Source organism: Coregonus clupeaformis, unplaced genomic scaffold, assembly GCF_020615455.1.
Source record: "Coregonus clupeaformis isolate EN_2021a unplaced genomic scaffold, ASM2061545v1 scaf0367, whole genome shotgun sequence".
NCBI classification, from domain to species: domain Eukaryota; kingdom Metazoa; phylum Chordata; class Actinopteri; order Salmoniformes; family Salmonidae; genus Coregonus; species Coregonus clupeaformis.
Window position 1 is genome coordinate 291,735 of NW_025533822.1, and position 72,089 is coordinate 363,823.

At 42.0% G+C, this 72,089-nt stretch overlaps 1 protein-coding gene across 1 annotated transcript; it reads left to right on the plus strand.

The window, feature by feature from the left end:
* The first annotated feature begins 15,530 nt into the window (after positions 1-15,530).
* LOC121549152 (protein Z-dependent protease inhibitor) lies at positions 15,531-30,990 on the plus strand. Its single transcript, XM_041861029.2, has 7 exons — positions 15,531-15,692; positions 16,934-17,245; positions 17,444-17,725; positions 17,809-18,082; positions 20,223-20,370; positions 29,937-30,150; positions 30,532-30,990. Exons 2-6 carry the CDS (start codon positions 16,957-16,959, stop codon positions 30,120-30,122), a joined length of 1,179 nt encoding a protein of 392 aa, XP_041716963.1. The 5' UTR covers positions 15,531-15,692; positions 16,934-16,956; the 3' UTR covers positions 30,123-30,150; positions 30,532-30,990.
* The last annotated feature ends 41,099 nt before the right edge of the window (positions 30,991-72,089 follow it).

Below are 72,089 nucleotides of genomic sequence, written 5' to 3' on the forward strand. Positions count from 1 at the left end.
CTTTAAGCCCTACCCTATTTTTTTCATGTTTTTGTTTCTTCCTGTTGTTATTCTGACGTTGTTTTGATTTAAGTTTTGTTTGTTTCCACAATTGTAGAGCAACTTTGGGTCAATGAAAAGCGCTGTCCTTATACGCAATAGCAATTATATGCAGATCCAGACGCATAGTTAACATGCACACACTGAATGTCATTTGATTTTAACTGAGATTTATTCCTGATTATTATTTGACCATGCTTGTCACTAATGAACATTTTTGAACATCTTGGCATGGTTCTGTTATAACCTCCACCCGGCACAGCCAGAAGAGGACTGGCCACCCCTCATAGCCTGGTTCCTCTCTAGGTTTCTTCCTAGGTTTTGCCTTTCTAGGGAGTTTTTCCTAGCCACCGTGCTTCTACACCTGCATTACTAGCTGTTTGGGGTTTTAGGCTGGGTTTCTGTACAGCACTTCGAGATATTAGCTGATGTAAGAAGGGCTATATAAAATAAAATTGATTGATTGATTGAACTTGTAGTTATCAATAATCAATTTATTATAATCCCTGCACTGAGTAGAGAAGACAAGCTTTGCGGTTTCATGCATAACTGTTATTTAAATGTTTTGCAAAAGGAGTGCCTTATTCAAATAAGGAATGCCTTATAGACCACGTTTCCATTCACAGTTCTTAGGCAAGGAAATTCATACTGTATACAAAGAATAAATAATGACAGCTGTGATGGAAACAGGAAGTTTCGGTACAATTAGATAAATGCCGACAGATAATTGCTTCGTTGGACTTGCTTCGCAATCTTTTTGCCATCATATCGAAGTAAACTTAGTCAATCAATGATACAGTATGTAGTGTGGTCCTCCCACTATGCCTTGGGAAACCATGCAGTTTATTAGGCTACAGATTACATTTGTATTTATGATGGATCCCCATTAGCTGCAGCTACTCTTCCTGGGTTCCAGCTAAATTAAGGCAGTTATACCATTTTTAAAACATTACACTACAATCAGAACAGATTTCACAACACACTAAGTGTGTGCCCTCAGGCCCCTACTCCACCACCACATATCTACAGCACAAAATCCATGTGTAGGTGTGTGTATAGTGCGTATGTTATCGTGTGTGTGTATGCATGTGTCTGTGCCTATCTTTGTGTTGCTTCACAGTCCCCGCCGTTCCATAAGATGTATTTTTATCTGGGTTTTTTTAGATCAAATTTTACTGCTTGCATGAGTTACTTGATGTGGAATAGAGTTCCATGTAGTCATGGCTCTATGTAGTACTGTGCGCCTCCCATAGTCTGTTCTGGACAGAGAAGAACTCAAAGAGTAAATGGTTACATGTCCCTTATATAGTGGGAGGTGATAATACAATCATATTGTCTACGAAACAGTTCCGGAACACAATGGCCTTGTGTTAGGGTGCAGACATACCAGGAGTCTATGAAAGGCATAACATCACAGTCCAACACAGAACATAGTGGTCCTCTGTAGCTCAATTGGTAGAGCGTGGCGCTTGTAACGCCAGGGTAGTGAGTGGGTTCGATCCCCGGGACCACCCATACGTAAAAATGTATGCACACATGACTGTAAACTTGTAATTTTCCTTCTCAATTTTTTTTTTACTATTTGGGAAAAAGTGATCATTTTGACAGAAGATAAACCTTCAAATAGAAACAATTGACACTGAATGTCATGTAATACAATATGTAACATAGAAACAAAACAAAAGTGATGCAATTAAGCACATGGAGTAATGAGTAGGATTCTGTATTCACATGCAAAAATGATTACTTTTGCTAAAAACGCTTTATCTGCCTTCCCAATGAAAACTTGTTTGAAAATTCTAAAATGTTATGGAAAAGATATGTATGCTTCTGGACGATGCACCATGCTGCCTTGTTGACAACATGCATAATCAACCCAGCATAATCAACCCCTCCCTCCCACAATGTGGAATGCTCCACCTGATGTGATGGCTTGTATCATGATGGTTTAAAAATCTTCATAAGAGGCCAGGGAACTGTTAGTCTGTATGGCTCCACTTCTTGTCCATCTTCTTCCTCTCCTACTTATTTACCGTGCACTGCTGCTTCCTTTTTCTCAATTCCTCCTGAAACACACAGTTACTGGCGTGTGTTTGTGATAGTGCCAATGTGAGAATGTCAATGTGAAAAACAATGCTGTGTTCATAGTATGTTCTATGGCTTTTGAAGGCAAAGTAAGCCAAAAGTAACAAAGTAATTGGACTATGTTACTGAGTGAGTAATCCAATAGATTTTCCCGTTATAAACTGGTAATCAGCAACTGAACACATTATCAGTTATCTTCCCAACCCTGTTGGTTTATGATCATTAATGTTGACAATTTCAATAATAACAAAAAATACAAGGCTGAAGCTCAGCTGCATTTTCCACATCTTGAACAAAGTCCTGAAAGTAGTTTATTATCTGACTGTCTATGGCAGCCCTGGAGGTTCCTCTCCCACTCATTTCAGGAGCGATTAGGCTGACTACGTAGTAGCATTCGGCTGAAAAAGGATCAATTAAATTTAGAAATAAATCTAACTGTCTCTTACAACATACAGTGGGGGAAAAAAAAGTATTTAGTCAGCCACCAATTGTGCAAGTTCTCCCACTTAAAAAGATGAGAGAGGCCTGTAATTTTCATCATAGGTACACGTCAACTATGACAGACAAAATGAGAAAACAAATCCAGAAAATCACATTGTAGGATTTTTAATGAATTTATTTGCAAATTATGGTGGAAAATAAGTATTTGGTCAATAACAAAAGTTTCTCAATACTTTGTTATATACCCTTTGTTGGCAATGACACAGGTCAAACGTTTTCTGTAAGTCTTCACAAGGTTTTCACACACTGTTGCTGGTATTTTGGCCCATTCCTCCATGCAGATCTCCTCTAGAGCGGTGATGTTTTGGGGCTGTCGCTGGGCAACACGGACTTTCAACTCTCTCCAAAGATTTTCTATGGGGTTGAAATCTGGAGACTGGCTAGGCCACTCCAGGACCTTGAAATGCTTTTTACGAAGCCACTCCTTCGTTGCCCGGGCGGTGTGTTTGGGATCATTGTCATGCTGAAAGACCCAGCCACGTTTCATCTTCAATGCCCTTGCTGATGAAAGGAGGTTTTCACTCAAAATCTCACGATACATGGCCCCATTCATTCTTTGCTTTACACGGATCAGTCGTCCTGGTCCCTTTGCAGAAAAACAGCCCCAAAGCATGATGTTTCCACCCCCATGCTTCACAGTAGGTATGGTGTTCTTTGGATGCAACTCAGCATTCTTTGTCCTCCAAACACGACGAGTTGAGTTTTTACCAAAAAGTTATATTTTGGTTTCATCTGACCATATTACATTTTCCCAATCCTCTTCTGGATCATCCAAATGCACTCTAGCAAACTTCAGACGGGCCTGGACATGTACTGGCTTAAGCAGGGGGACACGTCTGGCACTGCAGGATTTGAGTCCCTGGCGGCGTAGTGTGTTACTGATGGTAGGCTTTGTTACTTTGGTCCCAGCTCTCTGCAGGTCATTCACTAGGTCCCCCCGTGTGGTTCTGGGATTTTTGCTCACCGTTCTTGTGATCATTTTGACCCCACGGGGTGAGATCTTGCGTGGAGCCCCAGATCGAGGGAGCTTATCAGTGGTCTTGTATGTCTTCCATTTCCTAATAATTGCTCCCACAGTTGATTTCTTCAAACCAAGCTGCTTACCTATTGCAGATTCAGTCTTCCCAGCCTGGTGCAGGTCTACAATTTTGTTTCTGGTGTCCTTTGACAGCTCTTTGGTCTTGACCATAGTGGAGTTTGGAGTGTGACTGTTTGAGGTTGTTGACAGGTGTCTTTTATACTGATAACAAGTTCAAACAGGTGCCATTAATACAGGTAACGAGTGGAGGACAGAGGAGCCTCTTAAAGAAGAAGTTACAGGTCTGTGAGAGCCAGAAATCTTGCTTGTTTGTAGGTGACCAAATACTTATTTTCCACCATAATTTGCAAATAAATTCATTAAAAATCCTACAATGTGATTTTCTGGATTTTTTCCTCAATTTGTCTGTCATAGTTGACGTGTACCTATTATGAAAATTACAGGCCTCTCTCATCTTTTTAAGTGGGAGAACTTGCACAATTGGTGGCTGACTAAATACTTTTTTCCCCCACTGTAACTAGTAATAAAACAAATTCACTAACTGTGCAATCTTCCCCAGGGACAAAGAGACTATTGCAGAGATTTGGCTGCTTCTGAAGGCTAAACCCTTACATCAGAAGAATAAACCCTTCTTCCAGAACCAGGCAAGACTACAAAAGCCATACAACTTATTTAGGAAGTATACACTGAAAATAAAATGTTTCCATGCCTTTGTAGTCTTGCCTGGTTCTGGAAGAAGGGTTTATTATTCTTTTTCCAAAGGCAGCCTGCCTCCGGAAGTGGTTCGGAAAGGACCTTCAAGTAAAAGGGAGAAAATTCATATTGATAAGTCTACATTTGAGTTTATTTCATCTCAAAATTGTAATGGAAACCAGAGTTTTAAGTTTTAAGTGTGCGTCACTATGTATCAGATAGAGCATGTCTATTAATCTTTTTTGTGTATGCAAATGTGTAAAGTACCAAACTAAGAACTACCAACTTTGGATGCATAACAGTTTCTGTGTGTGTGTGAGTGAGTGAGTGAGAGAGTGAGTGAGTTTGAGCGAGAGAGAGAGAGAGAGGAATGATAATGGGAAAAGTAATACATCATTTACAGATTATTGGCTGACTTGATCAATCGTCAAAATAGTGGGTAGACCCTATGATGGGTTGGGTATAGACAGCAAAATGACATTTCTTGTATTCTGGGACCATTGATATGCACCTGGCCATCTCCTGGTTACTGGAGGAATGCAGCCGTCTCTGGGTCTGTCCCTGGACCTCTGTCTGCTGATGATGCCCCTGACCATGCAACTGATGATCCTGAGCTTGCTGATGCGGTGGCACTGGACTCTGACCCTGATTAATAGTCTGGGTCTGCACAGAGATGAGGCTGTGTGCAACCGAAACCACCTCTTAATGCTCTCTGCTGAACACAAAGTGAACATCAGCTGGATATAGGGATAAGGGAAAAGCATTAACCGACTTGACCAAATTTGAATGTCTCTAGCTTAAATAGCCAGCTAGTCCAGAACATTTTGCTAAGGGTAATTAGAATGTTGAAAAAAATCCCATTAAAGTGAATGAAGATAGACCAAAAAATATATAGTTTAAAAAAGTATAAAATATATCAAAGTTAAATGCAAGCACATTATTCCAGACCGTTCTATACGTTTTAAAGGTGTTTGGGTAGTGATTGGTAGTAGTAGTTATTGCTGTTCTGATTTCAGATTTGAATAGCAGAGAAGTAGACTAAAGGTGTTTAAGTTTTTGTCTACGACGCGTTCTTGGGAAAAGTGGTCAAGGGGGAGCACAAAAGTCACAATGTTTACTCATTGTCTCATCCTTAGAATGTGCTCCCTCGTTGTTATAATTTGAATGTTCTGAAAAGTTATATGGCAGTTAATTCAACAGTGTGAAATTAGCTAAATTATACTGAACAAAAATATAAACACAACATTTAAAGTATTGGTCCCATGTTTCATGAGCTGAAATAAAAGATCCCAGAAATGTTCCATAAGCACAAAAAGCTTATTTCCCTAATTTGTTGTGCACAAATTTGTTTACATCCCTGTTAGTGAGCATTTCTCCTTTGCCAAGATAATCCATCCACCTGGCAGGTGTGGCATATCAAGAAGCTGATTAAACAACATGATCATTATACAGGTGCAGTATTGTGTTCGAGACCACCTAAAGCGAGACCAATTCAAGACCAAGACCGGAGCAAATGGAGTCTGAGTCAAGACCGAGACCGGGAGGGGGACAAGGGGTCCGAGACCAAGTCAAGACCGAGACCACAATACGCTAGCCGGTCCCATTAGGTTGATACCTTTACCAACAAAGGTGTGCTGCCCTACATCCCTTTCACAAAAAGAGCAAATTGCTAAGACCACAACCATGTCTTTCCAGGAGACATGCAGTACCAGCAAATCTTCTGCAAGAGGACCAAACCGTTTGTGGTTAAGAAGCCCTACACCACTTTCGGCAGAGTCTTATCCAGCTGGCCGTTCACCGCAGACAGGACAAACCCATCGCCATAAGCAAAAAGAGTCTCAGCTTCCCCAGCACACCATTGCTAGTGTACCGAAGCCGGATAAAGGACTACGGCTGCATTTACACAGGCAGCCCAATTCTGATCTTTTTTTCACAAATTGGTCTTTCGACCTATCAGATCAGTTCTGAAAAAGATCTGATGTGATTAAGACCAATTAGCGGAAAAAATATCAGAATTGGGCTGGCTTTGTAAATGCAGCCGGTGTGGCTCAGCATAAGACCATGTAGAACAGGAGTCTCCAACCCTGTTCCTGGAGAGCTACCTCCTGTAGGTTTTTGATCTAACCCCAGTTGTAACGAACCTGGTTCAATTTATCAACCAGCTAATTATTAGAATCAGGTGTGCTAGATTAGGGTTGGAGTGAAAACCTACAGGACGGTAGCTCTCCAGGAACAGGGAGAGCCCTGAAGTAGAACCGCCATAAAATAAATATGGATATTTTCTATCAGTCTCCCCTTATGGATTCACATAATATATTTATATAAGCTGTACAGGGCTCTGTAGCATCAAACAGATGGTAGACATTCAGATATCTAAAGAATGTTTGTTTATTTTTCAAATTCTAAAATACACGGGAGTACACTTCTTAATGCTAACTCTAGAGAACTGGGTATTCAATAACAATGTTATATGGTAAAAGTAACATACAAAAAAAAGTATGACAGTGTAGTACAGTTCAGTGTGTCCGAGTGTGTCTCAGATGTAAAGACACACAAGTGCAGAGAACTGTAGTTACAGATTGTTACACCAGATAATGTGATTTAGCCAAAGATTTTTTCCGACATCTTATCTATTTCAAGTCTTCTCTCATTGATCAAGACAGGTGGGTGTCGACCCCGATCACATTATCTGGTATAATAGTCTGTAGCTAAGAGAACTGGTGATCAGCAGATGATGGGAGAGGTGGTCATGACGAAATTGCCATTCCAAAGAAACATACAGTAAGTTATACTTGTAAAGCTGTGGGAGGAGTGTTGTCATGATCAAACTGCCATTCAGCTCCTCATGAGTCATCTGCTTGAAATCCAGTATAATGTCTAATCCCTCGAGAGGGATACAGTTCACGGGACACAGTTCTGCTACAATGACACACGCAGGCAAAGGAATTATGTTTCTGTATCTAGAATCCACTCCTGGTGCCATACAGTATTTTCTGCAAGACAAAAAAATAAATATATATATATATATATATATATATATATATATACTGTATTGTACAGTTTGAACAACAGTTGAACCGTGCCAGCATATCATCAACATTAGGGTAGCCTAGTTGAACATGCATACATGTGCACAGGCACAGAGATTACATTTACAACAATATCTAGCCTAATAGAAAGAAATATGGCATAACCCTCAACCTTTGCAGTGACCAGACCATTCAAATGTACCTAGGTAGGTAGACAGACTGTATCTACCTACAGCCTTGTCTTTCAGGCATGCTTAGGCAAATGTTTGTACAGTAAAACCAGCTTCAGTTTGAGATTTACAATAGTACATTTTTGTATTATTGTTTCTCCTCACTGTTTGCTAGCAAACTTAGCTAGCTAGCTTGTTGGATATGCCATACTTGTTATTTAAATCTGTTCGAAATCCTATCTTGCATCATGCCTATAATTTTGTGAGATTGAAATGCATCCAGTTTCTAACATTAGCTAAATCCAATGCTTTGTTTCGAATCCTCATTGCTATATTCCGGTTGAAGCATTTTTGGTTGAATGTCACCATGTAGCTAATAGATGCTCCAAGGTCGAATTCATGTTGATGAGCGGAATCACTTGAAGCCATTGTGTCTGGTCAGTTCTTTCAGTTTTGCCCAAAGGATTGTTGTTAGTGTCAGCCTCCTTTTAAAAAAAGACTGCCGCCCAACACATGTTGTAGTCTTTCAGAGACTGGAAAAAATGTGTCTGCTTGTATATTTGGCAATGAATCCGCCGATAGGAACATCACTGAAAGACGTCCAATGGCTCTATCGAACAAGGACAACCATATGTGACCGACCGCCTTGATTCGGTGTTGTAGCAAAATTTGAAATTGTGTTTTTTACATTGGATAAAAGCAGAGACAGAGCTACAAAATGGTATATCATACACTGCATTGGAGGAACAATGGGAAAGTAATACTGCTTTGAAAGTTGATAAACTTGTAACCCCACTTTTGAGAAAATGGCCCTTGAATGTTTTGGTACACTTACTGGAGAGCTCTTCTTTGTCTACACCCATTCAGCATTGTTCACACCCTCTTATGCCAGCCCCACCCATCCTTTTAAGGATACACATGTGAGGTCATGTGCTAAACAGTGAGTAGCGTAGTAAAGATGAAGACTAAAAGTGGTAAAAGTAGTAGCCTACAATAAGGAAAAATTCCAGGTGAACAGAAAGTGTCCAGATAAAAATATTTTATAAATATTAGATGCCGCTTACCCAGACACAGTTGTCTAAATTGATGGGTCATGTGAAAGAAATGCTATAACCCCCAGCCACATCTTGCTAAGTGGATGGGTCTCTACAGAAGGTGTAAACGGTACAGTGAAATGGGTACTTGCATAGTAGCAATGTCAAAAATAGATCGTGTCAATATAAAGCAAAAAATAACAAGTGTCAATGCCAGTAGAGAAAGAACAAAGTAATATACAGTATGTACAAGAACAATATCAATATCAGTGATAGATGAGGTAGTTATATGCATACAATCAGTGGTAAAGTGGCTGAGCAGCAGGATAAAAACAAAATAGTAGCAGCAGCGTGTGTGTTAGGAGAGAGTCATGTGAATAGAGGCACTGCAGATAGTGCTGATGACTGGGAACTCGCCCCCAGTGATGAACTGGTCCGTCCGAACCACGCATGAACAAGGGAATCTATATTCGGAGAGCCTGTTTCTGTCCTGCCCTTGACATTGAAGCAGGGCATGTGATGTCCATAGCCTCTTCGTCGCAAAACTCACTGGTCTTCTCAAAAAGATAAGTGTCCAGTCCGGGTGGTGCTTGTACAGGCAGACCATCTATGGGAGGAACGATGTCAGCGTTACATTCTACAATGTAAAAAAATAGTAAAAATAAAGAAAATCCCTTGAATGAGTAGGTGTGTCCAAACTTTTCACTGGTAGTATATATATATATATATATATATATACACAGTTGAAGTCGGACGTTTACATACACTTAGGTTGGAGTCATTAAAACTTGTTTTTCAACCACTCCACAAATGTCTTGTTAACAAACTATAGTTTTGACAATCGGTTAGGACATCTACTTTGTGCATGACACAAGTAATTTTTCCAACAATTATTTACAGACAGATTATTTCACTTATAATTCACTGTATCACAATTCCAGTGGGTCAGAAGTTTACATACACTAAGTTGACTGTGCCTTTAAACAGCTTGGAAAATTCCAGAAAATGTAATGGCTTTAGAAGCTTCTGATAGGCTAATTGACATCATTTGAGTCAATTGGAGGTGTACCTGTGGATGTATTTCAAGGCCTACCTTCAAACTCAGTGCCTCTTTGCTTGACATCATGGGAAAATCAAAAGAAATCAGCCAAGACCTCAGAAAAAAACATTGTAGACCTCCACAAGTCTGGTTCATCCTTGGGAGCAATTTCCAAATGCCTGAAGGTACCACGTTCATCTGTACAAACAATAGTACGCAAGTATAAACACCATGGGACTACGCAGCCGTCATACCGCTCAGGAAGGAGACATGTTCTGTCTCCTAGAGATGAACATACTTTGGTGCGAAAAGTGCAAATCAATCCCAGAACAACAGCAAAGGACCTTGTGAAGATGCTGGAGGAAACAGGTTCAAAAGTATCTATATCTACAGTAAAAACAAGTCCTATATCAACATAACCTGAAAGGCCGCTCAGCAAGGAAGAAGCCACTGCTCCAAAACCGCCATAAAAAAGCCAGACTACGGTTTGCAACTGCATATGAGGACAAAGATCATAATTTTTGGAGAAATGTCCTCTGGTCTGATGAAACAAAAATAGAACTGTTTGGCCATAATGACCATCATTATGTTTGGAGGAAAAAGGGGAGGCTTGTAGCCGAAGGAAAATTATGTGGATATATTGAAGCAACATTTCAAGACATCAGTCAGGAAGTTAAAGCTGGGTCGCAAATGGGTCTTCCAAATGGACAATGACCCCAAGCATACTTCCAAAGTTGTGGCAAAATGGTTTAAGGACAACAAAGTCAAGGTATTGGAGTGGCCATCACAAAGCTCTGACCTCAATCCTATAGGAAATGTGTGGGCAGAACTGAAAACAATGATATATATTTATATCCTTAATCAGTATAAAGGAGGAAATGTTGCTTGCTTGTGGAGCAAAATCAAAGCTGTAATGCATCCTGATGTCTGCTTGCTGGTTCAGTAGGGCACCCTAGAGACAACTGCAGGTCTTGACAGGTGGTCTTGCAGTCAGAAACCATCTTCTGGTAGACAGACCGCTCACTCTGAACAAGCAGGAGATGCTGCTCTTGCTTCTTCAGCTTGGCTGACTTAACAGCTTCTGGCAGATTTGCAGATCTGAAGACTTGATAGCTGTTCTTCTGGCACTGCCAGCACAGGTCTGTCCTGGACTTAATGCTTGAGATGTGGGGCAGCAATTTTCTCCACAGATTCCTGAAGGAAGACAGCCCGACTACACGTACCTCAGGAAAATACAGAAATAATGTGAGATCAATAAAAGTAGTGCCAATCATGTTGGCGGTAAATGAAATAATCAAAACGTTTTATTTATGCTTTACATACCAAGTGTTGTCATCACACAAGGAATGCCCACACACATTTCAATATTACTTTCCTTTACTTTCAACCCAAGAAATAAAAGGTGTACAGCCATGTACAAACGGTACAAATACAGCAAAACGATACAGCCCACTCAACCTGTGGTAGAGTCACATTGTACAGATCCGACTCTGGGTGATGACATCAAAGGGGAAAGGTCACGGTCAATGCCAATAATAACCCTACACACATGAATAGTAATCATACTATACTGCAGGTAAGTACAACACATATTCAATGTAATGATTTATATAGTGTCCACACTATAACACTTCTCGCCCCTCAATTTAAATCCCCCCTGTAAGGAAAACATAAGGTTAACAAGTAAACCACATCAGTGTTTTCTTTACTTCACAACACTGTAGAACTTCTGCTGGTGTTACTGTAACTGTAAACAACTAGGTCTGCTGCTCCAAACAAACAGTAACACCACGAGTCTCTCAGTCTCAACTACAGAGTTAGTCTTTCAGGAGGCTTGTGACTATGCTGTGATCTGCGCAGTATTCCTGGTGTGCCACGAGACACAGGTAAGGCGTGTCCCAGTGGAGCTGGGTCTGAGGACACAGGAGCGGGTTGGGTGTTTGTGAGAGAATGTCTATCACCCTCTGCTGGAACCACTGAATGCCCCTGTTCCTCAGATACTGTTTCCTGTGGGGTTCCAACTCGTATACTACCACCCGCAACTGTTCAGTCTGAAAACATGGTCTTGTCTTTGTCATAGCGCAGGCGGAGGTGGTCCTGGTGTCTGCGCATGACTCGACCATCAGTCTGTTTGACCACAAAGGAGACTGGACCACTCTGACTCAGAATGATACCTGGCAACCAGCGTTGGCTGCTTGTGAAGTTGCGGATGTAGACAGTGTAATTGTGTTTTAACTGTCTCTCCCTCGCGTGGTGGTCATGTCTCTCTTTTTGTTTCTCCTGCTTCAGTTCCACTCGTGCTTTGATGTCCGGACACATTAGATCCAGGTGAGCTTTTGGCTTTCTGCCCATCAACATCTCAGCTGGAGCCTGTCCTGTTGTTGTTTGTGGCGTGATTCGATACTGGAACAAGAACCGAGAGAGCTTAGTTGTGATGGTTCCCCCAGTCATCCTTTTGAGCCCCTCTTTCAGTGTCTGCATAGCCCGCTCCGCTAAGCCGTTTGAGGCCGGGTGAAACGGAGCGCTGCGGACATGGCGAATCCCGTTTCTCCACATGAATTCTTGGAACAAGTCACAGGTAAAGGTTGTTGCGTTGTCGGACACAAGAGAGTCAGGCAGACCATGGGTTGCAAACACCTGCCGAAGCTTTTTGATGGTTGTGGTCGCTGTGATGTTGCTCATGATGTGAGCCTCCATCCACTTGGAGTGCGCGTCCACCATGACAAGGAACATGTGACCCACGAAAGGGCCTGCAAAGTCTATGTGCAGCCTTGACCATGGGCGGTCAGGCCACTCCCACAGATGTAGTGGCGCGGGCGGCGCCATCTTCTGGTTGCTCTGGCACTCAGAACTTGATTTCACTTTATTTTCTACGTCCTGATCCATGTTAGGCCACCAGATGTAAGATCTGGATAAACTTTTCATCTGGGAGGCACCCAGGTGAGCCTCATGGACCAGGAGGTGAAACAACCATTCTGGACCCCCAGAGAATGCAGCCATCCTGCACACTCAGCTCAGTTTTGCGCTTTGCATAAGGTCTTAGTCCATCATCCTCAATGACAGGAGGCCAACCCTGCATAAGAAACCTTTTCACTTGGGACAGGATAGGATCCCGGTCTGTCCACTGTTTGATCTGTTTGGCATTTACATGTGAGTTTGACAATCTCTCCATTAGGAAAATTGTCTCGGGAGGCACCACAGTTGTGGCGGGCATCTCTGGTAGTGGGAGACGGCTGAGCGCGTCTGCGTTTGCATTGTCCTTCCCCTCTCTATACACGATTGTGTACTGGTAAGCTGACAGCGTGAGGGCCCAGCGCTGTATCTTTGCTGAAGCCATGGGAGGAATGCATCTTGATTCACTGAAAAGGCTCATCAGTGGTTTGTGGTCAGTGCATATGGTGAAATGATGACCGTAGAGGTACTGATGGAAGCATTTCACAGCAAAGACTATGGCCAGACCTTCCTTGTCTAACTGTGAATAACCCTTCTCATCACTCGTCAGCGTGCGTGATGCGAATCCAATGGGTTTCTCTGACCCGTCCTCCATCTGATGAGAGAGTACTGCCCCGACGCCATAGGGCGAGGCATCACATGACAGGATGATCTCTTTGTCTTGGTAAAAATGATCCAGCAGTTGTGCTGATTGTAGTAGTGCTTTCACTTCCTTGAAAGCTTTATCTTGTGCTGGCCCCCACTTCCATTTATAGTCTTTGTGGAGCAGCTGATAAAGTGGAGCCAACACTGTTGACAGCTCAGGGAGGAATTTACCATAGTAGTTCACCATGCCCAGGAACGACCTGAGCTCAGACACATTCTTGGGATTTGGAGCATCCTTGATTGCCATGACTTTGTCCTCCAAAGGACACAGATCCTGCGCTGTGATCTTGTGACTTAGGTATGTCACACTCTGTGCTTGGAATGTGCACTTGCTACGCCTACAGTCAATGCCAATAATAACCCTACACACGAATAGTATTCATACTGTACTGCAGGTAAGTACAACACATATTCAATGTAATTATTTATAGTGTCCACACAATAACATCATTGATACCTTGTAGAGACGCCACACTGCTGCTTTTGTCACATGAGATGGCAGCAGCTTTCCACCAAAGTGTTTGTGTCCTGGGTGGCGTCCTGGTAATACTATTGCATTATCCTCTGCGTTGTTGTTGATGAAGTCCTCATGCTTCAGGTGTAACCTGTGCTTGCTTGGGCCAGCTCTCTTTTTGCTGGGAGGCATTAGACCATTCTCCTTGTATGACTGGTGGAGGAGAGTCAGGCGTGTTCTACTGATGCTGAAAGACAAATTCCAGATACAAATATTTTAGCATTATTATACAATAGATGGCCGTAATCACCGTCAGACACACCTGGCTAACTTGATGGGTCATGTAATCATCTGGCAAAGTGGTATTTTGTTTAGACATGTAGCTAGCTAGCTAGCTAGCTAAACAATGAATCAACCATAATCCCAATCCATAGAGTACTAGCAATACAAACCGATTGTCATAGCTAGCTAAAGTTAACCAAATAGGTTAAATGTTAGCTGGTTAGCTAGCTAACATTAGGCTATAACTAGCAATGCAAATTGATTTCTGAGATAATATTACTACACAGATCATACACGTAATATTAGCTAGACAGCCAGCCACCTAACATTAGCTAGCTAGCTAACAGTAAGCTTTAACTTGCAATGAAAACAATTTTCGGACAAAATTAGAAACTTATAATATCTGAAACTGTAGCTAGACTCTTACCCGTATACATGGATGAATGCAACCCCTTTCATTAAATAAGACGTCCTGTGTCGTTTCCGTTTTGTTTTTACAGCTTGCTTGGCCCGTTGGGTCTATTCACTCTGGTTCACACTGACAGTGTGCAATGCCATAAGAATCGTCCTCCTGAAAGTAGTCCATCACAACTTTTTCCCACTGACCTTTGTCAATAGCGCCTGATACATTCAGGGCAGCAATGTTATTGAGAGCAGTTGCAACACATTTGCTGTTCTCCATGGCTAACGTTATATATTTCAGAAAATAAACTGCAGTAGAAAGGAAGCTCATTTTATAGACAGAAGACGCTACATGGCACACCAATCCGAAACTCATCTCTCGGCATGTCCAGCCCATTCATTATCTCAGCCAATCATGGCTAGCGGGAAGGTTGCTGTCTTTTTCTGTGGCTAAACCAACTAGGCTCATAATTTAAGAACTTTATTTGTATTTACAGATGACATACAAGGTCGTTATTAAGGCACATGAAAGTTAAAATGTTCCAGAAGGCATTTCTGCCAAAAAACACATTTTTATAAAAAATTAAAATAAACGTTCAAATGCCTCTCCTGTGAAGTCGTGACTTGCGACATACGACTAGTTTCCTGAAACGGGTCACATATCTACACCCACAAAACGTATAGTGCCATCAGTATAACATAGAGCCTTTGTGAAATGCCACAAAGCAGGACTACATTCATTTTTAGACCCCCCCCACATCAGTTCACCGGAAGCAGTCATAGTGTGTATCATTCAGTGCGCAAAGCCCTGACCTGCTTTCCTCCTTAGTAATTATGTGTGAAACACATCTCACTGTCCTAGAAATGCCTCAGACATTTCCCCAGGGTGAAATTCCCTTTTAATACTTCCAGCAACAGTGTTGGTATTGTTGTATCATTGTTGTGTCATTATAGTTTAGAAAATAACATTAGACAGTAAGTCGATCTTTGTTAATTTATTTAAATAATATATTGTTATTTTTTATATATAAATGTATGTTTGTCACTTTAAACTATATATATTTTTTATATTAAATAAGAAAAAAGTCCTGTAACAGTCAAGTAAAAAAAATAATCTGGGGGACTTTTATTTTGGAATTTAACCGTATGATCATGTGGCCTTAATGTCGCTAGGTTCACAATGCCCAGATCCTGCGCCTTTTGCTTTATTTGTGTACACACATCATTCTGGACAGAGCGATTCTGATAGCCTGTGCTATTAAGTTCCAAAACAAATAAAACGTCGATGTTATCCTGATCAAGTTCCAGGCAGGCTTTTTAGTTCAAAAGTAAGTATTCTGTCTTCCTCTCTATTTTTCAAATATGAGCTGGCATTCAGAGTCGCATCATCTTCGGTGAAGAAACCCTGTCCGTTACACCCATGTTATTGAAATAGCCTACGCATGATAACATTACATTGTCAGGTCTTTTGCCATACGGTCTGGCAACACTAGGGTGCCATTTTATTATCTGTGTTTTTATGCACTCTTGTTAGCCGCCTAATCTGTTCATTCTTGACTGGTTACATGGTTGTGCACAAAATAGCACCCCATCTCCTAGTTTTGGGACACAACATCGGGAGTCTGTGTATTGGTTGGACTCCCTGACACCCGATGTTGTGTAACCATCTCCCAAGATCAGGGCCACAATCTGTTACATACTAATTTTCTTCCATTTAAAAAAAGTTACTTAAAGGTCCACGAGCCTGATACAACCTACTTCTAGACATCCTATTTATATGTCGATGATTCCATCCAATGGGAACTGTTTTTGCAATTGAAATCTTGAAATGTATTTCAAAGTCGTATTTTATTGGACACAATTTGTCCTGTATTCAAGTCAAAGCATAGGCTAATTTTAGTATTGAAGGAATTTGAGCTGGTCTGATGGCCTATGTTCCGGAATGTTCCCTTTTATATAGCTTTGCTCATCATCAGACAATAGATACAATTTAAGGAACACTTGCACTTTGTCTCTCCAAACAGACAACATCTCACCTGCAGAGTGCTCCCACCAATTGAGATTTACAAGGAGAGGCAAAGAATAAGAAAATAAAATGCTTTAATGACTATACCATTGCGCAAATCACTTTCATTATGTTACATATTTGGATCCTTTCATTGAAAATTTGGTCTCAATTTATCTCATTTTGAGAGAGTGGAAAGCCTGGACACTGGCAGTTTAGATTAGTGACCCTATTCTATTTTGTGGAATCTATTTGGTTTTGGCCTCCAACAACAATAACTGCACCACCAGCACTCTGTATTGCCTGGCAAATGTATTATTTGTAATGTGAAGATATCTGTCTGTCCCAATAAAATATTTAAATGTTGTAATAAACTATTACATATTGTAAAGTGCACCCCAGCTCGACTTCAGACCACATTAGGTATGAAAATGTCGGACAACCATTGATTTTGGAGTGAACTATACCTTTAACGCTAGACTTATTAAATGTGTATGTGTTATTGTTGAACTTTCTTGTTGAGGACACCTGCTTATGACATTTCTCTATTGTTTTCATTGTGAGCTGAGAAAAGTGGAGGAGGAACCATGACATCTAGACTCCTCCCCTTCCTGGCGTGCATCCTGCTCCTCGCCATGCCCCTTCAGGCGCAGGAGCCCAGCGCTGCCGAAATCCAGGACCTGAGCATTAGAAACGCCGACTTCGCCGCCCGGCTGTACCGTGCTATTGCTAGCACCTCTGATGGCAACGTCCTTCTCTCCCCCTTCACCGTATCTTTGGGCTTGGCTGCATTGATGAGTGGTGCCGATGGTTCTACACGCGAGCAACTCCTTCAGGGCCTGAGTCTGAACGCTCTGGACCACCTAAGGATCCCAGGTATTTAGCCATAGAGAATAAAGAGGCAGACCAGTAAGTAGAGGGTGGCAGGTTTGAATCCCAGGCTTGCCGTTGTGCCCTTGAGCAAGGCATTTTACCTCAAATAGCTACATGGGCATTGCTCTGCGGCTGACCCTATACTGTTTCCATATTTTTTATGTTTGTTTGTGCTTACATTTAAATTGTATTCTATGCCAGAACTGTTCCAGAGTGTCCGGGAGAGCGTGGCCGAGAGCGGGCTCGTGAACCAGGGTATTGGCATCCTCCCCCGCCAGCAGTTCAAAGTGGACTCGGCCTACCGAGACGTGGTGCAGACCCAGTACGCAGGAAACATCCAAGGGCTGGACTACAACGACGGGGCAGCCAAGGACACCATCAACAAGTTTGCCTACGACTACACGGGGGGGGAGGTGAAGGAGGTAATCAGTGCCATCGACCCCCAGACCCAGATGATGCTCATCACTGCCGTCTTCTTTCAAGGTGAGTGTGTAGGAACAGGGGTTCAATTAGGGGCATTCAGAATTTTGTGTCTATTTGATTCCCTTTCCTCTATCTCTCACCAGGCCAGTTTGCCCTCGCCTTCAATGCCAGCTTCACCCAGTATGAGCGCTTCTACGTGAACAAGTACAACATTGCCACGGTCCCCATGATGTTCCGCTCCGACAAGTATCATCTGGCATACGACCGCTCGCTCAAGCTGGGCGTCCTAAAGCTGCCCATGACGGGCGGCACTGCCATGCTGGTGCTTCTGCCCGACAAGGATGTGGACTACACCTCCATCGACGAGGAGATCACGGGAGAACGCTTCCAAGGCTGGCTCAAACAGCTCAAGAGGACGTAGGTGGTATGGCACTACAGCAATGGAATAGGTTGCGTTTATATAGCATATTTCACTAGGGCCCGTATTCAATCCATAGTGCAGTGTATTGGACAGCCGACAGTGCAGCTTTTAAAGGCATTTTCTCTAACATTTGCTCAATTGTAAATTACCTACAGAGCTTTTTTGCCTCATTCAAGGGCCGCCCGCAATATTCCGCTTTATCAGCTGTGCTCCTACCGTTCTGGTGGCCGTTCACGTGCCGTTTTCCTCACAAAGCCCACCCGCCCTTTTCACATAAAATCTGCCAGTCGGAAGCAAGACGCTTTTTCATAGCTACAGTGGGGGAAAAAAGTATTTAGTCAGCCACCAATTGTGCAAGTTCTCCCACTTAAAAAGATGAGAGAGGCCTGTAATTTTCATCATAGGTACACGTCAACTATGACAGATAAAATGAGATTATTTTTTCCAGAAAATCACATTGTAGGATTTTTTATGAATTTATTTGCAAATTATGGTGGAAAAAAAGTATTTGGTCAATAACAAAAGTTTCTCAATACTTTGTTATATACCCTTTGTTGGCAATGACACAGGTCAAACGTTTTCTGTAAGTCTTCACAAGGTTTTCACACACTGTTGCTGGTATTTTGGCCCATTCCTCCATGCAGATCTCCTCTAGAGCAGTGATGTTTTGGGGCTGTCACTGGGCAACACAGACTTTCAACTCCCTACAAAGATTTTCTATGGGGTTGAGATCTGGAGACTGGCTAGGCCACTCCAGGACCTTGAAATGCTTCTTACGAAGCCACTCCTTCGTTGCCCGGGCGGTGTGTTTGGGATCATTGTCATGCTGAAAGACCCAGCCACGTTTAATCTTCAATGCCCTTGCTGATGGAAGGAGGTTTTCACTCAAAATCTCACGCTACATGGCCCCATTCATTCTTTCCTTTACACGGATCAGTCGTCCTGGTCCCTTTGCAGAAAAACAGCCCCAAAGCATGATGTTTCCACCCCCATGCTTCACAGTAGGTATGGTGTTCTTTGAATGCAACTCAGCATGCTTTGTCCTCCTAACACGACGAGTTGAGTTTTTACCAAAAAGTTATATTTTGGTTTCATCTGACCATATGACATTCTCCCAATCCTCTTCTGGATCATCCAAATGCACTCTAGCAAACTTCAGACGGGCCTGGACATGTACTGGCTTAAGTAGGGGGACATGTCTGGCACTGCAGGATTTGAGTCCCTGGCGGCGTAGTGTGTTACTGATGGTAGGCTTTGTTACTTTGGTCCCAGCTCTCTGCAGGTCATTCACTATGTCCCCCCGTGTGGTTCTGGGATTTTTCCTCACCGTTCTTGTGATCATTTTGACCCCACGGGGTGAGATCTTGCGTGGAGCCCCAGATCGAGGGAGATTATCAGTGGTCTTGTTATCAGTCTTCCATTTCCTAATAATTGCTCCCACAGTTGATTTCTTCAAACCAAGCTGCTTACCTATTGCAGATTCAGTCTTCCCAGCCTGGTGCAGGTCTACAATTTTGTTTCTGGTGTCCTTTGACAGCTCTTTGGTCTTGGCCATAGTGGAGTTTGGAGTGTGACTGTTTGAGGTTGTGGACAGGTGTCTTTTATACTGATAACAAGTTCAAACAGGTGCCATTAATACAGGTAACGAGTGGAGGACAGAGGAGCCTCTTAAAGAAGAAGTTACAGGTCTGTGAGAGCCAGAAATCTTGCTTGTTTGTAGGTGACCAAATACTTATTTTCCACCATAATTTGCAAATAAATTAATTAAATAAATAAAAAATTCTCAATTTGTCTGTCATAGTTGACGTGTACCTATGATGAAAATTACAGGCCTCTCTCATCTTTTTAAGTGGGAGAACTTGCACAATTGGTGGCTGACTAAATACTTTTTTCCCCCACTGTATTTCACTGACTGTGGTCCTTCAGGACAGGAGTTGTGCACATCTGCCCCCAGATAAGTGATTGTCACAGCATTATTGAAAGACTACAAAGAAGTGAGATTAAAAAGACCCTGTTCTCAACAACAAAACATGTTGTTTAGGACAATTATACAACATTAACATGAAACGCTCAACCATTGGCCATACTGTATGACCCATTCCTAATGATTATGATGTCACTTCCTGTGTTGTACAGGAAGCTGGAGGTGCAGCTGCCAAGATTTATGCTGGAGCAGTCGTACTCCCTGCAGAAGGTCCTGCCAGGTCTGGGGATAAGTGAGGCCTTCCAGGAGAGGGCTGACTTCTCTGGCATCGGAGGGGAAACGGGCCTGAGGCTCTCTGAGGTCAGTTTGTGTGTATGTGTAATTGGTATGTCATCAGTATGTGTGTGTGTGTGTGTGTATCCGTCATTGTGTGTGTATATCTGTGTTGTTCATCAGTGTTTGCGTGTTTCTCCCGCATGTACACTACCAGTCAAAAGTTTGGACACACCTACACATTCAAGGGTTTTTCTTTATTTTTACAACTTTTTACATTGTAGAATAATAGTGAAGACATCAAAACTATGAAATAATACATATGGAATCATGTAGTAACCAAAAAAGTGTATATTTGACATTCTTCAAATAGCCACCCTTTGCCTTGATGACTGCTTTGCACACGCTTGGCATTCTCTCAACCAGCTTCATGAGGTAGTCACCTGGAAGGCATTTCAATTAATTAATTTGATAAAAGACCAAGTCCATATTATGGCAAGAATAGCTCAAATAATGAAAGAGAAATGACAGTCCATCATTACTTCAGACATGAAGGTCAGTCAATACGGAACATTTCAAGAACTTTCTATGTTTCTTCAAGTGCAGTCACAAAAACCATCAAGCGCTATGATGAAACTGGCTCTCATGAGGACCGCCACAGAAATGGAAGACCCAGAGTTACCTCTGCTGCAGAGGATAAGTTCATTAGAGTTACCAGCCTCAGAAATTGCAGCCCAAATAAATGCTTCACAGAGTTCAAGTAACAGACACATCTCAGCATCAACTGTTCAGAGGGGACTGTGTGAATCAGGCCTTCATGGTCAAATTGCTTCAAAGAAACCACTACTAAAGGACACCAATAAGAAGAAGAGACCTGCTTGGGCCAAGAAACACGAGCAATGGACATTAGACCGGTGGAAATGTGTCCTTTGGTCTGGAGTCCAAATTTGAGGTTTTTGGTTCAAACCGCTGTATCTTTGTGCGACGCGGTGTGGGTGAACAGATGATCTCTGCATGTGTAATTCCCACCATAAAACATGGAGGAGGAGGTGTTATGGTGTGGGGGTGCTTTGCTGGTGACACTGTCTGTGATTTATTTAGAATTCAAGGCACACTTAACCAGCATGGCTACCACAACATTCTGCAGCTATACGCCATCCCATCTGGTTTGGGCTTAGTGGGACTATCATTTGTTTTTCAAAAGGACAATGACCCAACACACCGCCAGGCTGTGTAAGGGCTATTTTTCCAAGAAGGAGAGTGATGGAGTGCTGTATCAGATGACCTGGCCTCCACAATCCCCCGACCTCATCAGGGTTGGGTTATAAAAAAATATCAGAAACGTTGAACATCCCACGGAGCACCATTAAATCCATTATTATAAATGGAAAGAATATGGCACGACAACAAACCTGCCAAGACAGGGCTGCCCACCAAAACTCACGGACCAGGCAAGGAGGGCATTAATCAGAGAGGACACAAAGAGACCAAAGATAACCCTGAATGAGCTGCAAAGCTCCACAGCGGAGATTGGAGGATCTGTCCATAGGACCACTTTAAGCCGTACACTCCACAGAGCTGGGCTTTACGGAAGAGTGGCCAGAAAAAAGCCATTGCTTAAAGAAACAAATAAGCAAACATGTTTTGTCTTCGCCAAAAGCCATGTAGGAGACTCCCCAAATATATGGAAGAAGGTACTCTGGTCAGATGAGACTAAAATTGAGCTTTTTGGCCATCAAGGAAAATGCTATGTCCGGCGCAAACGCAACACCTCTCATCACCCCGAGATGTTTTTCATCGGCAGGGACTGGGAAACTGGTCAGATTTGAAGGAATGATGGATGAAGCTAAATACAGGGAAATTCTTGAGGGAAACCTGTTTCAGTCTTCCAGAGATTTGAGACTGGGACTTGAGAGAGGTTCACCTTCCTCCGGGGTGGGGGTGGGGGTGGGGGGGAATAGTTGAGCACGCTCAAGTTTAATGTTTTTTTTGTCTAATTTCTTGTTTCTTTCACAATAAAAAATATTTTGCATCTTCAAAGTAGTAGGCATGTTGTGTAAATCAAATGAGACAAACCCCCCAAAAATCCATTTTAATTCCAGGTTGTAAGGCAACAAAATAGGAAAAATGCCAAGGGTGGTGAATACTTTCGCAAGCCACTGTACCTTGTGCAGGTGCGTAACAGGCATTGCAGGCTTTGTTCCCTTGCGCGCGCTGAATAAATGTAATTCAACCCCTGAAAACCCTCCCACTTGCTGACCAAAGATTTTCTCATTGAGTTTTCATTCAATAGGGTTTTCAGTAAATGTATCTTCAGCATCCCTTTAAATACGGTGTACCTTTTTAGTTAGAATTTTGTCCACAGAATATATCGAGATGACAGGTTCTGAATATTAGGGATCATGAAAGAAAGCCATCTAAATATATGCATATTCGTCCCTGTTTCAGGAATAATTGCTAGATTTAAAAATACTCTGATTTTGTAGATTATTTTGGAATCATGAACGCACGAAATAATGAAAAAAGTGGTTTGATTCATTCTGAAAATGACCACATTCAGTTCTTCAACCCATGGTAATGTTGGAAGATTAGTGTACATTTGTATTTGTATTTATTAAGGATCCCCATTAGCTGCTGCCAAGGGGTCCAGCAACATTAAGGCAGTTATATACAATTAAAAATATTACATTTCACAACACATTAAGTGTGTTCCCATCAGGCCACTACTCTACTATCACATATCTACAATACAAAATCCATGTTTACGTGTGTGTAGAGTGTGTCTTAACAGGTCTTATTCATGTATTAAACTGTTTTTTTCCCTCATCAATCTACACAAAATACCTCATAATGACAAAGGAATTTTGTTTTGCAAATGTATTACAAATAAAATACTGAAATATCACTTAAGTATTCAGACCCTTTACTCAGTACTTTCTTGAAGCACCTTTGGCAGTGATTAGTGTCGATTCTTCTTGGGTATGACGCTACAAGCTTGGCACACCTCTTTTTGGGGAGTTTCTCCCATTCCTCTCTGCAGATCCGCTCAAGCTGTCAGGTTGGATGGGGAGCGTTGCTGCACAGCTATTTTCAGGTCTCTCCAGAGATGTTCGATCGGGTTCAAGTCCGGGCTCTGGCTCGGCCACTCAAGGACATTCAGAGACTTGTCCCGAAGCCACTCCTGCATTGTCTTGGCTGTGTGCTTAGGGTCGTTGTCCTGTTGGAAGGTGTACCTTTGCCCCAGTCTGGGGTCCTGAGCGCTCTGGAGCAGGTTTTCATTAAGGATATCTCTGTACTTTTCTCCGTTCAACCTTCCCTCAATCCTGATTAGTCACCCAGTCCCTGCCGCTGAAAAAGATTCCCACAGCATGATGCTGCCACCACCATGCTTCACCGTAGAGATGGTGCCAGGTTTCCTCCAGACGTGACGCTTGGCATTCAGGGCAAAGAGTTCAATCTTGGTTTCATCAGACCAGAGAATCTTGTTTCTCATGGTCTGAGTCCTTTAGGGGACTTTTGACAAACTCCAAGCGGGCTGTCATGTGCCTTTTACTGAGGAGTGGCTACCGTCTGGCTACTCTACCATAAAGGCCTGATTGGTGGAGTTCTACAGAGATGGTTGTCCTTCTGGAAGGTTCTCCCATCTCCACAGAGGAACGCTGGAGCTCATTCAGAGTGACCATTGGTTTCTTGGTCACCTCCCTGACCAAGGCCCTTCTCCCCCGATTGCGTAGTTTGTCCGGGCAGCCAGCTCTAGGAAGAGTCTTGGTGGTTCCAAACTTATTCCATTTAAGAATGATGGAGGCCACTGTGTTCTTGAGGACCTTTAGTGCTGCAGAAGTTTTTTGGTACCCTTCCCCAGACCTGTGCCTCGACACAATCCTGTCTCGGAGCTCTACGGACAATTCCTTCAACCTCATGGCTTGGTTTTTGCTCTGACATGCACTGTCAACTGTGGGACCTTATATAGACAGGTGTGTGCCTTTCCAAATCATGCCCAATCAATTGAATTTACCACTGGTGGAATCCAATCCAGTTGTAGAAACATCTCAAGGATGATCAATGGAAACAGGATGCACCTGAGCTCAATTTCGAGTCTCATAGCAAAAGGTCTGTTTTTTTTAAAAATACATTTGCACAAATTTCTAAAAACCAGTTTCCGCTTTGTTCATGAGAAAAAATTATATTTGATCAATTTTAGAATAAGGCTGTAACGTAACAATGTGTAAAAAGTCAAGTGGTCTGAATACTTTCTGAATGCACTGTATTTTTATCTGTTTTTTAAATGTGATTCTACTGCTTGCATCAGTTGCCTGATGTGGAATAGAGTTCCATGTAGCCATGGCTCTATGTATTACTGTGCGCCTCCTATAGTGTGTTCTTGACTTGGGGATTGTGAAGAGACCTTTGGTGGCATGTCTTGTGGGGTATGCATGGGTGTCCGAGCTGTGTGCTAGTAATTTAAACGGACACCTCGGTGCATTCAACATGTCAACAGTTCTTACAAAAACAAGTAGTGATGAAATCAATCTTTCCTCCACTTTGAGCCATGAGAGATGTACATGCATATTATTAATGTTAGCTCTACGTGTACATTTAAGGGCCAGCCGTGATGCCCTGTTCTGAGCCAAATGTAATTTTCCGAGGTCCCTCTTTGTGGCACCTGACCACACGACTGAACAGTAGTCCAGGTGCGCCAAAACTAGAGCCTGTAGGACCTGCCTTGTTGATAGTGTTGTTAAAAAGGCAGAGCGGCGCTTTATTATGGAACTCTCCCCATCTTAGCTATTGTTGTATCAACATGTTTTGACCATGACCGTTTACAATCCAGGGCTACTCGAAGCAGTTTAGTCACCTCAACTTGCTGAATTTCCACATTCTCTATTACAAGGTTTAGTTGAAGTTTAGGGTTTAGTGAATGATTTGTCCCAAATACAATGCTTTTAGTTTTTGAAATATTTAGGACTAACTTATTCCTTGCCACCCATTCTGAAATTAACTGCAGCTCTTTAAGTGTTGCACTGATTTCACTCGCTGTAGTAGCTGACGTGTATGGTGTTGAGTCATCCGCATACATGTCATTTCCATATTTTCTGTCGATGTTATAACCATGTATTGCTACCACTATCATCAAAGGTATTATCTAAGTAATTTTCAGAGATTGTCAGAATATGAATGTCATTAGTTGCTAGCAAATTATTGATTTCACGAACCTTGTTTCTTAAGTTACATATGTTAATGTAGGCTATTTTTAGCACTCTTCTGGAATGCTTGATTGTTTTCATTGCTTTACTGGGAAGCTTAGCAGAAGTAGACATGCTCATGTTATTTATGTTAGTGCAAGGTGAGCTGCACACAGTGTACTTCCTACTAGGGCACACCGCCTCAGTGCTAACAGTATAACTCTGGTTCATAGGCACATGATTACTGCATGCAATAGCTGTGGGATCAGCAGAGGCATTCAGGGCAGTTAGAGGGACATACATTAGGTTACTTACATTGTGTCTTCCAACGCCCCTGGGATAATGTAGATTTCCTGAGGCATTAGGACAACTCAGCGACACAATGGTAGGGATTAACTGAGCTGGGCTTGGGTCATTGATAAGTCATTAATAAGGAACCCAATTGATTTGGATTTGATCCCATCCTTATAAAACAAGCTTTGTTTCCAGAAGGTATCAACATTTTCAATAACTGTTACACCCACAGAGCTGCAATAGTCATGAGGCCAGATATGGAGGGCTAACAGTCTGCTGAAACATTCAATGCCACGATTTAGAGAGGGCACAGGGCCAGATATTATGGGGCGTTTGTTGGTGTCAAGCAGAGAACCAATCAGTTCTTTAAAATCAATTTTCAGCTGTTCTGAGCTGCCCTTCATAATGTCATTGAATACCACATGAACTATGATAGACTACATTTCCTGATGCAGGTGTCCTGTACTCGTGCTCCTGGATAGCACAACGTTTTTGCTCCAGGGACTGAGACATTTCTCACCATTGAACTGCCCAAAGAAACAATGGCCGGAGAAGGGGATGGAAAAATGCTCCCATTCCTACCCCTCACACAATTCGTGGAACCTTTCACGGGCCCACGAGAAGCAGGATAGCATACATAGAATTATAATAGGGAGAATAGTGTAAAATAATAGGCTATACCCTCGTCTATTGCCTGCACTAACCATGGAACTGTGTGATGACACAGCCAAGTATTGCGCCATGCGTCGGGTTCAAACTATTACGGCTTGGTCTGCGCTCCGCTCCATAACGATTTCACTTCCAGTCAAAAGTTTGGACAAACCTACTCATTCAAGGGTTTTTCTTTATTTTTTTTACTATTTTCTATATTGTAGAATCATAGTGAAGACATCAAAACTATGAAATAACACATATGGAATCATGTAGTAACCAAAAAAGTATTAAACAAATCAAAATATATTTTATATTTGAGATTCTTCAAATAGCCACCCTTTGCCTTGATGACAGCTGTCACACTAGCCTTCGCTTTGACTCCCCCTCCTGTCCAGCTCAGGCATTTGGCGTCACCGGCCTTCTTGCTGCTGCCGAACCTGCTGCAAGCAAACGCCCTTCAATCATCAACCCCGGACATGTATCGTCATCATTACACACACCTGGTTCCAATCCCCCTCTATCACTGTATACATACTCCCTCTGTCAGTCATTGTATATGTTGCTTGTTTTCCTGAGAGGAATCTCTCCTACTATTTCCTGAATACTTTTTTTTTTTTTGCACTGTGGGTTTCGTCCCGCTTTAAGCTATGGTGCTTTAATAAATTCAGTAGTTCTAAACCTGCAACTGCCTCCTGCCTACTCTTCTCTACACTTGTGACAACAGCTTTGCACACTCTTGGCATTCTCTCAACCAGCTTCATGAGGTAGTCACCTGGAATGCATTTCAATTAACAGGTGTGCCTTCTTAAAAGTTAATTTGTGGAATTTCTTTCCTTACGGCATTTGAGCCAATCAGGTGTGTTGTGACAAGGTAGATAGCCCTATTTGGTAAAAGACCAAGTCCATATTATGGCAAGAACAGCTCAAATAAGCAAAGAGAACGACAGTCCATCATTACTTTAAGACATGAAGGTCAGTCAATACTGAACATTTCAACTTTGAAAGTTTCTTCAAGTGCAGTCGCAAAAACCATCAAGCGCTATGATGAAACTGGCTCTCATGAGGACCGCCACAGGAATGGAAGACCCAGAGTTACCTTTGCTGCAGAGGATAAGTTCATCAGAGTTACCAGCCTCAGAAATTGCAGCCCAAATAAATGCTTCACATAGCTAAAGTAACAGACACATCTCAACATCAACTGTTCAGAGGGGACTGTGTGAATTGCTGCAAAGAAACCACTACTAAAGGACACCAATAATAAGAAGATACCTGCTTGGGCCAAGTAACTAAAGCAATGGACCTTAGACCGGTGGAAATGTGTCCTTTGGTCTAGAGTCCAAATTGGTTCAAACCGCTGTGTCTTTGTGAGATGCGGTGTGGGTGAACGGATGATCTCTGCATGTGTTGTATCCACCGTAAAGCATGGAGGAAGAGGTGTTATGGTGTGGGGGTGTTTTGCTGTTGACACTGTCTGTGATTTATCCAAGGCACACTTAACCAGCATGGCTACCACAGCCTTCTGTAGCGATACGATCCCATCTGGTTTGGGCTTAGTGGGACTATCATCTGTTTTTCAACAGGACAATGACCCAACACAGCTCCAGGCTTTTACCAAGAAGGAGAGTGATGGAGTGCTGCATCAGATGACCTGGCCTCCACAATCCCCCGACCTCAACCCATTTAAGATGGTTTGGGATGAGTCGGATGACAGAGTGAAGGAAAAGCAGCCAACAAGTGCTCAGCATATGTGGGAACTCCTTCAAGACTGTTGGAAAAGCGCTCCAGGTGAAGCTGGTTGAGAGAATGTCAAGAGTGTGCAAAGCTGTCATCAAGGCAAAGGGTGGCAATTTGAAGAATCTCACATTTTAAATATATTTTGATTTGTTTAACACTTTTCTGGTTACTACATGATTCCATATGTGTTATTTCATAGTTTTGATGTCTTCACTATTATTCTACAATGTAAAAAATAGTAAAAATAAAGAAAAACCCTTGAATGAGTATGTGTGTCCAAACTTTTGACTGGTACTGTATATGTTATTACTGTTACTAATAATCCTCATCAACAACCACATGGCCGTGACGGCATTTACAGAGGAAGCAAATGAAGGTAAACGAAACAATGTAATTAAATGGAATGATAACGTAGGCTATAACAACTAAAGGGAACTAACAGTAAATTGGCAGTTGAATATGTGTGGTTATGTGGCCCACTGACGGTCAGTACTGATAGTGGCTAATATTTAACATGATAGAAATAGGAAACAGAGAAAGTTGGGATAGCCTATAATAAACTCAGTCAATTTAAATTCTGCATAATGGCACAACATTTCATAAACTTTACTGTGGGAAAGTTGATATGGTGATATTATGGTGGTATTATACATTTTAGATTGTAGATATGTAGTGGTGTAGTAATGTTATGACGTACTGTTTTATATTTTGTGTTATGTGTGATGTAAGTGCCTTAATGTGTTTGGACTCCAGGAAGAGTAGCTGCTGCATTGGCAGCAAATAATGGGGACCCCTAATAAATACAAATACAAATATGCTTCAGTTTGCTGCCATATGACTGGCTTCATATTTGTTTCTAGCGATTATAAAGTAAAATAAATCTAAAACAAGTGTAATTTATATTTACAATTCCCTTATCCAAACATATTACTAATTTACCTAGCTCTTATCAATAGCTCTTATCAAGTTGTAAATTACAGTGCATGGAGAATCTTGTTATTTCTATCGGAAAAAATCAACTAGATGCTTTTTCCATTTGGAACCAGTAGGTTCGCTAGACCTGATTCATTGTTTCCTCGTGCGTAAAGGTGGTGTAATTATTAGGGAATTAATTCAAGGTCAGAATACAGCGTATCTGTAGACACACCTCTGCCGCACCTTCATTTATTTGATCTCCACCCCAAAAGAATAGCGGGTGAATAGCATGCTATTCTCATGCTTATGTTCGAGGTTAGAATACGCATAGAGTGAAAAATGCATAAAAAGGGAATTACGTTCCATTTACGCGCGCTTAAGTCTGATCGGAATCGGCCCCCAAGTGAATACAAATACTGTAAATGAGTTGCCACAAAATCATCATAGAGTGAATATATTATTATTTTATCACTATTTTGTGATAATATATAATAGCTTTCCAAGAGTTAAATGTTTTTTGGTAAATCGGTTTCTTTGGTAAAATTATTGTCGTAATGTCATTCACTCACAGTGAAGACAAAGCCTTCCAGAGTAAGAGGAGTCAAGGAAGCTGCATTTTGAAAGGTCATCATTAGGCTTCCCTCAGCTTAGTGCTGCTAGGGTAGTCTGTTTGTGCTATCATGCCAACTCCTTGCCACTCATTGTAATTGACATGACAATGGCAATTGGCTTGACAAGGACACTGGACAGCAATGGAGTAGGCAAGAGCACAAACAGATCGGTGCCAAGGTATCAGCACTATTCACTTTCCTTACTACATCTTAACCAGGCAATTATTTCTTAGTGGTCTTCTTTCTTCTTCTGTGGTTTCAGGTTGTGCACAAGGCGGCCATCACCGTGGATGAGACCAGCAACGCCGGGAATGCCCGTGCCCTGAACATCTTCGCTAGTCTTCCTCCTCGGCTCACCGTCAACCGGCCCTTCCTCTTCCTCGTTTACCACGAGGCCACCAGCAGCTTCCTCTTCATAGGCAGGGTGATCGACCCCTCCAAGAAGTGACCGTGACCTTAACCACCGTGTCATATAGGTGTTTGTGGTCGAGTATTAACACTAACTGTAATGGTCTTGTCTGCCTATAATGTATTTTTAGTAACATTCAAGTTGAAGGGCACCATATGGGGATCTTAGACAGTATTAATGCATTCTTTATTGTGATAGGTCATATTCAGATATAGTGACAGTTAAGGGCAGATTGCAGTTGAAAAAATGTCTAGGCCGGGATTCAATCTGATAGGCATTGCAGCGTTTAAAGAAGATTTGCCTTTAAAAACTGCAAAGCCTATAACCTGCGATGGGATTGAATCCCGGTCCTAGTTTTTCAGTACTTGCACCCAAATGTGTTGAGCAGTTATTATCCGATGGCCTTCAACTGAATTGCTAATCCTTCCTTTTTTCTCCCTTCTTTTAGGAGACTTACTTTGTCATTTTAATAGCACTGAACATGTTTTGCCTGCTGTACAATTCTACAAGTATTACATTAGCAGAATGTAACTTAGGACTGTGAAGGAAATTTTACTTTGTGAAGAAACAGTCTTGAAAATATTAATCTTGTCTTTGGTGTCATAAACAATCCTTGGTTCCTGCTGACTGCTTTGTAAAGATATGAGGGGGGGCTGTCATGACCTCCTCCTTAGGACCATCTGGCAGAACGCCCAGAATATGTTCTTTAAGTTAAGATAGGAGACGGTGCCAGACACATGCCGGAAACAACCCTATGAACTATGCCTATGTAACGTGTCTGTAACCAGTATATAAGGGAACTAACGGGACTGCCCCGTTGGAGCTCCTGATCGACATGTGTACTTGGTACATTGAGTTGGTTGGAACCTCTCCAGTGCTCTGACAATAAAGGATGATTCATTTATGATTTTGAGTGTCCCTGTGTAGTATTTCCACGACAGGACTAACAAAATCAGTGGCAGGCTGGAGAAGGTGGGGTAGTGGTTGGGGTCAGGCGAATAACACCATGGCCTGAAGAGGAAGTGATGTCACAGAGAGTGATGACTTGTTCAAAATGTAATACTTTCCACTCTATGGCCCAATTCAAAATGAATCCCTAGACCCTTTGCAATTGTGGAGATCTAAGAGGATTTGTGTGACATCATCAGTATGGAAACTTCTATCTCGAGGGCAAGGCTAGTAAAATATTTTCCAAATATTTATTTCCTTTTATATACTATGATTCAGTATAAACTGTGGAACATTCAAGAATGCCATTGTGCTGGAGTTTATATTTTGAATATAAATTATTATCTGTAAATTCTTATCACTTTTTCATAAAATCACTAGGAGCGATATGTCTAGGACAGTATATGAATTGAACAACACTTTTGAATTAAAACAATTCCATACTAAAATGCTGAACAGACACTTAAATGCAATTAATGCAGTCTTTTGAGACAGTTGGCAAGGTTTTCCCCGCAGACAGCTGAGTTGTGTTCATTAAGCACCAAACGGAAGGAAACAATCCGAAACAGAGTGAAATGGGAAGGTACTAACTAAACTTGTCCAATAAGAATCCCTTGTTTTCATATTCTGTTGCAAAACATTTTACTACAGTGTGCCTGAATGAACACGACCCTGTACTGGCACCACACTTAGTCCCAACTGATACTGTAAATTATTGAGGGCTTGAGCAAAGAAGGTATACCTAGGATGCATCCCAAATGGCACCCTATTCCCTACATAGTGCACTACTTTTGACCCAGAGCTATGAGCCCGGTGGACCAGGGGAGGAGACACTCCCTGCCTTTGGGAACGAAGGCCTTTCGGGAGTTTCATCGTGCCCATTGTTACAACAATCAACTCTACCCTCCTGACCCCATTACATGGGCTGTGTGTTTGTGTGTGTGTGTGTCTAATAGATCAGGTGATATGTGAAAATGATGTTCACTTTTTCATAAAATCATGAAACTTGTCAATTTAGGCAAGAGAGTATGGTAGAGTATATGTGACCAAGATTCATGGCATGGATGACCAACAGGGTCATAGTAGATCAGTAGATCAAGTGTACAAGACCCTCTAGCCAGTAGTACACATAGGCCGACAAAGATCTAATATTCTATACTTCAATCCACTTCATCCCCATTGGGACATAGAGTGCCTTCAGAAAGTTTTCACACCCCTTGACATTATCCACATTTTGTTGTGTTACAGCCTGAATTTAAAATTGATTTTGTATCAATGATCTACATGCAATACCACAGAATATCAAAGTGGAATTATGTTTTTAGAAATGTAAAAAATAAAAAATATTCAACCGTTTTGTTATGGCAAGCTTAAATAAGTTTAGGAGTGAAAATGTGCTTAACAAGTCACATAATAAGCTGCATGGACTCACTATGTGTGCAATAAGTGTTTAAGATGATTTTTGAATGACAACCCCATCTCTGTACCCCACACATACAATTATCTGTAATGTCCCTCAGTCGAGCAGTGAATTTCAAGCACAGATTCAACCACAAAGACCAGGTAGATGGGTAAAAAAAGCAGACATTGAATATCCCTTTGAGCATGGTGAAGTTATTAATTACACTTTGGATGGTGTATCAATACACCCAGTCACTACAAAGATACAGGCGCCCTTCCTAACTGCCGGAGAGGTAGGAAACCACTCAGGGATTTCACCATGAGGCCAATGGTGATTTTTAAACAGTTTAATGGCTGTGAAAGTAGATAACTCAGGATAGATCAACAACATTGTAGTTACTCCACAATACTAACATAAATGACAGAGTGAAAAGAAGGAAGCCTGTACAGAATAAAAAAATATTCCAAAACATGCATCCTGTTTGCAATAAGGCACTAAAGTAATACTGGAAAAAATGTGGCAAAGAAATTTTTTGTCCTGAACACAAAGCGATATGTTTGGGGCAAATCCAACACAACACATCACTGAGTACCACTCTTCATATTTTCAAGCATGGTGGTGGCTGCATCATGTTGTGGGTATTCTAGTCATCGGCAAGGACTAGTGAGTTTTTTAGGATAAAAGTTAATGGAATACAGCTAAGAACAGGCACAATCCTAGAGGAAAACTTGGTTCAGTCTGCTTTCCAACAGACACTGGGAGAGAAATTCACCTTTCAGCAGGACAATTACCTAAAGCACAAGGCCAAATATACACTGGAGTTGCTTACCAAGACGACATTGAATGTTCCTGAGTGGCGTAGTTACAGTTTTTACTTAAATCGGCTTGAAAATCTATGGCAAGACTTGAAAATGGCTGTCTAGCAATGATCAACAACCAACATGACAGAGCTTGAATAATTTTTTTAAGAATAATGGGCATCCGAGTGGCGCAGCGGTCTAAGACGCTGGATCGCAGTGCTAGAGGCGTCACTACAGACCCGGGTTCGATCCCAGGCTGTGTTGCAGCCGGCCGCGACCGGGAGACCCATGAGGCAGCACACAATTGGCCCAGCATCGTCTGAGGAAGGGGAGGTTTTGGCCGGCCGGGATGTCCTTGTCCCATCACGCTCTAGCGACTCCTTGTGGGGGGCCGGGCGCATGCACGCTGACTTCGGTCGCCAGCTGTACTGTGTTTCCACCGACACATTGGTGCGGCTGGCCTCCGGGTTAAGCGAGCAGTGTGTCAAAAAGCAGTGCGGCTTGGCGCTGTTGTGTTTCGGAGGACGTATGGAAAATTCCAGAAAATTATGTCATTGGAGTCAATTGGAGGTGTACCTGTGGATGTATTTCAAGGCCAACCTTCAAACTCAGTGCCTCTTTGCTTGACATCATGGGAAAATCAAAAGAAATCAGCCAAGACCTCAGAAAAAGAATTGTAGACCTCCACAAGTCTGGTTCATCCTTGGGAGCAATTTCCAAACGCCTGAAGGTACCACGTTCATCTGTACAAACAATAGTACGCAAGTATAAACACCATGGGACCACGCAGCCGTCATACCGCTCAGGAAGGAGACGCGTTCTGTCTCCTAGAGATGAACGTACTTTGGTGCGAAAAGTGCAAATCAATCCCAGAACAACAGCAAAGGACCTTGTGAAGATGCTGGAGGAAACAGGTACAAAAGTATCTATATCCACAGTAAAACGAGTCCTATATCGACATAACCTGAAAGGCCGCTCAGCAAGGAAGAAGCCACTGCTCCAAAACCGCCATAGAGGAAAAAGGGGGATGCTTGCAAGCCGAAGAACACCATCCCAACCGTGAAGCACAGAGGTGGCAGCATCATTTTTTTAGATTTTTTTCACCTTTATTTAACCAGGTAAGCCAGTTGAGAACAAGTTCTCATTTACAACTGCGACCTGGCCAAGATAAAGCAAAGCAGTGCGATAAAAACAACAACACAGAGTTACATATGGGGTAAAACAAAACATAAGGTCAAAAATACAACAGAAAATATATATACAGTGTGTGCAAATGTAGCAAGTTATGGAGGTAAGGCAATAAACAGGCTATAGTGCAAAATAATTACAATTAGTATTAACACTGGAATGATAGATGTGCAAGAGATGATGTGCAAATAGAGGTACTGGGGTGCAAATGAGCAAAATAAATAACAATATGGGGATGAGGTAGTTGGGTGAGCTAATTTCAGATGGGCTGTGTACAGGTGCAGTGATCGGTAAGGTGCTCGACAACTGATGCTTAAAGTTAGTGAGGGAGATAAGAGTCTCCAGCTTCAGAGATTTGTGCAATTCGTTCCAGTCATTGGCAGCAGAGAACTGGAAGGAATGGCGGCCAAAGGAGGTGTTGGCTTTGGGGATGACCAGTGAGATATACCTGCTGGGGCGCATACTACGGGTGGGTGTTGCTATGGTGACCAATGAGCTAAGATAAGGCAGGGATTTGCCTAGCAGTGATTTATAGATGGCCTGGAGCCAGTGGGTTTGGCGACGAATATGTAGTTAGGACCAGCCAACAAGAGCATACAGGTCACAGTGGTGGGTAGTATATGGGGCTTTGGTGATAAAACGGATGGCACTGTGATAGACTACATCCAATTTGCTGTGTAGAGTGTTGGATGCTAATTTGTAAATGACATCGCCGAAGTCAAGGATCGGTAGGATAGTCAGTTTTACGAGGGCATGTTTGGCAGCATGAGTGAAGGAGGCTTTGTTGCGAAATAGGAAGCCGATTCTAGATTTAACTTTGGATTGGAGATTCTTAATGTGAGTCTGGAAGGAGAGTTTACAGTCTAACCAGACACCTAGGTATTTGTAGTTGTCCACATACTCTAGGTCAGACCCGTCGAGAGTTGTGATTCTAGTCGGGTGGGCGGGTGCCAGCAGCGTTCGATTGAAATGCATGCATTTAGTTTTACTAGTGTTTTAGAGCAGTTGGAGGCTACTGAAGGAGTGTTGTATGGCATTGAAGCTCGTTTGGAGGTTTGTTAACACAATGTCCAATGAAGGGCCAGATGTATACAAAATGGTGTCGTCTGCGTAGAGGTGGATGTGAGAGTCACCACAGGAAGAGCGACATCATTGATGTACACAGAGAAAAGAGTCGGCCCAAGAATTGAACCCTGTGGCACCCCCATAGAGACTGCCATAGGTCCAGACAACAGGCCCTCCGATTTGACACATTGAACTCTATCTGAGAAGTAGTTGGTGAACCAGGCGAGGCAGTCATTTGAGAAACCAAGGCTATTTAGTCTGCCAATAAGAATGCGGTGGTTGACAGAGTCGAAAGCCTTGGCCAGGTCGATGAAGACGGCTGCACAGTACTGTCTATTATCGATCGCGGTTATAATATCGTTTAGGACCTTGAGCGTGGCTGAGGTGCACCCATGACCAGCTCGGAAACCGGATTGCATAGCGGAGAAGGTACGGTGGGATTCGAAATGGTCGGTGATCTGTTTGTTAACTTAGCTTTCAAATACTTTCGAAAGGCAGGGCAGGATGGATATAGGTCTGTAACAGTTTGGATCTAGAGTGTCACCCCCTTTGAAGAGGGGGATGACCGCGGCAGCTTTCCAATCTTTGGGGATCTCAGATGTTACGAAAGTGAGGTTGAACAGGCTATTAATAGGGGTTGCGACAATTTCGGCGGCTAGTTTTAGAAAGAAAGGGTCCAGATTGTCTAGCCCAGATGATTTGTAGGGGTCCAGATTTTGCAGCTCTTTCAGAACATCAGCTGTCTGAATTTGTGTGAAGGAGAAGCGCGGGGGTTTCAAGTTGCAGCGGAGGGTGCAGAGCTGGTGGCCGGGGTAGTGGTATCCAGGTGGAAAGCATGGCCAGCCGTAGCAAAACGCTTGTTGAAATTCTCGATTATTGTAGATTAATCGGTGGTGATAGTGTTTCCTAGCCTCAGTGCAGTGGGCAGCTGGGAGGAGGTGCTCTTATTCTCCATGTACTTTACAATGTCCCAAAACATTTTGGAGTTAGTGCTACAGGATGCAAATTTCTGTTTGAAAAAGCTAGCCTTTGCTTTCCTAACTGCTTGTGTATATTGGTTCCTGACTTCCCTGAAAAGTTGCATATCGCGGGGGCTATTTGATGCTAATGCAGTACGCCACAGGATGTTTTTGTGCTGGTCAAGGGCAGTCAAGTCTGAGGAGAACCAGGGGCTATATCTGTTCTTAGTTCTGTATTTTTTGAATGGTGCATGTTTATTTAAGATTGAGAGGAAATTACTTTTAAAGAACAACCAGGCATCCTCTACTGACGGAATGAGATCTATATCCATCAAGGATACCTGGGCCAGGTCAATTAGGAAGGCCTGCTCGCTAAAGTGTTTTAGGGAGCGTTTGACAGTGATGAGGGGTGGTCGTTTGACCGCGGACCCGTTACGGACGCAGGCAATAAGGCAGTGATCGCTGAGATCCTGGTTGAAGACAGCGGAGGTGTATTTAGAGGGTAAGTTAGTCCGGATGATATCTATGAGGGTTCCCATGTTTACGGATTTAGGGTTGTACCTGGTAGGTTCGTTGATAATTTGTGTGAGATTGAGGGCATCTAGTTTGGATTGTAGGATGGCCGGGGTGTTAAGCATATCCCAATTTAGGTCACCAAGCAGTACGAACTCTGAGGATAAATGGGGGGCAATCAATTCACATATGGTATCCAGGGCACAGCTGGGGCTGAGGGGGGTCTGTAGCAAGCGGCAACAGTGAGAGACTTATTTCTGGAAAGGTGGATTTTTAGAAGTAGAAGCTCAAACTGTTTCGGCACAGACCTGGATAGTATGATAGAGCTCTACAGTAGATTGCAACTCCACCCCCTTTGGCAGTTCTATCTAGACGGAAAATGTTGTAATTGGGGATGGAAATTTCAGAATTTTGGTGGCCTTCCTAAGCCAGGATTCAGACACTGCTATAACATCAGGGTTGGCGGAGTGTGCTAACGCAGTGAATAACTCAAACTTAGGAAGTAGACTTCTGATGTTAACGTGCAGAAAACCAAGGCTTTTACGGTTACAGATGTCAACAAATGATAGCTCCTGGGGAGTAGGAGTGATACTGGGAGCTGCAGGGCCTGGGTTAGCCTCTACATCACCAGAGGAACAGAGGAGGACTAGAATAAGGATACGGCTAAAGGATTTAAGAACTGGTCTTCTAGTGCGTTGGGTACAGAGAATAAAGGGGGCAGATTTACGGGCGTTGTAGAAAAGATTCAGGGCATTATGTACCGACAAGGATATGGAAGGATATGAGTACAGTGGCGGTAAACCTAAGCGTTGGGTAACAATGAAAGAGATAGCATCACTGGAGGCACCGATTGAGCCGGTCTCAGCGTGTATGGGGGTGGAACAAAGGAACTATTTGAGGCAGTTTGAGAGGGACTTGGGGTTCTACAGTGAAATTGTATAATAAGAACTAACCCAAACAGCAATAGGCTAGGCATATTGACATGGGAGAGAGGCATAACGCAATCACAGGTGTTATTAGAGAGAGCTAAGACAACAACTGGTAATGGCGATAAAGTTTGGGCTGAGGCTAAACAGAATAAACAGGACAGGGTACCGTGTAAAGGAACAGTCCAGCAGGCATCAGCTGTGCAGCTGAGTGATCATAAGGTCCAGTGAACAGCAATATGTGAGTCCGAGAGCAGTTCAAATTGGTGCTTCAGCACAGCGAGCAGGAAGCCCGGTTGTAGTTTGCGTGTGCTAGCGGGCCGGTGCTAGCAGATGGATCTTCGTGGTCGTCGCAACGGGAAGCCTGTTGAAACCACAGACGATTACGTCGGCAGACCAGTCGTGATGGATCGGCAGGGCTCCGAGTCGACTCTAGGCGGTCCCGTCCGGTTGACAGAGAGGTAGATAGCCGGGAGATGTGCTTGACTCAAGGCTAGCTCAAGGCTGATTAGCCAACAACAACGTTCATATGGTTGCAGCTAGCTGGTTGCGATTATCCAGTCCAGTGATTCAGTGATTCCGGCAGTAAATCCGATAGGTTCTGGGTCGATAACTCGCTGTGCAGACAGTGCAGACTGGCCGATAATAGTCCAGACTAGAGCTGGCTGGTAGGTAGTGCAGGCCACGGACAATGGAGAAAAAGCCGCTAACGGTGGCTGATAGCAAGTAGCTAGTTAGCTGGTTAGCTGGCTACTCCCTTCCGGTAGACAGAGAGGTAGATAGCCGGGGCTAGCTCAAGGCTCAAGGCTAACTGGTGCTACGGGGCAGTGGTGATTAGCCTACAGCAACATCCATTCGACATCCATTCGGTTGCGGCTAGCTAGATCCGGTGTTAAGGTCCAGTGATTCAGTTATTCCGGCAGAAAATCCTATGTTCTGGGTGATAACCGCTAACGGTGGCTAATAGCAAGTAGCTAGTTAGCTAGTTAGCTGGCTGGCTAGTTTCAACTGGAGATTCTAGATAAAGGTGAGTAAATAATAGAATCCGTTCCACATTGAGTGAGGTGGGTTGCAGGAAAGTATATTTAGTAGAAGGATGAAAAGTGTACGTAAAATACAAATAAAAAACAAAAACACAGGCACACAAGAGAACACGACCGCACTGCTACGCTATCTTGGGGGTGCTTTGCTGCAGGAGGGACTGGTGCACTTCACAAAATAGATGGCATCTTGAGGAAGGAAAATTATGTGGATATATTGAAGCAACATCTCAAGACATCAGTCAGGAAGTTAAAGCTTGGTCGCAAATGTGTCTTCCAAATGGACAATGACCCCAAGCATACTTCCAAAGTTATGGCAAAATGGCTTAAGGACAACAATGTCAAGGTAGTGGAGTGGCCATCACAAAGCCCTGACCTCAATCCTATAGAAAATGTGTGGGCAGAACTGAAAAAGCGTGTGCGAGCAAGGAGGCCTACAAACCTGACTCAGTTACACCAGCTCTGTCAGGAGGAATGGGCCAAAATTCACCCAACTTATTGTGGGAAGCTTGTGGAAGGCTACCCGAAACATTTGATCCAAGTTAAACAATTTAAAGGTAATACTACCAAATTTAAACTTCTGACCCACTGGGATTGTGATGAAAGAAAGAAAAGCTGAAATAAATAATTCTCTCTACTATTATTTTGACATTTCACATTCTTAAAATAAAGTGGTGATCCTAACTGACCTAAGACAGGGAATTTTTACTAGGATTAAATGTCAGAAATTGTGAAAAACTGAGTTTAAATGTATTTGGCTTCAACTGTATACATCATTTTTAAAAGAATAATGAGCAAATATTGTACAATCCAGGGACTTACCCAAAAAGACTCACTGCTTAAATCACTGCAAAATGTGATTCTAACATGTACAGTATTTATTTTCCATTAAATACATTTTTTTAGTTCACTTTGATATTAGAGTATTTTGTGTAGATTGTTACCAAAAACTGACAATTAAATCAATTTTAATCCCACTTTGTAACACAACAAAATGTGGAAAAAGTCAAGTGGTGTGAATACTTTCTGAAGGCACTGTAAGTCCATAATGAGTATAGAACACATAAAGAACACATGCTCTTTCCATGACATAGACTGACCAGGTGAATACAGGTGAAAGCTATGATCCCTTATTGATGTCACTTGTTAAATCCACTTCAATCAGTGTAGATGAATGGGAGGAGAGAGGTTAAAGAATTATTTTTAAGTCTTGAGACAATTGAGACATTGATTGTGTATGTGTGCCATTCAGAGGGTGAATGGGCAAGACAAAATATTTAAGTGCCTTTGAACGGGGTATGGTAGTAGCTGCCAGGCGCACCAGTTTGTGTCAAGAACTGCAACGCTGCTGGGTTTTTCACACTCAACAGTTTCTTGTGTGTATCAAGAGGGGTCCACCACCCAAAGGATATCCAGCCAATTTGACACAACTGTGGGAAGCATTAGTCAACATGGGCCAGCATCCCTGTGGAATGCTTTTGACACCTTATAGATTCCATGCCACAACAAATTGAGGCTGTTCTGAGGGGGGGGGGGGGTGTGGGGGGGGCAACTCAATATTAGGAAGTATGAAAACATACTTTAACGTGCATGTACATATGTACACAGTACTGTACACTCTCTAAAACATCCTCAACACATGCACACCACACGCACGTTCGCGCACGCGCACACACACACATGCACACTCTATTGACAAGACTATTTCAGTTCATAAAGGTGCATGCGATAACTATCAAGCACTCTATTCCGCTCTATAGACTCAAAAAGTTCAAGCTTCATCAAGCTTTTCAACCTTGTAAGTTGTTTGAATCATGTAGCCGCAACACTTAAGCAGGGCTGGGGAGCATGTACTCTGATAACAAAAAAACTGTAATCAGTTACATTACCAGCTAAAATATTGTAATCAGATGACAGATACTTTTGAAAAAACTATATGATTACTTCTTGGATTACCTTTAAATTCAGAAAGGATGTTTACGAAAAAAATACATTATGACACCTTTATGTTTTTTCAATGACTTTAAATTCAGCATTGAAAAAAGGTGCAAGTTTGTTCCACATGAGCGAGTCTGACCACAAGTCAGAGATCACTATGATGACACACCAAATGTGTTTGATGGAGCATTTTTGTCTTCTTCTTATACCTCTTAAGGGAAGTAATCCAAAAGTAATCCCATTTACGTTGCAGAGTTAAGTTACTGATTACAATTTTGGACAGGTAACTATTAACTGTAACGGATTACATTTAGAAAGTTACCTACCCATCCCTGCACTCAAGAAATCATGATAAAAAAAAAACTATCACCCAATTGGCAACAAACACCAAGGGCTCTATTTTCGCTCTTTGGCAATTCCGACTTGTAAAAGCCAGCGCTCTGCTATTTTCCAAACATGGCGCCAGGGTTGGTAATGACCCATCTTATATCAGCTCGCTTGCTCTTAGGTGGAAGGGGTGGAAATATTTGATGTGTGTTCTTAAAAACGTGCACCAATGTGCACATTTCAAGCAGCGCTACTGGTGATATTTAAGACTCGCCAAAAGCTGATTTTAGCAGTAACGCAATTGGTTAAGGCTATCGATTATCGGCACAGTAGCCTAATCAGTGGCCTATAACCAATGTCTGATTAAAATATCACAAGCAGCAAAACAGTCAACAGACATTCCCGTTTCTTCTTTATTAGGGGTTTTATTATTATTATACCGGGTTCTTCCCCCAAATAAAAAAAACACGCAAAATCCTGTGAGACGATAAAGGCCCATGGGCCACAGCTTCTCACGCTATTCCCATGCCAATTGGCCACATGGTGGCGCTATAATAAGCAATTGAAAATTATAACTTTGAAAGCTCAAGCCCCTCAACCCATTTGACCTAGAGTCATGAAATTTCGGTACATACGTAGGTCCCTCTCCTCACAAGGAACAAATTTGCTTCAAGGATGAATAGATTTGAAACTTGTATCTCATTATGTTAAATGGTGAAATAAGTATAGCCAGATATAATTGTAATGGCTTAGCAGATAATAAGAAAAGAAGAACAATATTTACCTGGCTCAAAGAGAAGGAATATAATATATATTGTTTACAGGAAACTCATTCAACAATTCTAGATTAAGTTGTGTGGAAAAAATATATAAAATATACTTCTCCCATGGACAAAGAAACTCAAAAGGGGTGATGATATTAATTTACAGTAATTTTGATCCGAATGTGCAAATTGACCAAACAGATCCGCAAGGTAGATGGATGATTTTAAATATGTTATTGGACCATAAACAGATATGGCTCATTAACCTTTATGGACCAAAAATGATGATCCACGCTTCTTTGAAAAAATATATATATATAATAAATTATCAACCCTGCAAGCAATACAAGACTCTATTATTATGGTAGGAGATTATAATACTGTTTTAAATAGTTCAATGGACCGTAAAGGAAATCACACTATAAACTATCACCCTCATGCTCTTAAGGAAATCATGAATGTCATGGATACATTAGAACTAGTGGATATATGAAGGCTTAAATATCCTGACCTAGTGATATATACATGGCGGATACTCAATCAAGCTAGTCGTCTTGACTTCTTTCTTATATCATTCTCGTTGGCACTAAAAGTTTACAAAGTGTTGATAGGGGACAGAATAATAATAATCGGACCATCATATAATTGGCATATACATTACTCTTACTGAATTTCCATGTGGGCGAGGATATTGGAAATGTAATCAAAGCCTATTGGATGATAACTTGTTTTTAACTAGGAGAGAGGAATTTATAACTGAATTTTTCCATTATAACATAGGTACATCAAATCCCGTTATTGTATGGGACACAATGCAATTCAGTACTCATCTCGAAAAAAAAATGCAATTTAGGTCAAAAGAGTCCATACTAACAAAGGAAATAGAAGGTCTAACAGAACAGATAGATAGCAATAAAAACTGTAACATAGAGGCTCGGAATTAATTAGAGAAAAAAAAGAAATGGAGGAACTTATTCAAGAAAGATCAAGTGTAATATATTATAAAAAATAAAGCAAACTGGATGGAATATGAAGAAAAATGCACCAAATTATTTTTTAATCTTCAACATAGAAACGCTACCAAAAATAATTTACTGAAACTGGTTACAAATGACGGAGTCACCCATAATTCACCAAATGATAATTTGAAAGAGGAAGCAAAGTACTTTAAGCAGATGTTTTTGTTTCAGTCGCCTCCATCTCCTCTAACTGAAGCTAATTATATGGATTTTTTTCTATTGATAATGTAAAATTAACAGCCATGCAAAAATAATCATGTGAAGGTGAAATTACAGAGGAGGAAATTCTGGATGCAATTAAACACTTTAAGTCCGGGAAAACTCCAGGGTTGGATGGCATACCAGTTGAGGTAAACCAAACCTTTTTTTGATATACTCAGAGGACCGTTATTAGCATGTTTTAACCACTCCTATGTAAATGGTAGATTATCAGACAAAAAAAACAAAGGTGTCATTGTACGCTGATGATTCATGTTTTCTTTTAAATCCACAACTTGAATCCCTCCACAGCCTCATAGAGGATCTAGATACATTTTCTAATCTCTCTGGATTACAACCAAATTATGATAAATGTACTATATTACTTATTGGATCACTACAAAATACAATTTTTACATTCCCGTGTAGTTTACCAATAAAATGGTCTGATGGTGATGTGGATATACTCTAAATGCATATCCCTAAATACATAAATGATCTCACTCCAATAAATTGTACTAGAAAGTTAGCAAAAAATGGATAAGATCTTGCTACCATGGAAAAGTAAATTACCTGTCTATTTATGGAAAAATCACCCTGATTAACTCTTATGGTCAAGGCAAAACTGCTACAGCTCCTTCAAGCTGGATGGGTTCCGCTGGTGTACAGCAATCTTTAAGTCATACCACAGATACTCAATTGGATTGAGGTCTGGGCTTTGACTAGGCAATTAAATGGTTCCCCTTAAACCACTTGAGTGTTGCTTTAGCAGTATGCTTAGCGTCATTGTCCTGCTAGAAGGTGAACCTCTGTCCCAGTCTCAAATCTCTGGAAGACTGAAACAGGTTTCCCTCAAGACTTTCCCTGTATTTAGCGCCATCTATCATTCCTTCAATTCTGACCAGTTTCCCAGTCCCTGCCGATGAAAAACATCCCCACATCATGTGCTGCCACCACCATGCTTCACTGTGGGGATGGTGTTCTTGGGGTGATGAGAGGTGTTGGGTTTGCGTAAGACATAGTGTTTTCCTTGATGGCCAAAAAGCTCAATTTTATTCTCATCTGAATAGAGTACCTTCTTCCATATATTTGGGGAGTCTCCCACATGCCTTTTGGCGAACACCAAACGTGTTTGCATATTTTTTTCTTTAAGCAATGGCTTTTTTCTGGCCACTTCTTCCGTAAAGCCCAGCTCTGTGGCGTGTACGGCTTAAAGTGGTCCTATGTACAGATACTCCAATCTCTGCTGTGGAGCTTTGCAGCTCCTTCAGGGTTATCTTTGGTCTCTTTGTTGCCTCTCTGATTAATGCCCTCCTTGCCTGTTCCGTGAGTTTTGGTGGGCGGCCCTCTCTTGGCAGGTTTGTTGTGGTGCCATATTCTTTCCATTTTTTAATAATGGATTTAATGGTGCTCCGTGGGATGTTCAAAGTTTCTGATATTTTTTTATAACCCAACCCTGATCTGTACTTCTCCACAACTTTGTCCCTGACCTATTTGGAGAGCTCCTTGGTCTTCATGGTGCCGCTTGTGTCACAACTTCCTCCGAAGCTGCCACCTCTCCTTGTTCGGGCAGGCTTCTGCGTTCGTCGTCACTGGCCTTCTTGCCACTACCGCTCCTCATCTCATAATTCCATTCGTTTTTTTCTTGTTTATTACACACACCTGGTTCATATCCCCTCATCAGTACCTACATAAGTGTTCCCTCTGCCCCCTTGTCTTTGTGTGTGATTGTTTATTGTGGAGGTTTGTAAAGCTCGGTGGAGCTCCGTATTTTGTATCGCCAGGATATTTCCCAGAGTGCCTTGTATTTTCCATTGCACCTGTTTTGCGCACTAGAGTGTTTTGACGGATTTCTGTGTAACTCTGTATTTGCGGAATAAATCCTGTTATTCTGTGATTTACCCTCCTGCGCCTGACTCCTTTGACATCAACTCATCACAGCTTGCTTGGTGGTGCCCCTTGCTTAGTGGTGTTGCAGACTCTGGGGCCTTTCAGAATAGGTGTATATATACTGAGATCATGTGACAGATCATGTGACACTTAGATTGCACACAGGTGGACTTTATTTAATTAATTATGTGACTTCTGAAGGTAATTGCTTGCACCAGATCTTATTTAGGGGCTTCATAGCAAAGGGGGTGAATACATATGCATGCACCACTTTTCCGTTATTTATTTCACTTCACCAATTTTGACTATTTTGTGTATGTTCAATACATGAAATCCAAATAAAAATCCATTTAAATTACAGGTTGTAATGCAACAAAATTGGAAAAACGCCAAGGGTGATGAATACTTTTGCAAGGCACTGTAGATGGGAGGGGTTGAATGGAGCTGAAGGTTGGGACTAATAACAACTAATAACAACAAAATAACTAATGTAAAACATACTGTGTCCATAATAAGTATATAAGTTGAGAACTTTTGTGAAAAAGAGCACAGTTTGGGGGATATTGCATGTAGAGGCAAACCGGATGGACATCATGAAAATGATCGGAGATGTTGAGGGTAGAGGAAGTTTAGGAGTAAAAACAAACAAAATAGAATTATTGTAAAATTGACTGTGTCAATAAAATGTATATAGTATGTATAAGCTGGAAGTAGAGGCCTAAACGTTGTTGTTCACTAGTTTACTCCAATTAGGGGTGGTGGGGTTGGAAAGTAATAAAGGAAAATACATTTAAAAAAAGGATATATATATTTCATCAAGGATCTCTTTGTACTTTGCTCCGTTCATATTTCCCTCGATCCTGACTAGTCTCCCAGTCCCTGCCACTGAAATACATCCCCACAGCATGATGCTGCCACCACCATGCTTCACTGTAGGGATGGTGCCAGGCAAAAAACATATGGGGGATTGGAAGTGATGCAGACAATTACATTGATGGAAGTTATCTATCTGCAAAAAATTTAAATATAGATTGAACTCTTTGGCCTGAATGCCAAGCGTCACGTCTGGAGGGAACCTGTCACCATCCCTACAGTGAAGCATGGTGGTGGCAGCATCATGCAGTGGGGATGTATTTCAGTGACAGGGACTGGGAGACTAGTCAGGATCGAGGGAAAGATGAACGGAGCAAAGTACAAAGAGATCCTTGACGAAAACTTGCTTGTCACAAACGTTGAGAGATGGGTCAGACCAAGGTAGAGCGTGAAAAGCATACATGTTTATTTAACTCAATAAACATAAACAAAACAAGAAACAACGTAACGTGAAGTCCTCAGGCTATACACATACAAGCCTAACACGGAACAAGATCCCACAACTAAAGTAGGCAAACAGGCTACTTAAGTATGATCCCCAATCAGAGACAACGAGCGACAGCTGTCTCTGATTGGGAATCACACCGGCCAAACAGACACACAACCTAGAACTGAAACATACAAATAGATTATAGATTATATAACATAGAAACTCACGCCCTGACCAAACCAACTAAAGACAACAGGCCTCTCACGGCCAGGGCGTGACAGTACCACCCCCCCAAAGGTGCGTACTCCGGCCGCACCAACCTGACTCATTAGGGGAGGGTCCGGGTGGGCCTTCAGCCTCGGAGGCGGATCCGGCTCCGGGCGTGACGACCTCTTCCTCTCTGCATCTGTGTCAAACAGGGAAAATAAATCCATAGTGCCTTTGCGTGGTAGGCTAGGGCACATATAAAACTTCTCATCAGGTCTTGCTTGACTGATACCCGGCCTCCCGAGTGGCGCAGTGGTCTAAGGCACTGCATCGCTGTGCTAGCTGTGCCACTAGAGATCCTGGTTCGAATCCAGGCTCTGTCGTAGCCGGCCGTGACCGGGAGACCCAAGGGGCGGTGCACAATTGGTCCAGGGTAGGGGCGGGAATGGCCGGCAGGGATGTAGCTCAGTTGGTTGTGGGTTCGATTCCCACGGGGGTTTGAAAAAAATTATGTATGCACTAACTGTAAGTCGCTCTGGATAAGAGCGTCTGCTAAATGCCTAAATTGTAAAATCTTATCTCTGAAATATGCCACAAACTCATCACATAAAAATAGCCCATATTAGCATTCAGACCCCTTCACTTCGTCCACATTTTGTTACGTTACAGCCTTATTCTAAAATTGATTACATTGTTTTCCCCCCTCATCAATCTACACACAATACCCCATAATGACAAAGCAAAAATAGGTTTTTAGAAATGTTTCCAAAAATATTAATAATAAAAAACCAAAATATCACATTTACATAAGTATTTAAAACCTTTACTCAGTACTTTGTTGAAGAACCTTTGGCAGCGATTACAGCCTCGAGTCTTCTTGGGTATGACGCTACAAGGTTGGCACACCTGTATTTGGGGAGTGTCTCTGCACAGCTATTTTAAGGTCTCTCCAGAGATGTTCGATCGGGTTCAACTCCAGGGTCTGGCTGGGCAACTCAAGGTCATTGAGAGACTTGTCCCGTAGCCACTCCTGCGTTGTCTTGGCTCTGTGCTTAGGGTCGTTGTCCTGTTGGAAGGTGAACCTTCACCCCAGTCTGAGCGCTCTGGAGCAGGTTTTCATCAAAGATCTCTCTGTACTTTGCTCCTGGAATCAGGTGAATTTGTCCGGGGCAACAACTAAAATGTGTGATGTTGGGGTGACTGGAGTTGGGACAGACTGGTGTAAGGAAACAGACGCAGCTTTAAAAAAACAAAGTATGGCAGTACAAGACCAATACACAACCAGCACTCTGGATTAGCCGAGTCCTTCTGAAATGCTCCGCAGATAGACAGTCCTCGAACTATTGTTGTCAAGGCCCAACCACCATAGGAGTCTAGGACATCATTGTTCTGTAAATTAAGTTTACTGACTCAACTCCGGCAGTCACCTATGTATTGATGTGACTGTCGGAGTGCCACTAAAGATCCTGGTTTGAATCCAGGCTCTGTCGTAGCAGGCCGCGACCGGGAGACCCATGGGGCGGCGCACAATTGGCCCAGCGTCGTCCAGGGTAGGGGAGGGAATGGCCGGCAGGGATGTAGCTCAGTTGGTAGAGCATGGCGTTTGCATTGCCAGGGTTGTGGGTTCAATTCCCATGGGGGGGCCAGTATGAGAAATACATTTAAAAAATAATAATGTATGCACGCACTAACTGTAAGTCACTCTGGATAAGAGCGTCTGCTAAATGACAAAAAAAGAAAGAAAAAAAAGACATATGTCAAAGTTGGCCTAAACCGGTTTGTGTGGTGGCTGTGAAATGGTCACTAAACAATCGTCTGTCCTCGGTTGCAACACTCACTACCGAGTTCCAAACTGCCTCTGGAAGTAACGTCAACACAATAACTGTTCGTCGGGAGCTTCATGAAATGGGTTTCCATGGCCGAGCAGCCACACACAAGCCTAAGATCACCATGCACAATGCCAAGCGTCGGCTGGAGTGGGGTAAAGCTCACCGCCATTGGACTCTGGAGCAGTGGAAACCTGTTCTCTGGAGTGATGAATCACGCATAGCAGCAAAGGGGGTACCAACTCCATATTAATGCCCATGATTTTGGAACGAGATGTTTAACGAGCACATACTTTTGGCCATGTAGTGTAAATATTGACTGTAGGTTGGGAAGGCTAATTGGTTGCTTTTTAGGTAATTGATTGATGGGCAACAATCCAATAGACAGTGTGTGTGTTTGTTTGTGTGTGTGTGTGTGTGTGTGTGTGTGTGTGTGTGTGTGTGTGTGTGTGTGTGTGTGTGTGTGTGTGTGTGTGTGTGTGTGTGTGTGTGTGTGTGTGTGTGTGTGTGTGTGTGTGTGTGTGTGTGTGTGTGTGTGTGTGTGTGTGTGTGTGTGTGTGTGTGTGGCACAGTGTGTGTGGCACAGTGTGTGTGAGGACATGCTCGGCAGGAAGAGGGTGAGCTTGAAGCAACGTTTGTGTTTCTCTGTCTTTGGCAAAATATTCCTACATTCCACTGTGTGCAGAGATAACATACCAGTATGTTTGAAGAGAGATTTTTGATTGAGGTCTTCCTGAAGGTTTCTGTCAATAACCACTGAGGAGAGAGACTTGTATGCAAGTGAATGTTGTTGGAGCCACTTATTTCTCCTCTGTTGATCTGCAGTTGGTCTTGGGTGCTTGCAAGTGTGCTCCTGTCCATCTTCTATCCAGTGGTGGACTCCAGCGGTAGATCACAGCATGTCAGTGTATGCACAGTGTAATTGCACTCATGTAATTGACTATGCCCCCTGTAATATCTACAGACTCCGAAAATGCAGTTGTTCCACGGGTCCAAGGTTTGCTTTTGCTTGGAGTTCGGTGAGGAGTTGATTGTGGTACACTGGAAATCTCAGCTGCCATGGGCAATCCACAAATGTCTGTGCTGGCACCAACATAAGCCTGCACAACAGACAAAAAGCTAAATGTAAAACAACTGGATTCACCATAGCCAGGGTCCCCCACTTATAGAGCTCTAATTGTAATTCAAATTCCTATGGCCACACTATTATGTACGCCACAAAGTAGCCTACACAATAATAGAACCATGGTGTCACTATACAATACAGTGGCTATCTGTATTCTACCGTCAGCCTAACTCCAGCTCATGTTGTTCAATTTAGGGGCATTTTCACATATGAAATTCGGTTCCATGGACCGTTTGTGAGAATTATACAAAATATGTTTAGCTTTTACAAGACCTGCACATAACAATGTAAGGATGCGATTTGCGACACGCATATTCTAGCTAGCTTGTTTACAATGAACAAAAACTTCAACGCGACTCACCAAGGTATGATTGCATTTCACTCATGCTTTATAGATTTAGCAATAGCGCGGATCAGGGTACCAAACAAACACAACAGGGTCTGGGTCATACAGGGGATATGTGAAAGCGCCCTTAGCCATAATTTACCTATCAGAATATAACAACAGCAAAGCCCATAACAAACCTGAAACTAGTTTACCCTATCCCAAAACACACACAATGCTGGCTAGTTAGCAAGCCAACTTTGAGCTAACGTAAGCGAGCTAACAACAGCCTCAGTGTTTCCCCTTTCATCTGTGATGTTACTTTATTAGCTAGCTAGCTAGGTTGCTATGTAGCTAGCTAGCTACTGTTATAGCCTATCTCTTACCTCAATTTCACTTTCTGCAGGTCTGGCGACGTCTTACTATGGTTGGTACAGCTGTTTTCTTCAAATATGTTCTCGTACCAATTAATTTTCTTCTTCGTGGTGGTTTACAGAACTCGTCATTATTTATTTTTTGCTGCATAACCGTAGATTCAACGCATTGGTTGATTTTACAATGGGATGTTAAAAAGGAAATGTCTCCTTTAAAACACTTACAGAGTTTAATGGCTGTGATAGGAGAAAACTGAGTATGGATCAACAACATTGTAGTTACACAATACTAACCTAAATGACAAAGTGAAAAGAAGGAAGCCTGTACAGAATAAAAATTTTCCAAAACATGCATCCTGTTTTCAACAAGATACTAAAGTAATACTGCAAAAGAATGTGGCAAAGCAATTAACTTCTTGTTTGGGGAAAATCCAATACAACACATTACTGAGTACCACTCTCCATATTTTCAAGCTTAGTGGTATGCTTGTAATCATTAAGGACTGGGGAGTTTTTCAGGATAATAAATAAATGGAATGTAGCTAAGCACAGGCAAAATCCTAGAGGAAAACCTGGATCAGTCCGCTTTACACCAGACACTGGGAGATAAATCCACCTTTCAGCAGGACAATAACCTAAAACACAAGGCCAAGTCTACACTGAAATTGTTTTGCACAATGACTGGAAGTCTATGGGTATCTGCTAGCATGTTAGTAGATACCCATAGACGTCCAGTCATTGTGCTAATGCTAGTTACATTTTGGCACTCGATACTACCTAACTTCCTTCATACTGGACACAGATACATAAGAATTGTATCCACAAGTTCATCTGACTCTGGGGAAGTAGATAAAGGGCCTCATTGCCAAAATCCTGAAGTATCCCTTTAACCTGTCTACTCCCCTTCATCTACACTGATTGAAGTGGATTTAACAAGTGACATCAATAAGGGATCATAGCTTTCACCTGGATTCACCTGGTCAGTCTATGTCATGAAAATAACCACATTCCTGTAAAGCTTACAGACAATCTCATGTTAAATACTGTTGAAGGAATATGGCTACAAGTTCATCTGCCTCACCTAAAGTCCATTTTTGTGGGAACCTGCTATAGACTACCAAGTGCTAACAGTCAATATCTGGATAACATGTGTGAAATGCTTGATATTGTATGTGATATATCAACATAGAGGTATATTTTCTGGGTGATTTCAATATTGACTGGCTTTCATTAAGCTGCCCACTCAAGAAAAAGCTTCAAACTGTAACTAGTGCCTGCAACCTGGTTCAGGTTATCAGTCAACCTACTACGGTAGTTACAAACAGCACAGGAATGAAATCATCAACATGTATTGATCACATCTTTACTAATGCTGCAGAAATGTGGTTTAAAGCAGTATACAAATTACACTATTATAGTGTATAAGAGGTCAGAAAATATGTTTTGTAGTGATTCCTATGTTGTTGATGTAAATCATTTTTGTTGGTCTGTGGTGTGTAATGAGGAGCAACCAGACGCTGCACTTGACACATTTATGAAATTGCTTATTCCAGTTACTAATAAGCATGCACCCATTAAGAAAATGAATTTAAAAACTGTTAAATCCCTGTGGATTGATGAGGAATTGAAAAATGTTATGGTTGAGAGGGATGGGGCAAAAATAATGGCAAATAAGTCTGTCTGCACAACCGATTGGAAAACGTACAGCAAATTGAGAAATCGTGTGACTGAACTGAATAAAAATACTAACCAACTATATATGAAACAAAGATAAATTATATAAAGAATGATAGTAAAAGTGAATGTGGAAGAGGTGAAAAAAGTATTGTCGTCTATCAACAATGACAAGCCACTGGGGTCCGACAACTTGGATGGAAATTTACTGAGGATAATACCTGATGATATTGCCACTCCTATTTGCCATATCTTCAATTTAAGCCAACTAGAAATTGTGTGCCCTCAGGCCTGGAGGGAAGCAAAAGTCATTCCGCTACCTAAGAATAGTAAAGTCCCCTTTACTAGCTCAAATTGCCGACTAATCAGCCAACAGTCAACTGTTACCAACCCTTAGTAAACTTTTGGAAAAAATAGTGTTTGACCAGGTACAATGCTATTTTACAGTAAACGAATTGACAACAGACTTTCAGCACACTTATAGGGAAGGACATTCAACAAGCACAGCACTTACACAAATGACTGATGATTGGCTGAGAAAAATAATGATTGCCGGGGCTGTTTTGTTAGACTTTGTCGTGTATTGGGATTATGCCTTTGTTAAATGTTTTTAAGTGGAACTGAAAGAATGTTAATTTTAGTATCAAGAGGGAATGTTTTAGTGTAACGCCACATACAACAGACAGGAAGTGTGTTGTAGACAGGGGATTGGACAGTAGAGGGAGCCACCCACATCTTGGGGAGATTATATATACTGGGGAAAAACGAAGAAGAAGTCAGAACGGCCATTGCAATCTGGGACGCCGTTCTCCAGACACCGCGGGTCTGTAACTTATGCTGTAACCTTGTGATATTAATAAAAGCCTCTAATCATTGTGCAGCCTAAGCGGACTCTTTGTTGACAGCAATAATTGCCACCATTCACCCGATACGACAAATGGCGCCCAACGTGGGGCTGGTCTGCACCTCTCCTCTGTTTCATTCAGCTGCCAGGCTAACTCGCTTTGAAGCCATGGCCAGACAAGGGTGAGTTTTTCTTACCGCTTTGGAGCTTGTTAGATTGGATCCTGCTTGTGTACACTGGAGGGGTGTACCATACGACCGTGCCTCGTGTGGCGTTATTGCTGTCGACTAGGAGGCTGCCTAAAATGTTATTCCATTGGAAACGGCAGATAATTGGAATTTTAGAGCATAAAACTGTAGGAATTAAGTATTGAAGGTGTACAATTAAAACAGATATGCGCATTCATTAGGGCACTGTACCGCTTAAGACCCCGGGGGGGCCATTTAGAAAACGATAGAATGTGCAAGACAGTGTTTTTTTTTAAAGGAAAACTCGGATTAATGAAATGTATCTGATTGTGATTATTGCTTGACTTTCGTCCGACGGGGGGTTTGCATGGGTGTGATTTCTCGGTGAATTGTCATTAAGTCCACGGTAGCACAAAATGGTAGGGAAATATGTTAAAAGGAATAAGGGCAGTGCAGGATGTTTATTTGTGTGGTAGGCCGCAGTTAGCTAAAGGCTAAGGCTAATGTTAATGCTAAATGCTGGAGTGTGGGTCATGCCACATTATACATAGCGGCTAATGCTAAATGCTAATGCTAAATGCTAATTGTGTTGCGTGCTACATGCTAACGTATCCTTAGAGGTCCTATTGCGATAGGATAAGCCTCTTAAACTTGTTTGTGTGTGTGTAGAATTCAAAGTTCTACGCAAATGTGAGCTCTGTTATGTGTAATTGTGTGAGTATAAGGTATAAAATAGTGAAGCTGTAGCTATCGTTCTATTGTTTGGGAATTGTATCATTGGATGCATTTGCGCATGCGTTTAATTTTATGACACTACACTACAAAACATGGGAGTTGTAGTTTATGGCACGAGATTAGGACACGTTTTGGGTTACGGTACTAAACTACAACACGTTTTTGCTAATGGGTCATATTTCTGTTGGGGGCTGCAGGAAGACAGAGAAACACACAGACAAAGAGATATTTGGACACGAGTCTTCTAGTTGTAAAGCGGCGGTTGGTTAAAGATGAAACTTGGTTTGTGACGTATTGAATTGATAAATGAGAGAGATATATTGACGGATTATAATAAATTGAATTAGAAGACGATTAAAATTAAATAAAATGTTTTTGAGCGATCGATAATTAGTTCTGAGTTTAGTCTTAGAGTGAATAATGGGTGAACGAAGGAATGTTGAATATGGTTGAGATAACTCAGTGATTGCATTAACTACTAAAATGTTATTCTGTGTCTTTGTTCTTCTGTCATATGAGAGAAACGATAAGCGAGAGGAGAGAGGAGATACAGGAAGTGCTGACGTGACATCACGTGACGCGGCAGAGGATCAAGTCAAAAAGGGTTTGAGACTGGTCTGGTTACAAAATATTTGATGTTATGACAATTTCACATAGGCTTGGCAAATACTATTTCATTAAAAATTGCATTTTGGAGGCTATGTGCATCACTTGGGTTAATTACAGATGTGTTGGGAATCAAGGACTGACATTATTCTGTAAAATTAAGATAAGGGTTTATGGGAATTGTAGTGTTGAAGGGTTAGAGGCTTTGTTTTTGGGATTGCTTTGAAGTTGACTAACTTACATTTGCATTTGATGGGTTGTGGTAAGATAGCCACCACTAATTGATGAATTGGTGACATAGGATATATGAATAAAAATTGGTTTTAATTATTCATGATTTTTAATTGATTTTAATGATTTTAATTTGGGTTATATTAATAATTGAAGGGGGGAAGCCATAGGCTATATAGTCTAAAATAAAATAATTCACGATAAAGGAATATAAAAGGGTTGTTACAATGGGGAGAAAGGACAGCAAGGCTATAAAAAGTCAGTACACCGGTTGATATAGTACAAAATGGTAATCCTTTAGTTAAGAGTATTGCTAGGTTATCCGGCAAATGAAACAAAAGTTGCCCAAAAACTGATAAAAGATTCCAGCGATAAGATAAACAACGGTATAGAGAAAATGCTAAAGGAAGAGAAGGCGACAGAAAAACTAATGGCAGAAGTTAGTACACCTTTCTCACATACGGATTCAGCGAAAAGACACCCACCTTACGAGAAGGAAGTAGAGCTTAGGGATGTTTATCCTCAGCTTCCAGGGATCATCCAGGAGGGTGATTGTTGCATCAGAGATGAAGACGAATAATAGATAGAGGACAAGCAGAAACGACAATGAAGATGAATCCAAAACTCCAGAAGGAAGAAAATGAGATGTCTGAAAGAGAAGAGTGAGGTTAAGGAAGAAGATGATGAAGATCAGAGTGATTGAGAAGAGATCATGGGTGGATATGACTCTGTGATCAGAAGGAAGTTGGCAAGAGAGGAAAGAAGAAGGATACTAGAGATTTGATCTCTGATGGAAGTTGAAGGAAGAAGGATACAAGAGATTCGAGTTCAGATGAAGACAGCGAGAAAGAGGAGACTGAAGGTGCTGTGTATTCAAAAGGAGTTTATCCTACAAGGACTGGCACAGAGGAAAAGTAAGAAGATGATGGAAGATGATATTTCGAGGACAGAACTTAGAATATAAGCTTTTGAAGAATCCTGATATGTCAACAACAAAGAACAGGATGAAGAAACTCTCAGAAAACTCAATCATACAACTGGTGGAGAAGAGAAGCTTTGGTTAGGAAGAATCAGAGTGAACCAAATCAACAATCACTGTTACAGCTTCAACTGAACAATATCAAATGCAATTGTACCAGCCAAGGGGGGTACCAGGTGTTCCATATCCACAGACAGTTTCTGGACAGACACAGAATTGGAGAGGAAGAGGACGAGAAGGCTTAGAAGGAGGAGGAAGATTTCAGCTACACTTCCAGCAACTTTCAGAAGACTGTTATAATTATGGACAGATTGGTCACTTTACCTGTGAGTGCAACAAGTCAGGAGGAAACAACAGAGAACATTTTTAAGGAAGATACAGGGGCCAGTCAAGATCACCTGTTCTCCAGGTGAACCCTAAGGATTCTAGAGCGCCTAGAAGATACGAAGGGGGGTGTCAGCTGATAGCACCGATTAGAGAAGAAGAGAAAATATCTAACAATTGAAGTAAAACCAGAGGACTATGAGAAGTGATAGTGAATAGTGTAAAAGCTTTTATCTGTGTTGAGCCTAAAAGAGGTTAAACATCTCACTATGTAAAATTAACTAATTAGGATAGGGATTTGAGGTAATAAAACAGTTAATTACTCTTAGGGAACCAATTGAGCTATGCTATAAAAAATCAAGGAGAAATTAAAATAGACATACTAATATTAGAGCATATACCTATTGCAGTGTTGGGAAGAGATGCATGGTGTAAATTGAACTGTACAATAGGATGTACACTAAACGGCTGTCTGGTAGAAGTTTTTAAAAAGTAGGGTTTTTGGGAATCATATTTGCTTATAAAGATAATATCATAGGAAGGATGATAATCTATTACACTGCCTATTAGACAATCTGTCTGAAAAATAAAGTTAAAAGGGGTGACTGTTATTCTGGGTTACATTCTTACACTAAGAGATTTCAGGCTAGGCTAAAAGGTGTTTAGTCGTTTGCCAAGTCTGTGTGTAAAGAAGTCAGAAGCAGGGGGACTTTCCCAATCACATATCCTAAAAATTGGTGGTAAAGGGATTTTGTGAATAAATCAGCGGAAAAGGTTTTTAAAGGTTAGGAGAAAAGATTAGATTAAAAAAGTTAGGAGAACTAGGTTGAAGGAACTCTAAGACAGTAAGCTAAGTTTCAAAGTTAGTAGTAAGAGAGAGAACAATGGTGAAGGACACTTTAGAGTAGGAAGATCAAGGTAATTGTAGGTGTATTTTTATAATCAAAAGTTTGAAAGTCAGGGATTAGAAGTAGGACTGAGAGTTGGAAAAAGTGACACTAGTGGTGATAGATGGAAGTACAAGTAAAGAGTTCAAAGCTTTGGGGAAATGGATGAAGTAACTAAGGACATTAACACTTCAGTCTATTAAAACAACAGTGAGAAGCAATTTAACTCTTTCAACATTGATAGTTATTAAAGCCATAAATATATCGCATTTGATTATCACAGCGATTTCACAACGTAGAACCACCCCTGTCGAGGTGGATCCAGTTGAGAATGGGCGTCAACAGGTAGCTAACGTTACTCGCTGGACCAGCCACTCCTTCATAGAACATCAGCTTGCGAAGAACGATTTATTTTAATGTCGACAACACTGTAAAGTTTAGTCATGGTGTGGTGCTCAGTACCTGGATGTGCAAACGAGAAGCAAGCACAGGCTGCTGGGATAACATTTCATTGGTTACCTTACTAAGAAGTCATGAGCTCCATGACCTTGTACTCATTGACTATACACTTTGGCTCTTGCCAGCCCCATGCATTCTTTTCTCCTTCCGTGTCAGATGATGTTGAGCTTGAGCTTGTCCAATTTGGACTCCAGACCAAAGGACACATTTACACCGGTCTCATGTCCATTGCTCATGTTTCTTGGCCCAAGCAGGTCTCTTCTTCTTATTGGTGTCCTTTAGTAGTGGTTTCTTTGCAGCAATTCGACCATGAAGACCTGATTCAAACAGTCCCCCTCTGAACAGTTGATGTTGAGATGTGTCTGTGACCTGAACTCTGTGAAGCATTTATTTGGGCTGCAATTTCTGAGGCTGGTAACTCAAATGAACTTATCCTCTGCAGCAGGGTCTTCCATTCCTGTGGTGGTCCTCATGAGAGCCAGTTTCATCATAGCACTTGATGGTTTTTGCGACTGGACTTGAAGAAACTTTCAAAGTTCTTGAAATGTTCCGTATTGACTGACCATGTCTTAAAGTAATGATGGACTGTCGTTTCTCTTTGCTTATTTGAGCTGTTTTTGCCATAATATGCACTTGGTCTTTTACCAAATAGGGCTATCTTCTATATACCTTGCTCAAACGCATTAAGAAGGAAAGAAATTCCACAAATTAACTTTTAAGAAGGCACACTTGTTAATTGAAATGCATTCCAGGTGACTACCTCATGAAGCTGGTTGAGAGAATGCCAAGAGTGTGCAAAGCTGTCATCAAGGCAAAGGGTGGCTATTTGAAGAATCTCAAATATAAAATATATTTTGATTTGTTTAACACTCTTTTGGTTACTACATGATTCCATATGTGTTATTTCATAGTTTTGATGTCTTCACTATTATTCTACAATGTAAAAAATAGTAAAAATAAAGCAAAACCTTGAATAAGTAGTTGCGTCCAAACTTTTGACTGGTAGTGTATACGCGGATGATACTATTATGTACGCAATTTCCCAGACTGCTGACCTGGCTGTGACAAGGCTAGAGTCCGATTGTGCAGGAAGCCCTTACTGATTTAAAACTTGTACTTAATACGGGCAAAACAAAATACATGTTGTTTTAACGTTTGGATTGGCAATGATTTATCGTTTAAAAAAACATACGACTGAGCTTGTTAAGAAACTAAGATTTAAAGTGGGCTTTTTTACAGAAATAGATATTGTCTCTGTAGTCAGCAGGAAGCAGATTGTGCAGTCATCCTTTCTACCTGTTCTTGATTATGGTGATACTATTTATCAAACTACCTCTACTCTTAAACCTCTGGATGGTTTTCACATAGCGCCCTTCGTTTTATCACAGGAGACAGTTGTATTACTCATCACTGTATTCTTTAACAAAAGGTTGTCTGGACCTCCTTTGAAGTCGTAGATCACATCATTACGCTCTTTTTGTTTATATCATTATGCTCCACAAACTTCCGACTTGCCTAACATCACTGTTAAGATTTTAAATGACAAGTTATAAAAACCTGTTCACTGGGTTGGTTAACTCTGGAGACTCCTTTGGTGTCCAGAGAGTTAGGTAAATTAGCCTTTAATTTCCTTGCATCTTATGTATAGAATGAACTAAAAGCATTCTATTTGGGACAAATCATTCACTACACCCTAAACCTCAACTAAATATTGTAATCCTCAACACTGCATTCCACAGTAAGAACATCATACCAAAGGTCAAGCATGGTGGTGGTGGTGTGATGGTTTGGGGATGCTTTGCTGCCTAAGGACCTGGACGACTTGCCTTTAATAGAAGGAACCATGAATTCTGCTCTGTATCAGAGAATTCTACAGGAGAATGTCAGACCATTCGTCTGTGAGCTGAAGCTGAAGCGCAGCTGGGTCATGCAGCAAGACAATTATCCAAAACACACAATCAAGTCTACATGAAAATTGCTAAAAAGCAACACATTTGAAGTTTTGGAATGGCCTAGTCAAAGTCCAGACCTAATCCCAATTGAGATGTTGTGGCAGGACTTGAAACGAGCAGTTCATGCTTGAAAACCCACACGTCACTGAGTTAAAGCAGGTCTGCATGGAAGAGTGGGTCAAAATTCCTCCACAGCGATGTGAGAGACTGATCAACAACTACAGGAAGCATTTGGTTGGAGTCATTGCAGCTAAAGGTGGCACAACCAGTTATTGAGTGTAAGGGGGCAATTACTTTTTCACACAGGGGAATTGGGTGTTGCATAACTTTGTTTATGTAATAAATGAAATAAATATTAATTGTTGTGTTATTTGTCCACTTATGTTCCCTTTATCCAATATTAGGTTTTGGTTGAAGATCTGATAACATTCAGTATCACAAATATGCAAAAGTAGAAAAAGTTAGAAAGGGGGCAAATACTTTTTCATAGAACTGTATGTATGTCACACATATGTCACACATTACAACCAACTGATTGCAGCATTACCGCAAAAAATGGAGGTGGCAAGTGAAAAGAGGAGAAGGTAAGGAACTTGTCTGTCAGCCCTGCATTAAAGATCAAAATTGGTTAAAGAAAATTGTGATAAATATAAAAGTATACCAGTTACAGTGGGGGAAAAAAGTATTTAGTCAGCCACCAATTGTGCAAGTTCTCCCACTTAAAAAGATGAGAGAGGCCTGTAATTTTCATCATAGGTACACGTCAACTATGACAGACAAAATGAGAAAAAAAAATCCAGAAAATCACATTGTAGGATTTTTAATGAATTTATTTGCAAATTATGGTGGAAAATAAGTATTTGGTCAATAACAAAAGTTTCTCAATACTTTGTTATATACCCTTTGTTGGCAATGACACAGGTCAAACGTTTTCTGTAAGTCTTCACAAGGTTTTCACACACTGTTGCTGGTATTTTGGCCCATTCCTCTATGCAGATCTCCTCTAGAGCAGTGATGTTTTGGGGCTGTCGCTGGGCAACACAGACTTTCAACTCCCTCCAAAGATTTTCTATGGGGTTGAGATCTGGCTAGGCCACTCCAGGACCTTGAAATGCTTCTTACGAAGCCACTCCTTCGTTGCCCGGGTGGTGTGTTTGGGATCATTGTCATGCTGAAAGACGCAGCCACGTTTCATCTTCAATGCCCTTGCTGATGGAAGGAGGTTTTCACTCAAAATCTCACGATACATGGCCCCATTCATTCTTTCCTTTACACGGATCAGTCGTCCTGGTCCCTTTGCAGAAAAACAGCCCCAAAGCATGATGTTTCCACCCCCATGCTTCACAGTAGGTATGGTGTTCTTTGGATGCAACTCATCATTCTTTGTCCTCCAAACACGACGAGTTGAGTTTTTACCAAAAAGTTATATTTTGGTTTCATCTGACCATATGACATTCTCCCAATCCTCTTCTGGATCATCCAAATCTAGCAAACTTCAGACGGGCCTGGACATGTACTGGCTTAAGCAGGGGGACACGTCTAGCACTGCAGGATTTGAGTCCCTGGCGGCGTAGTGTGTTACTGATGGTAGGCTTTGTTACTTTGGTCCCAGCTCTCTGCAGGTCATTCACTAGGTCCCCCTGTGTGGTTCTGGGATTTTTGCTCACCGTTCTTGTGATCATTTTGACCCCACGGGGTGAGATCTTGCGTGGAGCCCCAGATCGAGGGAGATTATCAGTGGTCTTGTATGTCTTCCATTTCCTAATAATTGCTCCCACAGTTGATTTCTTCAAACCAAGCTGCTTACCTATTGCAGATTCAGTCTTCCCAGCCTGGTGCAGGTCTACAATTTTGTTTCTGGTGTCCTTTGACAGCTCTTTGGTCTTGGCCATAGTGGAGTTAGGAGTGTGACTGTTTGAGGTTGTGGACAGTTGTCTTTTATACTGATAACAAGTTCAAACAGGTGCCATTAATACAGGTGGAGGACAGATGAGCATCTTAAAGAAGAAGTTACAGGTCTGTGAGAGCCAGAAATCTTGCTTGTTTGTAGGTGACCAAATACTTATTTTCCACCATAATTTGCAAATAAATTCATAAAAAATCCTACAATGTGATTTTCTGGAAAGAAAATTCTCATTTTGTCTGTCATAGTTGACGTGTACCTATGATGAAAATTACAGGCCTCTCTCATCTTTTTAAGTGGGAGAACTTGCACAATTGGTGGCTGACTAAATACTTTTTTTCCCCACTGTACATTTAAGGACCAAAGACTTTACAGCTGCACCATACAGGTTGCAAAACAGTTGTGAGGAGATTTTCGATGTACCGAGTCCATGGCACATGGTTTATTCAAAACTTAGAGTTTTTCCATTTAAATTATTATACAAAATTCTTGCAGCCAATAGAATGTTATATTTATACAGTGGGTGGGTTTAATCCTGAATGGTGATTGGTTAAAATCGCATTCCAGCCGGTGTCTTTTCCACAAGTTACCACCGGCTAAATCTATGATGTTATATGCCTATTTACACTGTTCCATCTGAATGCGCAATCCACTCTCATCAACCCAGCCAGGCACTTTATGAACTTGATCTCCACTATGAAAAGCATCTAGACATTATCTCACATTTCTTTTAGACTAACATTTAGTTTTCAACAGTGGAGATTTGTATAAAGCTTGCTGTCGGTCTCTCCAACATTTGCAACATTGTTTCAATATTCAAATTCGATCTCCTGCTGTCCCATAGTATTGAACGTGTCAGGAGTCAGGACGAGACAGAAAGGCAGGCAGGGTTTCTCAGCCAGTCGAAATCATGAATCAGCTGACATCATTTTTATGGATATATACAAAAAAAATGTCAATTGAAAAAAGGTACAACGAAACGCAGCTAATTTGCAGTCTTTAGCTTCTCTGAACAACAGTGTCCTGACGAGAGAGCACATTCTCTATGCCAGGCGAAATCGCGCCTCATTAGCTCATTGTTATGGATGTATCCAAATAAATGTCACTAGAAAACAGCTTAAACAAATGCAAATGCAGCTACTTGGTTGTTATTCTGGTGGAACTTTTTGACGTGACTGTAAGTTTGCCGTAGTTGGCTAGCTAACAAGCAAGGGATAAGAACGTTGCCAGCCAGTATGGCAATGGAACATTTAGAATGAACGACTGGGTCGCATCCATAGATACAGAACAAAAAGAATGAACGACTCGGTCGCCTCTCTAGCAACCCTAGATTTGTGTCGGGAATACAGTTGAAGTCGGAAGTTTACATAAACTTAGGTTGGAGTCATTAAAACTCGTTTTTCAACCACTCCACAAATTTCTTGTTAACAAACTATAGTTTTGGCAAGTCGGTTAGGACATCTACTTTGTGCATGACACAAGTAATTTTTCCAACAATTGTTTACAGACAGATTATTTACTTATAATTCACTGTATCACAATTCCAGTGGGTCAGAACTTTACATACACTAAGTTGACTGTGCCTTTAAACAGCTTGGAAAATTCCAGAAAATGTTGTCATGGCTTTATAAGCTTCTGATTGACATCATTTGAGTCAATTGGAAACTCAGTGCCTCTTTGCTTGACATCATGGGAAAATCAGAATAAATCAGCCAAGACCTCAGGAAAGAAATTGTAGACCTACACAAGTCTGGTTCATCCTTGGGAGCAATTTCCAAACGCCTGAAGGTACCACGTTCATCTGTACAAACAACAGTACGCAGGTATAAACACCATGGGACCACGCAGCCGTCATACCGCTCAGGAAGGAGACGCGTTCTGTCTCCTAGAGATGAACGTACTTTTGAGCGAAAAGTGCAAATCAATCCCAGAACAACAGCAAAGGACCTTGTGAAGATGCTGGAAGAAACAGGTACAAAAGTATCTATATCCACAGTAAAACGAGTCCTATATAGACATAACCTGAAATACCGCTCAGCAAGGAAGAAGCCACTGCTCCAAAACCGCCATAAAAAAGCCAGACTAAGGTTTGCAACTGCACATGGGGACAAAGATCGTACTTTTTGGAGAAATGTCTTCTGTTCTGATGAAACAAAACTAGAACTGTTTGGCCATAATGACCATCGTTATGTTTGGAGGAAAACGGGGGTTGCTTGCAAGCCAAAGAACACCATCCCAACCATGAAGCACGGGGTGGCAGCATCATGCAGCGGGTTTGCTTTGCTGCAGGAGGGACTGGTGCACTTCACAAAATAGATGGCATCATGAGGAAGGAAAATTATGTGGATATATTGAAGCAACATCTTAAGACATCAGTCAGGAAGTTAAAGCTTGGTCGCAAATGGGTCTTCCAAATGGACAATGACCCCAAGAATACTTCCAAAGTTGTGGCAAAATGACTTAAGGACAACAATGTCAAGGTATTGGAGTGGCCATCACAAAGCCCTGACCTCAATCCAATAGAAAATTTGTGGGCAGAACTGAAAAAGCGTGTGCGAGCAAGGAGGCCTACAAACCTGACTCAGTTACACCAGCTCTGTCAGGAGGAATGGGCAAACATTCACCCAACTTATTGTGGGAAGCTTGAGGAAGGCTACCCAAAACGTTTGACCCAAGTTAAACAATTTAAAGGCAATGCTACCAAATACTAATTGAGTGTATGTAAACTTCTGACCCACTGGGAATGTGATGAAAGAATAAAAGCTGAAATAAATAATTCTCTCTACTATTATTCTGACATTTCACATTCTTAAAATAAAGTGGTGATCCTAACTGACCTAAGACAGGGAATTTCTACTAGGATTAAATGTCAGGAATAGTGAAAAACTGAGTTTAAATGTATTTGGCTAAGGTGTATGTAAACTTCTGACTTCAACTGTATATCTTGTGGAAGGATTAAATAGTATGAATAAATTAATGAAAATATGTCAATCAATATTTTAATATGTTGGTAACACGTTGTACAAATGTGATAATGCCTTCGAAGCTGGTGTTTGTTGGATATATTGGCACGGTTTGTCGGCCCTCGACGAACAACACCTGTGCCAATATATCCAACAAACACCGGCTTCTCGGCCAATATCACTTAAATACAGTGCATTCTGAAATTATTCAGACCCCTTCACTTTTTCCACATTTTGTTACGTTACAGCCTTATTCTTAAATTGATTAAATTGTTTTTTTTCTTCATCAATCTACATACAATACTTGATAAAGCAAAGCAAAAAAACATTTTTTTGACATTTTTGCAAATGTATAAAAAATAAACAACTCAAATAATACATTTACATAAGTATGTAAGAGTTTCTCCCATTCTTCTCTGCAGATCCTATTTTCAGGTCTCTCCAGAGATGTTCGATTGGGTTCAAGTCCGGACTCTGCCTGGGCCACTCAAAGACATTCAGAGACTTGTCCCAAAGCCACTGTGTTGTATTGGCTGTGTGCTTAGGGTCTGAGGTCCTGAGCGCTCTGGAGTAGGTTTTCATAAAGGATCTCTGTACTTTGCTCCGTTCATCTTTGCCTCGATCTTGACTAGTCTCCTAGTCCCTGCCACTGAAAAACATCTCCACAGCATGATGCTGCCACCACCATGCTTCACCGTAAGGATAGTGCAATGTTTCCTCCAGACGTGACGCTTGGCATTCAGGCCAAAGAGTTCAATCTTGGTTTCATCAGACCAGAGAATCTTGTTTCTCATGGTCTGAATGTCCCCTTTAGGTGCCTTTTGCCAAACTCCAAGCGGGTCCCTTTAGGTGCCATTTACTGAGGAGTGGCTTCCGTCTGGGCACTCTACCATAAAGGCCTGATTGGTGGAGTGCTGCAGAGATGGTTGTCCTTCTGGAAGGTTATCCCATCTCCACAGAGGAACTCTGGAGCTCTGTCAGAGTGTCCACTGTGTTCTTGGTCACCTCCATCACATCAGCAAGCTTTTCATCCAAATCCACTCCCTTGTCTACTAGTATATTCCCAACTATGCACCCATTATCAATTGCCCTTCTGATCAGAGCTCAGAAATGTCCATCCCCAAATACAACATTTTCCGTCTCGATAGAACTGCCAAAGGGGGTGGGGTTGCAATCTACTGTAGAGATAGCCTGCAGAGCTCTATCGTACTATCCAGGTCTGTGCCCAAACAGTTTGAGCTTCTTTCCAGAAATAAGTCTCTCACTGTTGCCGCTTGACCCACCTCAGCCCAGATATGTGCCCTGGACACCATATGTGAACTGATTGCCCCCATCTATCCTCAGAGTTCGTACTGCTTGGTGACCTAAACTGGGATATGCTTAACACCCCGGCCAACCTACAATCTAAACTAGATGCCCTCAATCTCACACAAATTATCAACAAACCTACCAGGTACAACCCTAAATCTGTAAACATGGGCACCCTCATAGATATCATCCTGACAAATTTACCCTCTAAATACACCTCCGCTGTCTTCAACCAGGATCTCAGCGATCACTGCCTTATTGCCTGCGTCCGTAATGGGTCCGCGGTCAAACGACCTTTCTAATTGACCTGGCCCGGGTATCCTGGATTGATATTGACCTCATTCCGTCAGTAGAGGATGCCTGGTTGTTCTTTAAAAGTGCTTTCCTCTCAATCTTAAATAAGCATGCCCCATTCAAAACATTCAGAATTAAGAACAGATATAGCCCCTGGTTCTCCTCAGACTTGACTGCCCTTGACCAGCACAAAAACATCCTGTGGCGTACTGCATTAGCATCGAACAGCCCCCGTGATATGCAACTTTTCAGGGAAGTCAGGAACAAATATACACAATCAGTTAAGGGTAGCTTTTTCAAACAGAAATTTGCATCCTGTAGCACTAACTCCAAAACGTTTTGGGACACTGTAAGGTCCATGGAAAATAAGAGCACCTCCTCCAAACTGCCCACTGCACTGTCACCACTGATAAGTCTACAATAATCGAGAATTTCAACAAGCATTTTGCTACGGCTGGCCATGCTTTCCACCTGGCTACCACTACCCCGGCCACCAGCTCTGCACCCTCCGCTGCAACTTGACCATGCCCCCCCCGCTTCTCCTTCACACAAATTCAGACAGCTGATGTTCTGAAAGAGCTGAAAACACTGGACCCCTACAAATCAGCTGGACTAGACAATCTGGACCCTTTCTTTCTAAAATTAACCGCCGAAATTGTCGCAACCACTATTACTAGCCTGTTCAATCTCTCTTTCGTAACGTCTGAGATCCCCAGAGATTGGAAAGCTGCCGCGGTCATCCCCCTCTTCAAAGGGGGTGACACTCTAGATCCAAACTGTTACAGACCTATATCCATCCTGCCCTGCCTTTCGAAAGTATTTGAAAGCCAAGTTAACAAACAGATCACCGACCATTTCGAATCCCACCGTACCTTCTTCGCTATGCAATCTGGTTTCCGAGCTGGTCATGGGTGCACCTCAGCCACGCTAAAGGTCCTAAATGATATTATAACCATGATCGATAAAAGACAGTACTGCGCAGCCATCTTCATCGACCTGGCCAAGGCTTTCGACTCTGTCAACCACCGCATTCTTATTAGCAGACTAAATAGCTTTGGTTTCTCTAATGACTGCCTCACCTGGTTCACCAACTACTTCTCAGATAGAGTTCAATGTGTCAAATCGGAGGGCCTGTTGTCTGGACCTCTGGCCGTCTCTATGGGGGTGCCACAGGGTTCAATTATCGGGCCAACTCTATTCTCTGTGAATATCAATGATGTCGCTCTTGCTGCTGGTGACGCTCGGTTCCACTTCTATGCGGACGACACCATTTTGTATACATCTGGCCCTTCATTGGACACTGTGTTAACAAACCTCCAAACGAGCTTCAACGCCATACAACACTCCTTCCGTAGCCTCCAACTGCTCTTGAACACTAGTAAAACTAAATGCATGCTCTTCAACCGAACGCTGCTTGCACCCACCCACCCGACTAGAATCACTACTCTCGGCGGGTCTGACCTAGAGTATGTGGACAACTACAAATACCTAGGTGTCTGGTTAGACTGTAAACTCTCCTTCCAGACTCACATTAAGCATCTCCAATCAAAAGTTAAATCTAGAATCAGCTTCTTATTTTGCAACAAAGCCTCCTTCACTCATGCTGCCAAACATGCCCTCGTAAAACTGACTATCCTGCCGATCCTTGACTTCGACGATATCATTTACAAAATAGCCTCGAACACTCTACACAGCAAATTGGATGTAGTCTATCACAGTGCCATCCGTTTTGTCACCAAAGCCCCATATACTACCCACCATTGTGACCTGTACGCTCTTGTTGGCTGGCCCTCACTACATATTCGTCGCCAAAACCACTGGCTCCAGGTCATCTATAAATCACTGCTAGGCAAATCCTCGTCTTATCTTAGCTCACTGGTCACCATAGCAACACCAACCCGTAGTCTGCGCTCCAGCAGGTATATCTCACTGGTCATCCCCAAAGCCAACACCTCCTTTGGCCGCCATTCCTTCCAGTTCTCTGCTGCCAATGACTGGAACGAACTGCAAAAATCTCTGAAGCTGGAGACGCTTATCTCCCTCACTAACTTTAAGCGTCAGTTTTCAGAGCAGCTTACCGATCACTGCACCTGTACACAGCCATTCTGAAATTAGCCCACCCAACTACCTCATCCCCATATTGTTATTTATTTTGCTAATTTGCACCCCCAGTATCTCTATTTGCACATCATCTTTTGTACATCTATCATTCCAGTGTTAATACGAAATTGTAACTATTTTGCACTATGGCCTATTTATTGCCTTACCTCCATAACTTACTACATTCGCACACACTGTAAATATATTTTCTGTTTTATTTTTGACTTAATGTTTTGTTTACCCCATATGTAACTCTGTGTTGTTGTTTTTATCGCACTGCTTTGCCTTATCTTGGCCAGGTCACAGTTGTAAATGAGAACTTGTTCTCAACTGGCTTACCTGGTTAAATAAAGGTGAAATAAAAAAATTAAATAAAAAAATAGGCAGAAAATATCTTCAAATCTTTCGTATTTCGGGACGAGGATGATGCGGAGGACTTTGACACAGTCATGGAGAAGTTTGACGAGCACTTCATCCCAAGGAGGAATGTAATACATGAAAGTGCACGTTTTCACCAGACAAACCAATGAGATGGTGATTCCATTGAAGCTTTTATAAGGGGACTCTACGAACTGTCTGAACACTGTGATTTTGAACGATTTTGAACGAAGGAAGAATACATCTATGACAGGATTGTCATAGGACTGAGAGATAAATCACTATCAGAAAAATTGCAAATGCAACGGAATCTAACATTGACCAGAGCATTTGAAACGGCACATAACCACGAGCTAATTAAGAGTCAGAATACAGAGCAGTCATGTGACAAGCAAGAGGAGGAGGTGAATTTTTTCTCACAGGAAAAGGTTTCAAGAAAGGGCATTTAAACAGAAACAGGCACATGGTAATGATGGTTGTGGTCAGAAGTTGTGTGGTTGTGGTCAGAAGTAGTGTGGTTGTGGTTACTAGGTGTGGTCAGCAGCTGTGGGGTTTTGGTCAGTAGTTCTGTGGTTGTGTTCAGTAGTTGTGATCAGCAGTTGAATGGTCAGTAGTAGTGTTATCATATGTTGTGTGTATGTGGTCAGTAGTTGTGTGGTCAGAAGTTGTGTGGTTGTGGTTACTAGATGTGGTAAGGAGTTGCGTGGTTGCGGTCAGAAGTTATGTGGTTGTTGTCAGTAGTTGTGTGGTTGTGGTCACTAGATATGGTCAGAAGTTGTGTGGTTGTGGTCACTAGATATGGTCAGTAGTTGTGTGGTTCTGGTCAGAAGTTGTGTGGTTGTGGTAAGTAGTTGTGTGGTTGTGGTCAGAAGTTGTGTGATTGTGGTCAGTTATTGTGTTCAATAGATGGGTGGTCAGTAGTTGTTTTGTCAGAAGTTGTGTGGTTGTGGTCAGTAGTTGTGTGGTTGTGGCCAGTAGTTGTGGTCAGCAGTTGAATGGTCAGTAGGTGTGTTATCATATGTTGTGTGGTTGTGGTAAGAAGTTGTGTGGTTGTGGTCAGAAGTTGTGTTTGTGGTCAATAGACGTTGTAAGCAGTTGTGTGGTTCTGGTCAGAAGTTGTGTGGTTGTGGTCAGTTGTTGTGTGGATGTGGTCAAAGGTTGTGTGGTTGTGGTAAGTAGTTGTGTGGTTGTGGTCAGAAGTTGTGTGATTGTGGTCAGTTATTGTGTTCAATAGATGGGTGGTCAGTAGTTGTTTTGTCAGAAGTTGTGTGGTTGTGGTCAGTAGTTGTGTGGTTGTGGCCAGTAGTTGTGGTCAGCAGTTGAATGGTCAGTAGGTGTGTTATCATATGTTGTGTGGTTGTGGTAAGAAGTTGTGTGGTTGTGGTCAGAAGTTGTGTTTGTGGTCAATAGACGTTGTAAGCAGTTGTGTGGTTCTGGTCAGAAGTTGTGTGGTTGTGGTCAGTTGTTGTGTGGATGTGGTCAAAGGTTGTGTGGTTGTGGTCAGTAGTTGTGTGGTTGTGAGTGGTCAGTAGGTATGTGGTCAGTGGGTATGTGGTCAGAAGTTGTGTGGTTGTGGTCAGTAGTTGTGTGGTTTGTGGTCAGATGTTGTGTGGTTGTGGTCAGCAGTTGTGTGGTTTTGGTCACTAGATATGGTAAGCAGTTGTGTGGTTTTGGTCAGTAGTTGTGTGGATGTGGTCAGAAGTTGTGTGGTTGTGGTCAGAGGTTGTGTGGTTGTGGTCAGAAGTTGTTTTGTTGTGGTAAGAAGTTGTGTGGTTGTGGTCAGTAGTTATGTGGTTGTGAGTGGTCAGTGGTTATGTGGTCAGAAGTTGTGTGGTTGTGGTCAGTAGTTGTGTGGTTTGTGGTCAGATGTTGTGTGGTTGTGGTCAGTAGTTGTGTGGTTTTGGTCACTAGATATGGTAAGCAGTTGTGTGGTTTTGGTCAGTAGTTGTGTGGATGTGGTCAGAAGTTGTGTGGTTGTGGTCAGAAGTAGTGTGGTTGTGGTGACTAGATGTGGTAAGCAGTTAAGTGGTTGTGGTCAGAAGTTGTGTGGTTGTTGTCAGAAGTTGTGTGGTTCTGGTGAGAAGTTGTGTGGTTGTGGTAAGTAGTTGTTTGGTTGTGGTAAGAAGTTGTGTGGTTGTGGTCAGTAGTTGTGTGGTTTGTGGTCAGATGTTGTGTAGTTTTGGTCACTAGATATGGTAAGCAGTTGTGTGGTTTTGGTCAGTAGTTGTGTGGATGTGGTCAGAAGTTGTGTGGTTGTGGTCAGAGGTTGTGTGGTGGTGGTCAGAAGTTGTTTTGTTGTGGTCAGAAGTAGTGTGGTTGTGGTGACTAGATGTGGTAAGCAGTTAAGTGGTTGTGGTCAGAAGTTGTGTGGTTGTTGTCAGAAGTTGTGTGGTTGTGGTAAGCAGTTGTGTGGCTGTGTTAAGCAGTTGTGTGGTTGTGTCCAGAAGTTGTGAGGTTGTTGTCAGTAGTTGTAAGGTTCTGGTGAGGAGTTGTGTGGTTGTGGTAAGTAGTTGTTTGGTTGTGGTCAGAAGTTGTGTGGTTGTGGTCAATAGTTGTGTGGTTATGGTCAATAGATGTGTTAAGCAGTTGTGTGGTTGTGGTCAGAAGTTGTGTGGTTGTTGTCAATAGCTGTTTGGTTGTGGTCACTAGATGAAGTCAGAAGTTGTGTGGTTGTGGTAAGTAGTTGAGTGGTCAGTAGTTGTGTGGTCAGAAGTTGTGTGGTCAGTAGTTGTGTGGCCAGCAGTTGTGTGGTTGTGGTCAGAAGTTGTGTGGTTGTTGTCAGTACTTATGTGGTTGTGGTAGGTAGTTGTGGTCAGCAGTTGAGTGGTCAGTAGGTGTGTGGTCAGAAGTTGTGTGTTTTTGGTCAGTAGTTGTGTGGTTGTGGTCACTAGATGTGGTAAGCAGTTGTGTGGTTGTGGTCGAAGTTGTGTGGTTGTTATCAGTACTTGTGAGGTCATGGTCAGAAAGTTGTGTGGTTGTGGTCAGCAGTTGAGTGGTCAGTAGTTGTGTGGTCAGAATGTGTGTAGTTGTGGTCAGTAGTTGTGTGGTTGTGGTCACTAGATGTTGGTCCGCAGTTGTGTGGTTGTAGAGTTGTGTGCGGTTGTTGTCGTAGTTGTGGTCAGTAGTTGTGTGTGGTCGAGTTGTGTGGTTGTGGTCGTAGTTGTGTGATTATGGTCTAGTTTTGTGGTTGCTGAGCCGTCGTTGTGTTGTGGTCAGTAGTTGTGGTCCGCAGTTGAGTGGTCGTAGTTGTGTGGTCAGAAATTGTCTGGTTGTGGTCAGAAGTTGTGTGGTTGTAGTCAGACATTGTTTGGTTTGTGGTCAGTAGTTGTGGTCAGCAGTTGTGGTTGTAGTCACTAGATGTGGTCAGCAGTTGTGTGGTTGTGGTGAGCAGTTGTGTGTTATTGTCAGTAGTTGTGGTCGTAGTTCTGTGGTCAGGGTTGTGTGGTTGCGAGTTGTGTGGTTGTTGTCAGTACTTATGTGGTTGTGGTAGGTAGTTGTGGTCAGCAGTTGAGTGGTCAGTAGGTGTGTGGTCAGAAGTTGTGTGTTTTGGTCAGTAGTTGTGTGGTTGTGGTCACTAGATGTGGTAAGCAGTTGTGTGGTTGTGGTCAGAAGTTGTGTGGTTGTTATCAGTACTTGTGAGGTCATGGTCAGAAAGTTGTGTGGTTGTGGTCAGCAGTTGAGTGGTCAGTAGTTGTGTGGTCAGAATGTGTGTAGTTGTGGTCAGTAGTTGTGTGGTTGTGGTCACTAGATGTGGTCCGCAGTTGTGTGGTTGTAGTAAAAAGTTGTGTGGTTGTTGTCAGTAGTTGTGGTCAGTAGTTGTGTGGTCAGAAGTTGTGTGGTTGTGGTCAGTAGTTGTGTGATTATGGTCTAGTTTTGTGGTTGTGAGCCGTCGTTGTGTTGTGGTCAGTAGTTGTGGTCAGCAGTTGAGTGGTCAGTAGTTGTGTGGTCAGAAATTGTCTGGTTGTGGTCAGAAGTTGTGTGGTTGTAGTCAGACATTGTTTGGTTGTGGTCAGTAGTTGTGGTCAGCAGTTGTGTGGTTGTGG

Coding starts and splice junctions, on each gene's coding strand:
- LOC121549152 (XM_041861029.2), top strand. CDS start 16,957: ATGACATCTAGACTCCTCCCCTTCCTGGCGTGCATCCTGCTCCTCGCC. Junction 17,246..17,443: donor GGACCACCTAAGGATCCCAG/GTATTTAGCCAT, acceptor ATTCTATGCCAG/AACTGTTCCAGAGTGTCCGG. Junction 18,083..20,222: donor CTCAAACAGCTCAAGAGGAC/GTAGGTGGTATG, acceptor TGTGTTGTACAG/GAAGCTGGAGGTGCAGCTGC.